At 40.6% G+C, this 72,089-nt stretch overlaps 2 long non-coding RNA genes and 1 pseudogene across 3 annotated transcripts in view; all 3 read right to left on the reverse strand.

The window, feature by feature from the left end:
- Nucleotides 1–18,570: 18,570 nt before the first annotated feature.
- On the reverse strand, nucleotides 18,571–40,436 carry LOC145415914 (uncharacterized). 2 transcript variants are annotated; one of them, XR_013900172.1, is made up of 4 exons: nucleotides 40,356–40,436; nucleotides 21,258–21,302; nucleotides 19,215–19,324; nucleotides 18,571–18,585 (listed from the first exon to the last, which is right to left on the reverse strand). It is a non-coding gene; the product is annotated as an uncharacterized LOC145415914 (long non-coding RNA). The 2 variants fall into 2 exon arrangements; XR_013900171.1 differs by lacking the exon at nucleotides 40,356–40,436 and having other exon boundaries at nucleotides 21,258–21,383.
- On the reverse strand, nucleotides 18,888–19,006 carry LOC145416201 (5S ribosomal RNA; annotated as a pseudogene).
- Nucleotides 40,437–56,707: 16,271 nt separating the features above from the next.
- Nucleotides 56,708–72,089, reverse strand: part of LOC145415915 (uncharacterized) — a 35,680-nt gene continuing 20,298 nt past the window's right edge. The window contains exons 2-3 of the long non-coding RNA XR_013900173.1: nucleotides 58,745–58,789; nucleotides 56,708–56,817 (exon numbers count right to left, since the gene is read on the reverse strand). This is a non-coding gene — a long non-coding RNA (uncharacterized LOC145415915). The remainder of the gene's footprint in view (nucleotides 56,818–58,744; nucleotides 58,790–72,089) is intronic.

Consider the following 72,089-nt stretch of genomic DNA (forward strand, 5'->3'; position numbering starts at 1 on the left):
GGGTGGGAACGTGGAATGTGAGAGGAGTGAATGATGAAGTGAAAGAGAGAGAGATTGTTCAGGTGCTTGAGGATGCAAAAGTGGACATATGTGGATTGACTGAAACTAAATCGAAAGGTGAAAGGGTGAGAGAATGGGAATATGGTTTAGGTATATGTGCGGGAGTCAATGAAAATGAGAGGGCAAGAGAGGGAATATGTCTGATGATAAGCAAGAAGTGGAAGGAGAATATAAGAGAGTATGGAACAGTGGGTGCAAGGATTGTATGGGTGAGGATGAAAGTAGGTATACAAGCGTGGGCAATTGTATGTGTGTATGCCCCGACAGAGGATCGAGTGGCGAGAGTGAAAGATGAGTTTTGGGCGAGTGTAGAAGCGTGTATGGACAAGTTTGAGAGGAGCGAGAGAGTGCTGTTGATTGGAGACATGATTGGCAAAGTTGGGAATGTACGAGTGGATGGAGTGGTTGGTCAGTGGGGTGTGCCAGATGACATAGATGGGAATGGAAATGCTTTGGTGGACATCTGTGCTTGTAAGGGGTTGGCAATAGCCAACACCTACTTTCGGCATAAGATGATCCACCGGTATACATGGAGAGTAATGAGGAGGATGGATGGTGAACTTGTTGAACGAAGGGCAATGATAGACTACGTGTGTGTGGATGAGCGAATGAGAAGACAAGTGTTGGATGCAAGAGTGTGGAGAGGGTGGGGGAATGGAGTCTCGGACCATCACTTAGTGATGGCCAAGGTAGAGCTGCAAAGGAAGTGGTTGAGGAGACGAAGGGGAAGACAGGAGGAAGCAACTCCTGTGAGAAGAGTGGAGAAATTGCAAGATAGTGAGAAAATGACAGAGTATAAGAGCATAGTGGAAGAAAGACTGGGAAGGTATGAGCTAGAGCAGATGGAAGGGGCGGAAGACGTATGTAAGATATTCACGTAAGAGATAGTCGCAGCGTGTGAGGCAGTTTGTGGAGTGAGGAGGAGATGCAAGGGTGTGCAAGGGACAGCATGGTGGAATGATGAGGTGAAACGAGCTGTGGAACAAAAGAAGAAGGCATATAGTGAATGGTTAGCGAGTAGAGGTAGGGGAGAAGATGAGAGAGAGAAGAGAGAGGTATATGTGAGCAGGAGAAGGGAGGTTAAGAGACTGGTGAAGGAGAGTAAAAAGGAAGTGGATGAGGAGTTTGGGAGGAATCTGAGTGTGAAATGGAGGGAGAGTAAGAAATTGTTTTGGAAGGAGGTAAAGAAAGTAAGGCAGTGTGAAAGGGGAAATAGTAGGGGAATGAAAGATAGGAATAATAGATTGTTGGTGGAGAAGAGAGAGAAACTGAGGAGATGGAAGGAGCTCTTTGAGGATTTGTTGAATGTGGAGAGTGAGAGCAGTGCAAATATAAGTGGTTGGGGAATGGCTGGGAGAAGAAGAGATGAGAGGAGGGAGGAAGAGATCAGTAGGGCGGAAGTAGTGGAAGCGATGAAGAATATTAACTTGGGAAAGGCCCCAGGAATTGATGGAGTGTGTGGTGAAATGCTTAGGTATGGGGGTGAGATTGTTGTGGAGTGGATATGGAAGTTGTGTAGATTGGCTTGGGAAGAGGGAAGGGTTCCAGAGGACTGGAAATCAGGTATAATTGTTCCTTTATACAAAGGAAAAGGAGAGAGAGAATTATGTGGTAACCATAGGGGTATTTGCCTACTTAGTGCGACTGGTAAAATATATGGTAGAATACTCATTGATAGGGTTAGGCATATGACAGAGGAGCTAGTTGGAGAAGAACAAGGGGGATTTAGGAAGGGAAAAGGGTGTGTAGATCAGATATTTGTTCTAAGATGTTTAGTGGAGAAGTATCTAGAGAAGGGAAGGAAAGTGTATGCTGCCTTCATGGACTTGGAGAAAGCTTATGACAGAATAGATAGGCAAGGTATGTGGAAGGTATTAAGAATATATGGAGTGGAGGGGAAATTGTTGAGTGCTGTGAAGAGTATGTACGAGGGAGCTAGGGTTACGGTGCGAGTGGATGGTGAGCTGAGTGAGTTCTTTGATCTCAATGTGGGACTGAAACAGGGTTGTGTGATGTCTCCATGGCTGTTTAATATATACATGGATGGGGTTGTAAAGGAGGTGCAGGGTAGGGCAGTGGATGTGGGGGTGGCTCTAATGAATGAGGGTGAGATTTGGACGCTTCCGGTGTTGCTGTTCACTTTTGAGTGAAGATGAATGGGAGTTGCAAGGTTTGATGAATGAATTTGGGACAGTGTGTAGGAGGAGGAATCTGAAAGTTAATGTAAACAAAAGTAAAGTTATGGTGTTTGAGAGGAATGAAGTCACAGAGTGTGCAGTGAGGTTGGATGGTGAGGATATGGAGAATTGAGTGCCTTCAAGTACTTGGGTAGTGTGATGAGTAAGGATGGAACTTTGGGGGATGAAGTGCGTGAAAGGGTACAGCAGGGAAGGAAGGTCGTTGGTACACTGAAAGCAGTGATGAGAAATAGGGAGGTGAGTATGGAAGTTAAGAAGTCACTGCATGATAGTATTGTGATCCCTACCCTGACGTATGGAAGCGAGGCATGGACCTTGCAAGAGGAGAACAAGCCAAGAATGAGAGCAGTGGAAATGAGTTACTTGAGAGGAGCATGTGGAGTGACGTGGAGGGACAGGTTGACGAATGAAGAAGTGAAGGAACGATGTGGGGTGGATGTGGATGTGGTTGAGAAGATTAGAAGAAATACACTGAGGTGGTTTGGACATGTGAAGAGAATGGAGAATGAAAGACTGACTAAGAGGGTGTATGTAGGTGAGGTGGAGGGAGGGAGAGGGAGAGGTAGACCGAGGATGAGGTGGAGGGATGGAGTTGAGAGGCATATGAGGGAGGGGGGGGTGAGTTGGGGGGAGGGTAGTCAAATGGTGGGTGACAGAGCGACTTGGAGGCGTTTTGTCTGCGGCCACCCTTTGCGGGATTAGGGCGTCGGGCTATAGATAGATAGATAGATAGACTATTATTATTATTATTATTATTATTATTATTATTATTACAATTATTATTATTGTTATAATTGTTAATATCATTATTATTATTATTATTATTATTATTATTATTATTATTTTGCGTTGTTGTTTTACTGTTTTTGTCATCATCATCATCATCAAGAATACTCCCCCAGTAACCCCGCTTGTCGTACGAGGCGACTAAAAGGGTTGGTGGTGGGTTAGTGCCCCACCCCGTAAAAAGAACTAACTAAAAAAGCAAATAAAGCGCCTCGGACCCGGACGGACCATACGTTGACGACTAAGGAACGGACAAAGGACATTCTGAGGGTAGGAACGTGGAATGTGAGAGAAGTGAATGATGAAGTGAAAGAGAGAGAGATTGTCCAGGTGCTTGAGGATGCAAAAGTGGATATATGTGGATTGACTGAAACTAAATGGAAAGGTGAAAGGATGAGAGAATGGGAATACGGTGTAGGTATATGTGCGGGAGTCAGTGAGAATGAGAGGGCAAGAGAGGGAGTATGTCTGATGATAAGCAAGAAGTGGAAGGAGAATATAAGAGAGTATGGAACAGTGGGTGCAAGGATTGTATGGGTGAGGATGAAAGTAGGTATACAAGCATGGGCGATTGTATGTGTGTATGCTCCAACAGAGGATCAAGTGGCAAGAGTGAAAGATGAGTTTTGGGCGAGAGTAGAAGCATGTATGGACAAGTTTGAGAGGAGCGAGAGAGTGCTGTTGATTGGAGACATGAATGGCAAAGTCGGGAATGTACGAGTGGATGGAGTGGTTGGTCAGTGGGGTGTGCCAGCGGAAGTAGATGGGAATGGTAGTGCTTTGGTGGACATCTGTGCTGGTAAGGGGTTGGCAATAGCCAACACCTACTTTCGTCATAAGATGATCCACCGGTATACATGGAGAGTAATGAGGAGGATGGATGGTGAACTTGTTGAACGAAAGGCAATGATAGACTACGTGTGTGTGGATGAGCGAATGAGAAGACAAGTGTTGGATGCAAGGGTGTGGAGAGGGTGGGGGAATGGAGTCTCGGACCATCACTTAGTGATGGCCAAGGTAGAGCTGCAAAGAAAGTGGTTGAGGAGGCGAAGGGGAAGACAGGAGGAAGCAGCTCCTGTGAGAAGAGTGGAGAAATTGCATGATAGTGAGAAGAGGACAGAGTATAAGAGCATAGTGGAAGAAAGATTGGGAAGGTATGAGCTAGAGCAGATGGAAGGGGTGGAAGACGTATGTAAGATATTCACGGAAGAGATAAGCGCAGCGTGTGAGGCGGTTTGTGGAGTGAGGAGGAGATGCAAGGGTGTGCAAGGGACAGCATGGTGGAATGATGAGGTGAAACGAGCTGTGGAACAAAAGAAGAAGGCATATGGTGAATGGTTGGCGAGTAGAGGAAGGGGAGAAGATGAGAGAGAGAAGAGAGAGGTATATGTGAGCAGGAGAAGGGAGGTTAAGAGACTGGTGAAGGAGAGTAAGAAGAAAGTGGATGAAGAGTTTGGGAGGAATCTGAGTGTGAAATGGAGGGAGAGTAAGAAATTGTTTTGGAAGGAGGTAAAGAAAGTAAGGCAGTGTGAAAGGGGAAATAGTAGGGGAGTGAAAGATAGGAATAATAGATTGTTGGTGGAGAAGAGAGAGAAATTGAGGAGATGGAAGGAGCACTTTGAGGATTTGTTGAATGTAGAGAGTGAGAGCAGTGTGAGTATAAGTGGTTGGGGAATGGCTGGGAGAAGAAGAGATGAGAGGAGGGAGGAAGAGATCAGTAGGGCGGAAGTAGTGGAAGCGATGAAGAAGATTAAGCTGGGAAAGGCCCCAGGAATTGATGGAGTGTGTGGTGAAATGCTTAGGTATGGGGGTGAGATTGTTGTGGAGTGGATATGGAAGTTGTGTAGATTGGCTTGGGAAGAGGGAAGGGTTCCAGAGGACTGGAAATCAGGTATAATTGTTCCTCTGTACAAAGGAAAAGGGGAGAGAGAAGTATGTGGTAACCATAGGGGTATTTGCCTTCTTAGTGTGACTGGTAAAATATATGGTAGAATACTCATTGATAAGGTTAGGCATATGACAGAGGAGCTAGTTGGAGAAGAACAAGGGGGATTTAGGAAGGGAAAAGGGTGTGTAGATCAGATATTTGTTCTAAGATGTTTAGTGGAGAAGTATCTAGAGAAGGGAAGGAAAGTGTACGCTGCCTTCATGGACTTGGAGAAAGCTTATGACAGAATAGATAGGAAAGGTATGTGGAAGGTATTAAGAATATATGGAGTGGAGGGGAAATTGCTGAGTGCTGTGAAGAGTATGTACGAGGGAGCTAGGGCTACGGTGCGAGTGGATGGTGAGCTGAGTGAGTTCTTTGATCTCAATGTGGGACTGAAACAGGGGTGTGTAATGTCTCCATGGCTGTTTAATATATATATGGATGGGGTCGTAAAGGAGGTACAAGGTAGGGCAGTGGATGTGGGGGTGGCCCTAATGAATGAGGGTGAGATTTGGAAGCTTCCGGTGTTGCTGTTTGCTGATGATACAGTATTGTTGAGTGAAGATGAATGGGAGTTGCAAGGTTTGGTGAATGAATTTGGGACAGTGTGTAGGAGGAGGAAGCTGAAAGTTAATGTAAACAAAAGTAAAGTTATGGTGTTTGAGAGGAATGAAGTCACAGAGTGTGCAGTGAGGTTGGATGGTGAGGATATGGAGAATGTGAGTGCATTCAAGTACTTGGGTAGTGTGATGAGTAAGGATGGAATTTTGGGGGATGAAGTACGTGAAAGGGTACAGCAGGGAAGGAAGGTTGTTGGCACACTGAAAGCAGTGATGAGAAATAGGGAGGTGAGTATGGAAGTTAAGAAGTCACTGCATGATGGTATTGTGATCCCTACCCTGACGTATGGAAGCGAGGCGTGGACCTTGCAAGAGGGGAACAAGTCAAGAGTGAGAGCAGTGGAAATGAGTTACTTGAGAGGAGCATGTGGAGTGACATGGAGGGACAGGTTGACGAATGAAGAAGTGAAGGAACGTTGTGGGGTAGATGTGGATGTGGTTGAGAAGATTAGGAGAAATACACTGAGGTGGTTTGGACATGTGGAGAGAATGGAGAATGAAAGACTGACTAAGAGGGTGTATGTAGGTGAGGTGGAGGGAGGGAGAGGGAGGGGTAGACCGAGGATGAGGTGGAGGGATGGAGTTGAGAGGTATATGAGGGAGGGGGGGTGAGTTGGGGGGAGGGGAGTCAAATGGTGGGTGACAGAGTGACTTGGAGGCGTTTTGTCTGCGGCCACCCTTTGCGGGATTAGGGCGTCGGGCTATAGATAGATAGATTATTACAGTATTATTATTACTACTGCTATTTTATTATTATTGTTTCTTGTCATTATTATTATGATGATGTTGATGATGATGATGAAAGTGATGATGATAGTGATGATGATAGTGACGATGATGTTAACTTGTTTTATTATTGTTGTTATTATTATCTATCCATACATCCATCATCCAATCCCATGTTGCCCCATAAGGAGCGTAGGAGCCCGGGGCTAGAGAAGTTGGTCCTGATATATTATTAGTATTAGTATAATGATGGTGATGATGATTACTTGCTGGCTTATTATTATTATTATTATTATTATTATTATTGTTGTTGTTATTATTATTATTATTATTATTATTATTATTGTTTTATTATTATTATTATTATTATTATTATTATTGTTGTTGTTGTTGTTGTTGTTATTATTATTATTATTATTATTATTATTATTAATTACTTGTAGTCCGAGTCTTCCGATCAATACAACTCCACCAACTTGTGACCTTCATTCGCTCCTCCTCCTCCTCCCACACACCGGAATTCTCACTTATCAATTCGTTTTTCATCTAAATCCCACCCTGTCTCAGATTTAATCTTTTTACTAATAATTCCCCACACATTAGCACATCTAACACTGCCAATTACTCCTGTAATTGGCTGAATGGTAAGATACGGCTGGTGAATTAAGGAACATATTTCTTAAGGTAATGAAGGTAATAAGCATCTGCTGGCGTGGCGTTAATCATTTGCCTACGGTATGGGTGTGGAAGGAAGAACACATGTTTAAGTACACGGAGCAGAAGCCTGCAAGCTGGTGTTTGGTGCGGCCACACTTGTTGGAAACATGTGATTGACAAGACGAAGCGACGCACCGGGTTACAGCCGCTGCAGTATCTCAGTCTTAAGTTGGACGGAACCCTGTGCCTCGTTTCCTCTTGTCGATCACATATTTGGAGCAAGTGTTGCCGCCCACTTAAACACGCTTGGTTACACATTAAACATTAACAACGCATTAGTACCCCCCCCTCACACACACGCACGCACTCACACACGCACACACACACACACACACACACACACACACACACACACACACACACACACACACACACACACACACCAACAGCCTGAGTCAGTCCACTGCATGGCGACGACCTGTCATGATTTTCCATCCCGTCCTACAGTTTAGCTATTAGTCTGGTTCATGGATTACCAGCAAATTTTCCCATTTCATATCTCCATTTTGCTCCTTGTCTGGCTCTTCCTCTCACACTTCTCAGGCTTGCCTCTCCGTTGCCCTGGTTGTCCGTCTGTTGTCTGCTCTGCCAGGGACATGACCTGTTTATACTTTTTCCCCTTAACCAGGAAACTTTCTTTTCATGTCTGCAAGTTTTCTTAGTTCCTTGGTTAAATTTTTTTAATATGGTCAACTGTCGCGTAGCTACGAAACAGTCCAATTTGTTTATTGGCTGGTCTGCATCTGTAATAGATTTCATTAATATTTTCTCATCTCTCTCTCTCTCTCTCTCTCTCTCTCTCTCTCTCTCTCTCTCTCTCTCTCTCTCTCTCTCTCTCTATATATATATATATATATATATATATATATATATATATATATATATATATAACTTAAACCGTCTCGTAGAAAGTCTGCATATTCCTTTCAATGGAAAGGCACCTGTATGGCTAATAAGATTCATGGTTGGATCGTCTTCACCTTCCGCTTTATCCATACTTATTCCTAGTAGGACCCTGTTTACCTCAATTGTATTGCTGGGATTTACTGTGCACACTGGTTTCCTCTCCTAAACTGGCCCTTCAGTCACAATGTTACTGGTGTGAACTTTGAAAAGAAAAAAATATATATCACCTTTGATTCATATATATATATTTTTCTTCCAGTAGCATTTTTCAAAGGAGAATTTGCTTTCTTCCCATGCCAAGCCTTCCCTTGCATCTTTTTGAATGTCACAGTTCCTTGAAGTTTATTCATCCTTCCTCATGTTGTACTTTTGGAAATCTTCGTTCTTCTTTTGTTGGTATTTTTTCGGTACAGATGCTGTCGTGTGAGCTCTTGTTCGTTCTATGAAGTTCTCACTTTTTTACGAATTCCTTTGTACTATCAGAAATTTTGATGTTGCTCTTTAGAAGTTTCCTTCCTGCTACTTGTACAGGTGTTCGGTACCTGTTTTTATAAACTGTTCATTCATTTGCACTTTGTCGTGGTTTACTTCATCCATCTGTTGCGAATATTTACTTTGAGCTAACAAACTAATTCTCTCACCGCTACAGGATATCACTGTTCACATCGGATGAAGCCTCCTCTCTTGTGAGATCCGGTACCACGTAACCACTCGTTCTTCTTGTTTACGTCTACATGTGCCCTGTTCAGTGCAGTTATATTCTTCACTGTACCAGCGTGTGTTGTGCCAGGGAAGGTGAACTCTATGTCATTCTTCGTTTCACTATATGGTTCATTCCAAATCCACTTCCTACACTGCTTGTATTGAAGGAATGCGTTAATCACCTTAAATTTCATTAACAGAGCCTTTTAAATATTCTGATAACCTAAGTCCTTTTTCTTACCTGCCTTAAGTGTTATGTCTCCCATCACGAATAAGCCAGTTCTTATTCCTTTCAGGGTTTACTTCTCATATTAATAAAATTTTTCTCCCTTCGATCTTATAAGCAGATTTTGAAACATAGTTGGATAATTTTTTTCCATTTTTAAAAATTTATATTATTAGGTCTCCTGTTGTTTCATTTACTTTATACTAAAGTCTGTTTCATTATTTCCATTTAAGTTATTATTGATAAAAAATCATTAGCCATGTTGCATCTTTTCATGTTTGCCTTTGTATCGCAAGACATAAATATCAGACATTTCTACAAATGCCTCACCAGGTGTTGTGACCTCACTAAGACCTGTGATATCTTTGTTTACATCACTCGCATCCCTGATAAGGAGAACCAACTTGGCTTCACAAGGAAGAATGAGGACGTTTCAAGTCCCATGATTTAGTTTCCAAAAGCAGCTCTATTGAGAAACATAGACATTCTTCGCACCCTTTCCTCCAGAGTAGATCTGATCGCGTTATGGTCAGTTTCTCCACTGCTGTTAGGAAATGTGGCCCATGATTGGATAGAACCATTTGTATTTGTTTAAGTGTAAGCTGGTTGCTCATGGGTCAAGTCGGCCACTTACTGCGAGGTGAGATTTTTCTTGTGATGCCTAACAGGGAACCTGTCTAGTATGGCTGCACCAGACTAGTATAGCTCCGCTGATGACTAAGATACACAAGCTTCTTCGCCACGACAAGCTTGTTTTCCTTTGAAGAAGTATTTCTAATGATTACATAAAAAATCTGAATAGGTTGATTTTTTAGTATTTTTTAGACTGCTGTTGATTTTTTTTTTTTATTAGATGTGTGAAAAAAAAAAAGTTATTACCATAATTTAAAAGTATTTTTTTAATACAAGGTCTTTTTATTAGAGAGGTCACGAAAAGTGCACAAGATACATATAGGAATTTATTCATGATATTTCATACAGATATAAATTGAAACTACATACTAATCCAATGATGTGCGTGGTGTAGTGTAAGAAAGGAGAGAAAGGAGCGAGGAAGAGCATGGAGAAGAAGGAGAGGGATGGTGAAAAGGTGAAGGAGAGGTGACAAGAATAAATGGGAGAAGAAAGAGGGACTCTGGAATGAAGGTGGAGATGGGAGATGGGGGAGATGAGGGGAGGAGGAAAGAGAATGACGGGAAGGGAGGGGAGTAGATAGAGGAATAAATTAAAGACAGATGAAGAATAATGGAATGAATTTGTGGAGGCGAGAGGATGGAGATAAAGGGAGAGGAGATGTGAGAGTTACAACTGAGGCGAGATATAGAGGAGGAAGAGTAGAAGATGGAAAAAAGGAAAAGGCTGATTGGAGATCTACCGAGACGGGATACGAAGAGGAGAGTAAGAAGAGAGGGAATGCATGTGATGTTGCGCATTTTGGTAGTGTGAATTGTAAACCCATTCAGTACGATGACGTGGTTATTGTCCATTCTTGCACCACCAGACAACTAAATAGTTTTCAAAAGTAATGGTTGAACGTAAGATAAAATTGGATGTATGGAGTGCTATGCACTTCTATATTAGGTATGGTGTGATATGGTGATTGTGATATGTTATGGTGGTATGGTGATCCTGGCTACACACACACACACACACACACACACACACACACACACACACACACACACACACACACACACACACACACACACACACACACACACACACACACGAGGTACTGGTTCTGGTTCAGTCAGGTTTAGTCTGTTCAGTGGGTTCCATGTGTTCAAAAGGATCCAGTCTTCATGCAGTTGATGGTGTCCATCTGTGGACGAGAGAAAGTGAGATAAAAATGTTTTGTGTTGGATTGGGTGGGTGGTTAGATGTGTGTGACTGAGAGAGTGGGGAGAAAGTGAGAACCAAGAAAACAGGAGCAGGAGAGCAGGAGAGGCATGAGACTTCGGGAAGGTAGGAGAGAGAGACGGGGGAGGAAGAAGGAAGTAGGAAAGGAAAGGGGAGAGAAATGGGAGGAAGGGAGAAAGGAAAGGAAGGGTGAGAGAAATGGAGGGAAGAGAAAGGTAGGGAGGGAGTGGGAAAAAAAAGGGAGAAGAGGAAGGGAGGTAAGTAGGTATGAGAGGGGTTAAGGAGGTGGGGACAGGTAAGTCCCACACAGGTGTTATAACACCAATGAGCTTACGTTGTGAGCACCTGAAGACCCTCTTCCCCACCTCTCTCTCTATCTCTGTTTCTCTCTCACAGCCACCCACCCACACACACATACACACACCTATAATACCGGCTCGTTACTTCGTCTTGTGAACAGCATCTGTAGTAAGGATGAATTAATTCTGTAAATGCTGTTTAAATTATTTCTGAAGTAGATAATGATATAATAACTGGTAATCCGATATTAATATAGAAGTATGGAAGTCAGTTCTAACGTGTTTGTTGTGACGAAAACTTTAATAATAATGATGATGATGATGATGAGAACAATAATAATCATCATCGTCATCATCATCATCATCATCATCGTCGTCATCATCATCATCAAAATTTTTATTTGGTTTTTAGAAATACAGTTACAGAAAATTCCTACTATACAAGATATGACCTAGCACTTTGATGAAAAATTTTATCTTATAAGAGCCAGTGAATATTTTATGTATATAAATGCTTTATATCATTGAATGATTGTGAGACACTGAGAGGCAATCACAGTAGCAGTAGTGCTAGTAATAATAATGATAATAATGATACTACTAGTACTACTACTAGTACTACTGCTACTACTACTACTACTTCTACAACAACTACTGCTACTAATGATGATGATGATGATGATGATAATGATAATAATAATAATAATAATAATAATAATAATAATAAAATAATAATAATGTACTACTGCTACTACTACTACTTCTACTACTACCACTATTACTAAACTACTACTACTACTCCTACTAATATATTACTACTACTGCTGCTGCTGCTACTACTACTACTACTACTAATAATAATAATAATAATAATAATAATGATAGTGATACTACCACTACTACTACTACTACTAATAATAATAATAATAATAATGTACAGGTCACTACAAAAAGACCTTGAACATTTTAACTACATTTGCCCAGTGACAGAAAAATAAGAGTAATCAAAGAGGGAAGCGTAAATAAAGTTTGTTAAAAAGCAGAAAATAAAAGTGGTTGTTGCCATGAAAACCACGAATTGCGACCAGAAAATTAAAATAGATGTTGCAAAAGAGGACTGTCTGAGGGTGTATCAGTGCTGACGTTAACATACGGGTGTGATGCTGTGCTATAGAATATGTACGAGAAGCCATAAGTAGTGGAAATGTTACTAATGAATATGGCAGCAGGGTATTTGGATGGACGGTCTGGTTACATAGAGAATAGACATGAATTGGCTGATGACAGGGATATTTATGAGTGTAATTTGGAGTTAGATGGAGAATTGCAAATCCAAGAAGATGGCTGTATACAATATATCCATAAATGTAAAAGCTGCATAGAAACGTTGATGGAACAAAAGAAATAACCTCTTTAGACCTGTGACCATTTTTGTGTGTGTGTTATTGCAACGACCAGACGATTTCATTCAACTCAGTTGATATTTATTAGTGAAGGAATTAATGATGGATATATATTAAATGCTGTTCATGGGAGTCATAATATATAAATAGAGAGAGAGAGAGAGAGAGAGAGAGAGAGAGAGAGAGAGAGAGAGAGAGAGAGAGAAGATGTGTCTGTGTTGGCACCCTGGCTAGGTAAAGTCTTTTGCCTATGTCTGTCATGTTGTGCCGTATCTTCTTGCTGGAAGTTTGCTTTCATTCAGCCTCTTCCGAAAAGGGGTGGTCGTTCCTAACCCACTCAGTATCGCCCAATTGCCTCAGTCTCTTGTTTTTGTAAAGTGTTTGAGGGTATCTTTAACTAGAAGATTATGAAGCATTGTCCTCTCATAATCTTTTTCTTCTAGGGATGCTCCACTGGTGATGTACACCTTGCCTTATGATTTTTGGCCATCCTCCTTTTGGGACTGTGGCGAATCTTTTGTCATTGCACGTGTCATAGTCAAAGGTATCAATCGATTTTGGCAAAAATTGATGATTTCCAAAGCGCGCATTTATGGTTTCTTTCCTGTCTGTGTCTTCATCTCAAGCTTCCTTTGTGGTCGTTCTGTAGCTGCTTTTGTAGACTGCCTTTATTCGTCTTCTAAAACTATCGATAGTGGTGTTCCTCAGTGTTCTGTCCTGTCACCAGCTGTCTCCCTTCTATTAATCAGTGATTCTCTGAACTGCACTTTTATCCCCGTCCACTCTAACTCCGATGAGTCTATCCTTCACAGTCCTAAATGCTTGTTTCGGTGTCCGTTTCTTCAGTTTTTACAATAATGATATGATGAAGCTTTGGCTGAGTACTTTCTGACCTGACTATCATTTCTGATTATATATATATATATATATATATATATATATATATATATATATATATATATATATATATATATATATATATATATATATATTCAGTATATGTATATGTATATACTGTATGTTCAGTATCAACACCTGACCGGTTAAAATCTTCCACAGGAATATCCCATAATGTTTAACAAAACACAGGTCAATTCTTCATTGTCTCTTAATATCCTTGGGTTTTCTTTCTCTACGAATCATGGAAAGATTGTATTATCACCCGCGCAAAATCTCCTTCCAAGAGATTAAGTGCATTAAGCCGACTCCGTGTTTTCGTAACACTAGACGACTGTTGACTTTGTATAGGGGTCTTATTCGCCCGTGTGTGTAGTATATGTAGCATGTTTCTGATCTTTTTTTTTTTTTTTTTTTTTTAATGCGAGGAAGAAGGAACCAAAGGCCGCTAGCGCGAAATTATTGTTCCTTCCAGAAAACAAAATACAAGAGAGAGACAAATTAAAGATCCGATCATTTCGAGATGCCTGGACAAACTGCGTTTGAAAGACTAGAGATCATAGGAAGCAGGAAATACGGTTAGAGAGAGACAGTTCCAGAGTTGACCTGTTGCATAAATGAAGGACTGGGAGTAACGGTTAACTCTTGCATTAGAGAGTTGCACAGAAAAGGGATGACAGCTTGCTGCTAGACGGGTGCTACGCGTCCGTCGAAGAGGTGGAGAAATGCATGCAGACAGTTCAGCGGAGCAGTGACCATCGAAGCAGCGATAGAGAAGATATAAAGATGTAATAGTGCGACGAAGAGACAGTGGTTGAAGGGAGTCAGTAAGAGAAGAGTTAATGAGAGGAAAAGCCTTTGACTCCACCCTATTGAGAAGAGCTGTATGTGGGGAGCCTCCCCACACATGAGAGTTGTATTGCACAAAGGGGTGGATAAAACCTCTGTACAGAGTCAACAACTGAGCAGGGGTAAAGAGGGAACGGGGTCGGCTTAGCACACCTAATCTCTTTGAAGCAGAGATTACAAGAGATGTAATATGATCTTTCCAAGATAAGTCCCAAGGAAAATGAAACCCCAAGCATGTTCAAGGACGATGCAAGATTAAGTTGAATATTATTAAACACTAGTGGGTATACCTGTGGAAGTTTTTGTCGAGTTGATAGGTGTAAAAGCTGAGTCTTTGATGCATTGAAAACAACCAGATTATTCTTACCCCAGTCAGAGATACGAGCCAAGTCAGACATTAGGTGTCCCATAGCCTAATCCCTTGTTTGTTGAAGTAACTGCTGAGATGGACGTTGCGGGAACCGAATGGAAAGGTGAAGGGTGGAGTCATCAGCGCATGAGTGGATAGTGTTAGATGTGCGGCTTAGAAGGTCATTGATGAATAAAAGGAAGCGAGTTGGTAATAGGATAGAGCTCTGAGGAACACCACTGTTGATAAATCTAGGAGAAGAATGATGGCCGTCTACAACAGCGGCTATAGAACGACCAGAAAGGAAGCTAGAGAAGAAGGCACAGATAGAAGGATAGAAACTGTAAGAGGGCAGTTTGGAAATTAAAGATTTATGACAGACTCGATCAAAAGCCTTTGAGATGTCAAGTGCAGTGGCAAAGCTTTCGCCAAAGATGACCAGGAGTTTGAAACGTAGGTGAGAAGATTGCCAGTGGAGCGTCTCTGACGGAACCCATACTGACGATCAGAAAGTTGTGATAGGAAAAATGCTTTAAAATTTTTCCATTAAGAATATACTCGAAAACTTTTGAGATACAGGATATTAAAGCAATTGGACGATAGTTAGAGGGTTGGGAATGGTCACCCTTCTTTGGGACTGGCTGAATGAGAGCAAACTTCCAGCAAGAAGGAAAGGTACAACTTGATAGATAAAGGCGAAAGAATTTGCCTAGGCGGGATGTAAGCACAGAGGCATAGTTCTTGAGAACAACAGGAGGGACTCCATCAGGCCCATATGCCTTATTAGTATTGAGGCCTGTGATGGCAGAAAATACATCAGCTGAAGAAATTTTAATTTCAGACATGAGGAAGTCACAGGGGGGACGTGATGGAGGAACAGCACCGGAATCGTCTAAGGTAGAATTTGAGGAGAAAGTCTGAGCGAAGAGATCTGCTTTATCAGTAAAAGAAATAGCAACAGAGCCATCAGAGTAGAAAAGAGGAGGGAAGGATGATGAGGTAAAGTTGTTAAAAAGATTTTTGGCAAGGTGCCAGAAGTAGAGGGAAGAATTCGATTTGGAGAGTTGAGAGTATTTAGTACGGATGAAATTGTTTTTAGCAGAGCGAAGAACAGACTTAGCACGATTCTGGGCAGAAACGTATAAAAGATGTGATTCAGGGGTGCGTTGGCTCCGGTACCTTTCATAGGCCCTACCCTTGTTGCGGACAGCAGTAGAACAAGCGTGATTAAAGCAAGGCTTTCGTGAAGCAGTCAGAGGATATGAAAAAGGAATGTATGCTTCCATGCCTGAGGGAATAACCTCCGTAATGAGCAAGGGAGACTTAGATGGCTCCCGGCTATGAATGCAATAATCATTCCAAGGAAAATCAAAGAAGTACTGCCTGAGTGCCTCCTAATCTGCAGCTCCAAAATGTCACAGATTACGTTTCTTTGAAGGGTTCATAGGTCGTACCGGTGCAATAGGACAGGTTAAGATGATAAGGTTGTGATCGGAGGAGCCCAACGGAGGGAAAAGATTAACAGCGTAAGCTGAGAGATTAGTTGTAATGAAAAGGTCAAGTAGTATCCCAATATACAGTTCTTGTAAACAGGGTGGAGTCAAAGGCTTAGTGTCTCTTAACATCCTCTCTCACTGACTCCCTTCAACCTATCCCTCTTCTCTGCAGTATTGTATCTTTATCTCTGCACCATCGGTGTTTTAGTGTGTTTCTAAAAAATCTACTTGCACCCCTCGTCCATTCTGGCAGGCTATGGCACACCTAATGTTTGACCTGGCTCATATCTCTGACTGGGGTAATAATAATCTTGTTGTTTTTAATGCATCTAAGTCTCAGTTTTTACACCTATCAACCCGTCAAAGTCTTCCACAGGTATACCCACTAATGTTTAATAATATTCAGTTTAATCCTGCATCATCCTTGAACATGCTTGAGGTTTCATTCACTCGGGACTTGTCATGGAAAGATCATATTACATCTCTTGTAAAATTTGCTTCCAAGAGATTGGGTATGATAAGCCGACTCCGTTCTTTCTTTACCTCTGCACAATTGTTGACTCTATACAGGGGTTTTATCCGCCCCTGTGTGGAGTACAACTCTCATGTGTGGGGAGGCTCCCCACATACAGCTCTTCTCAATAGGGTGGAGTCAAAGGCTTTTCGTCTCATTAACTCGCCTTTTCTTACTGACTCGCTTCAACCTCTGTCTCTTCGCCGCACAGTTGCATCTTTATCTCTTTTCTATCGCTACTTTAATGGTCACTGATCCTCTGAACTGTCTGCATGCATTCCTCCACCTCTACGACGGGCGCGTAGCACCCGTCTAGCAGCAAACTCTCATCCCTTTTCTGTCCAACTCTCTAATGCAAGAGTTAACCGTTATTCCCAGTCCTTCATTTATGCAACAGGTCAGCTCTGGAACTGTCTCCCTCTGTTTGTATTTCCTGCTGCCTATGATCTCCAGTCTTTCAAACGTAGTGTGTCCAGGCATCTCGAAATGAAGGGATCTTGAATTTGGCTCTCTCTTGTATTTTGTTTTTTTCTTGGAGGGACTTGTTATTGCGGGCTCGTGGCCTTTGGTTCCTTCTTCCTCGCATTAAAAAAAAAAAAATCTGGCAGCACACTCTCACCCCTTCTCGGTCCAGGTGTCTAAGCAAGAGTTAACCGATACTCTTAGTCATTCATGTATGCAGCAGATCAGCTCCGGAACTGCCTTCTTCAGCCTGTATTTTCCTTTGTGACCCCCGTCATATCCCAGAATCAGTTGATCTTCAATTTGGAATGTTGTGTTTTGTTTTCCGTGTGAAGAAGAACTCTTATGTTTTTACTCTTTGGTTGTTTTTTCCATGTATGAATAATTACAGTTTTCGAATGCTTGTATCTCCTACTTTCGTCTGATCCATTGTAAAGTTTTTTTTTTTTTTTCTTGTTCAACGGCATTGTAAAGAAGGGTTCTTTTTTTCTTGTTCCACGAGACATCTATCAGTATTTTTCCATGTCCCTCCGAACACTCCTATCTTTGCTGTGCAGTGATTTCGTTCGCCTCAGTGTGGTAAACCCGCAGCAGCCGACACTGATGATATTATATGTGGCCGGGTAGTGTCGTCATTGTCAGTTGCTGCGGACTCACCACACTGACTTTCAAAGTCCATGGAGATAAAAACAGGAGAGACGACCGGACTCTTCATGCCGACTGCTCATCCCAAGGTTTCGTTTGCAAAGGCGCCTAGACGGTAAAAATTCGTATATTCTTGACACCTCTTGCTCCGGATCAGCGCTGACTACGCCAAAGTCATCTGCTGCATCACTGCTGAAGATTAAGGACCATGGTTAGACGAAACTTGTTTTTGTTGTTTAGGAAGAGGCTGGTTCTGGTGAGGGAACCCTTCACGTGGTGGTTTCGATATAGCCGTGCAACTTCGCTAACTGGTTATACGAACGTTTCTCAACTTCTTGCCTATCCAATGAAAAGAACCTGGTAGACTGAAAGATAGTGAACAACTAGAAAAAAAAAAAAAATGAGTTGGTGCCTCGTATGTCCAGTTCAGGCACTTAGTGTCAGGGGAACACTTTTCATGTGATCCGTAGTAAAGAAACTTCCCAGTGTGGTTGCACCTGATTAGTATAGTTCCTTTGATGACTGGAATGCACAGGGTTCAGCACCAAGACAAAGCAGTGTTCCCTTGAAGAACTACCATTAAGGGTTATGTTGAAAAGGTAATTATATATATATCTGTACATTACTGTTCCTTATAATTTTAGTGGAAATGAATTTATGTGATACTTTTTATCACTTAAATTACCATTCTTCAGAACTGGGTAAAAATATATATGATCTGTATGTTAGTCAGGTAATAAAAACAATGTAAGATACTGCTTTGGATTTATTCACTTACATACTCGTGCGCGCGCGCATACACACACACACAGGCACATGCACACAGAATGGAGATTGGTCCTGGTTCCGGTTCACGTTGTTTCAGGTCGGTTCAGCGGGTTCCATGCTATCCAATAATTCCAAAAACTGCTTTAAGCAAGCATAAGATGAAGTCGAGGAGCTGTGGGGGAGAGAGAGGGAGAGACAGAGTGAGTTATAGGAGTTATGGATCATTTTTTAAGGATAAAGAGAGAGAGAGAGAGAGAGAAGTTACAGGCGTTATGCATGTTTTTTTTGTTTTTTTTCTGTGAGATAAGTTAGAGGTTATTTTTTTTTTTTTTTCAGTTTAGAACAACTACGATGTAACCATCCATCCATCCATTGCCAGACGCCATGTATCTCAAATGGGGTGGCCAATGGCTTAGAGTTAATTGTTTTACAGGGAGGGGCACTAATCCTCCACCAACCCCACTTGACGTAGGGATGCCAACACCATCTGGTGTTCCCAGGCGGTCACCCATCCAAGTACTAACCAGACCCAACGCTGCTTAACTTCGCTGATCGGATGGGAAGCGGTGTACTCAACGTGGCATGGTGTAACACAAAGTAAAATTTCAACAAAAGAGTGATAATGATCGTGAAAGTAAACTTCGTATGATAAGATATATTTCTATTACTATAAAATAAAAAAAATCAGGTAATTCTCTCTGTCTGTCTGTCTGTCTGTCTCTGTCTCTCTCTCTCTCACTCTCTGTCTCTGTCTCTGTCTCTCTCTCTATCAATTTTTCTATATCTATCTGTCGTACTCACAAAGCCTAGTATCTGCAGCTTCGACAGCAGACACGCGATGACCTTCGGGAGGGTTTCAAGGCCGAAGATTTGTACCAAGACATCCAAGTTCACCTCAGGTGATGTGTCGACTGTGGTAGAGGAAGGGCAGAGGGTCGATTAGGTCATGTGATTAGAGAACCTGCCTGATGTATGAAAGGACATAGGCAATCCAGGCCAGGGCAGGGTAATGAAGAGGAATGCAAGGCAGGGCATGGAAGGGCAGGATAATTTAGAAGAAGGCAGCGCAGGGCAAGGCAGGTGAGCCGTTTGGAGGAATCTTGGATGGGGATGTGACTGACAGAGAATAAATCTTTCTCACTCTAGTTCTTTGGGAATCAGTGTAATATCTTCGTCATCGACAGCGTCATCGTCTTATACTTATTCGAACTCTACATCCCAGAAATAAAAACAAATCTACCAGAAGATGAAAAATATTTACCACACCACAAATAAAAACAAATTTGCCTGTAGATTCAACACTTTCGCCACACTGAACTACTTGATGAATGCAGTTTGTCAGAATAAACTCAAAATAAGTCTTCATATTAAAGGGAAGAAGTTTAGAGAATACAAGAAAAGCCGAGGTGATGACATCTAACAAGCAGATGGAGAAGAACACTATGAAGCTTGATCGCAAAAAAATTGGAGGAAATATAGTGTTTTAGGAATATAACAGTGATCAAAGTACCAGATAGAGCTAAGGGACCTGAAGTAAGTCGTAGGTTAGGAGAATAGGCATATTAGGGCAATGTGAAGCATGGGTAAGTAGGAAAACAAAGTGACCCTGACGGTCCTGTAATGATGCAAGCAGCGATCGATCTTTGAATACTAGTGACCGAGAAAGGGTGGAAGTGCTGGTGATGAAGTGTTCCAGGTCTGTATGTGGAACTAGATGACTTAGCAGAGTGAAAGAGGACATTGAAAGAGCTTGAAAAACCAGGGACGTGTTAAAGTAGACGTTGTGCAATGGAATGGGCAGATCAGGCTTTGTTATGATATAGCCAATAGAAAGAAGGTGTGGTGGGAGTTTGATGACAGAATACAGATTAGAAGTGGAGTTAATGAGGGAAATGATGAGATCTAGGCGAAGGAGGAGGGATAGTGATAAAAAAGATTTCTAACTAGAGGTGTGACCATCCAGGTGTATGAGAAGGTGTTTGGTATAAAGCAAATTGGAATGAAGTGGCTTAGGGGAAAACGACTCTGCCAGTCTTCTGTCAGAGCAAGAAGTGAAGCAGCTGGGGTAAATTGGGAATAAGACGAGGATGAGTGTGAAGTAATTTTAAGATAGCTTTACGTAGACCATTAAATAATGCAGCTGAGAAACAGAATGAGAGTGAATGAGGTTGCTTTCTCTTGCTTTCCGGCACCACCAACCTGGAATGAGTAACATGTAGTGAGAATAGAACAAAGTCATAGTACTGCCACCATAATATTATAAAACAGAGTAAAACAGAATCGCAAAAATAAAGTTATTGTATTGGCGCCAGAGTAAAACAAAAGTGCTTAAATCGACGATATGAGAGTCAGAGAAGAACAGAATCGCATAACGTAAAGCTAGGGTATGAGAGCCACAGTAAAATAGAATCACATAGCATTAAGTCAGGGTATGAGATCCAGTGTAAAACAGAATCACACAACATAAAACTAAGGTATGGGAGCCACAGTAATCACATAGCATAAAGAATGGGTATGGGAGCCAGATTAAAATAATCACATAACATAAAGCTGTGGTATGAGAGACAGGGTAAAATAGAGTAAGAAAATGAACGTAACACAGAGTGACACTACCAAATGAGCGTAAAACAGGAAGAATATGAAAATCAGCGTAAGACAGAGTGACAGTGTGAAAATCAGCGTAAGACAGAGTGACAGTGTGAAAATCAGCTTAAAACAGTGACAATATGAAAATTAGCTTATAATGAGTGACATTATGCAAATCAGGATGAAAGAGTGACATTGTGAAAATCAGTGTAAAACGTGTAACAGTATGAAAATCAGCGTAAGTGAGAGTGACATTACCGGTAATGTTAGCGAGAAGGTCCAAGTTCACCTCAAGTTTCAACTCTGCGACGCACTCTGTCAAAATCTCCTTTATTGTTGTCAGCAGGTCTTCGGTGAGGCCTCCGCACAGTATGTCAAGTTCCAGGACGCAGCCTAACACTTTGGCCTCGCACCCGGGTAACAGAAGCGGCCCCTGACATGCTAAGCTGACTGTAGAGGGTTCGGAGAATGGGGTTATTAGAGGCGGGGAGAAAAGAGGGAGGCAGGGAAGGCATCTGAAAAAGGGAAGAGAGAAGAGGGAGACAGGGGAGGAAACAGGAAGGACGGGGAAAAAGGGAAAGGAGTTGGTAGACAGTTGGAGGTAGTGAATGCTCTCCTTCACATATGGCTTTGGCTGTGAAGGGTTACGGAGAGAGTTAGTAAGAGTTGCAGGTGTAGGAGGAGGCAAAGGCAGAACGGAAAAGACTGAGATAAACTGAAAAGAAGAGGGAGGAAGAGAGAGAGGAAGAAAGGGTTATCCTAATATGCTGCTTTGGGTGTGTGAATTTTTTAGAGAATAGGAATATAAATCTAAGTGTATTATCTGATCGAAGTTTTGGTAGATTCGACCCATTCATTAGTAGTAAAAATAATGCAAATAAAGCAACTTCTTTATAGTAAGTCTGCGACAGTAGGAGAAAGAACCTGAGTAAGAACGTCCACGAAACTGTCTTTCACCAATCTCCATAAGTGGGTATTGAGTAAATGAGTGAGTGAGATGGAGCATCCTTTGAGTATGAGTGAACCTGCATGGGATAAAGCGAGTGCGAGTGTCTGTGGGAGTCAATTAAGACTGAGGGAGTGAGAGTATATAGTAGAAACGTTCTTTCAGTTGCGTTAGGTTTATTGTCTGTATGAATGATATGTGTAAGTGAATCAGTAAATACAATAAATACTGCTGAATGGATGTGTGTGTGTGTGTGTGTGTGTGTGTGTGTGTGTGTGTGTGTGTGTGTGTGTGTGTGTATTTTATATCTGATACCTTCTCATACCAAGGAGTATGCCAATGAATGTGACACTGAATATGCATGTTAGAAGGAGAACCAGCGAATGAGAGTGACATTGAGACGACAACCAAAACACAGCCACTAACCAAGCGGAGGAACGACAACGTCAATGAAGACGTCGGACCCGCTGCAGGGCAGAAGCTGTGCCAGACTTCCTCCGGCCAGAAGACCCATGACGAAGAGGCTGAGAAGGGCCATCCGCATGGTGGTGGTTGTGGTGGTGGTGGTGGTGGTGCCTGTAGGGGAAAGGGAGAGAGTGATTGTGGGAGTGGGGTAGGTAGGTGAAGGGAGGGAGCGTGGAGAGTAAGTGGGAAATTATTGAAAGCAATTAAGGGTAGGGAGAGTGACGGATATGTGAGGAGTGAGATGGGAAGTGGTATGTGGGGGGAGTTTGTGTGTGTGGGAGTGAGGAAGGAATGTAAAGGGAGGTAAAATGGGGGGTGAGTGAGGAATGTCTCTGAGAGTAGGGAAGGAATGTAAAGAGAGGGGGGAGGAAGAGCGGGGCATGAGTGAGGAATGAGTGTGGAATTGGCAAGGCAGGTAATTGGACGGAGAGTGAAGGATAAGTGGGCAGTGAATGAGGGAGTGGTAAGGCAGGTATGGGAAGGGAGCGTAAGGGATGAGTGGGGAGTGAGTGTTGGAATGGAGACGGAAACTGAGGGAAGCGTGAGCGAGGAGTGAAGAATTGGTAAAGTTCTATCTATCTATCAATTCCCAGACGCCTCAATCCCGTTTGGGGTGGCCACAAACAAATCGCCTCCAAGTCGCCCTGTCCCCCGCCAATTCACTCCCCTGCTCCCAACTCACACACCCCTCTCTCATATACCTCTCCACCCCATCTCTCCATCTCATTCTCGGCCTCCCCCTCCCTCTTTCCCCCTCCACCTCACTCACATACACTCTCTTCGTCAGTCTTTGACCCTCCAGCCTCTCCACATGGCCAAACCACCTCAGTGTGTTCCTCATAACGCTTCCTATCACATCCACATCAACACCACAACGCTCCTTTATATCCTCATTCGTCAGCCTGTCTCTCCATGTGACTCCACAGGCTCCTCTTAAATAACTCATTTCCACGGCTCTCACTCTTGACTTGTGTCCTTCCAACAACGTCCAAGCTTCACTTCCGTACGTTAGAGTTGGTATCACAATACTGTCATGTAACTTTTTCACTTCCATGCTCACTTCCCTGTTTCTTATCACTGCTTTCAAAGAACCAGCAACCTTTCTTCCCTGCTGTACCCTTTCAAGCACTTCACCCTCCAAACCTCCATCCTTACTCATCACACTACCCAAGTACTTCAACGTACTCACATTTTCCAATTCCTCACCATCCAACCTCGCTGTACATTCACTGACTTCACCTCTCTCAAAGACCATCACTTTACTCTTCCCTACATTCACCTTTAGATTCCGTTTCTTACACACTCTCTCAAACTCATCCACCAAGCCTTGCAGCTCCCCTTCGTCTTCACTCAACAACACGGTATCATCTGCAAACAACAGTACAGGGAGTTTCCAAACACTATCCTCTCTCACCAGGGCCACTCCAACATCCACTACCCTACCTTGTACCTCTTTTATTACCCCATCCATGTACAGATTGAACAACCATGGAGACATGACACATCCCTGTTTCAACCCAACTTTCAAAGAAAAAAATTCACTTAGTTCACCATCCACACGCACTGCAGCCTTCGCACCATCGTACATACTCTTCACAGCATTCAACAACTTCCCATCTATTCCATATATTCTTAACACTTTCCACAATCCTAGTCTATCCACCCTGTCATATGCTTTCTCCAAATCCATGAAAGCCGCATACAACTTCTTTCCCTTCTCTAGAAACTTTTCCACTAAAGATCTGAGAATGAATATCTGATCTACACAACCTCTTCCCTTCCTAAAGCCTCCCTGTTCTTCTCCAACTAATTTCTCTGTTCTTTCTCTAACTCTGTCAATAAGTATCTTACCATATACTTTTCCTATTATACTAAGAAGACAAATGCCCCTATGATTACCACACACTTCTTTTTCCCCTTTTCCTTTGTACAAGGGAATAATTATACCTGACTTCCAATCCTCCGGGACTCTACCTTCCTCCCAGGCCAATCTGCACATCTTCCACATCCATTCTACTACTATCTCTTCCCCATGCTTCAGCATTTCATCACACACTCCATCAATTCCTGGGGCTTTCCCTGATTTAACTCTCTTCATTGCTTCCACAACTTCTATCCTACTGATTTCTTCCTGTCTTCTCACCTCCCTCCTTCTTCCAGCCATTCCTTTTAACCTTAATTTGTCCAGATTTACATCTTTTTGCAGCTTATTTCATGCAGCTCTGTGGTAGGATAGGACAAAGCTTCGTCGTTACATCCTTTCTTTGACTATCTTCCTATTCTAGTGTTAACCCGTTATTGCAAATCAGAATTCACGATGGAGACATGACAATTTTAGGCCAAGTTAGAGAGAAATTAATGCCAAGAGAACCAAGGATCAAACAACTTCCGGTATATTTTTTAAAATTCCTTCGATAATGCTATTTCCCTGCTAAAAGATAGGCAGAGAGAAAAAAAAAGGCAGTTTATAGAAGAAATGAAATCCTTTTTGCTTTAGTTCATCAGGTGAATTTTTCCATATATTACTAAGAGCGAATATGGTAATAAAATTATGGCTATAGATGCTGAGTGAGTTACTGCCAAAGTCTTACCGAGATTTTATGCTGCATATGTACACAATAATAGTAACTTATTTTGCTCTAGGATGTGAAAGCTGTCGGTTTTTGAGTTAATCAAGGATTTTAGCCAATTCTGTAGCAGAGTTTATCCCATAAGTAAAGAATATCAGATGGTTTTAGCGCGTATTTGATAGAAAAGACTTAGTACTAGTGAAAGGGTAACCAGTCGTAAAAGAGATTTTTACATTGTTTCACCACAAGAAGTGCCCAGAGGTGAAGAAATGTTAAGTGGTAGCACGTATAAAATGGGTTGTATCTGAATTAACTTTATCAATAAGGTTACCTGATTCTTCGCTGTGGAAGAGAAGGTGAGTGGAGTGAAGAGGAGAGGTGTGGATTCCGTCTTTTATAGGGAGATCAGACCGAGGAGAATGTAAGGGGAGATGGAAGGGGGAATGTGCAGAAGTAAAGGTGAGGTAGTGGGGGGAGGATGGGGGGAAGATGGAAAGAGAGAAGAGGAAAGTAGGGACGGAGAAGGGAGAGAGAGAGTTAAGGGGGTGCGGTGAGAGAGAGGAGGAGGGAGGGAAAGGGGGAGTATAGCATGCAAGGACCTTGAGAGAGGAAGGGAGATAATTAGGGAGAGTGAGAAGAGGCGGGATGGAGGGAAGGAGGAAAGACGGTGATAGACTGGAGGGGAAGGTGGGTAGTGGAAGGAGAGAGAGAGAGAGAGAGAGAGAGAGAGAGAGAGAGATAAGGTTAAGTAAACTTCATGGTAGGACATAATGGTCTCAGCAAGATATTTTTCTTGTTTTGTTAGAGGTATCTCCAGACGATTTTATATACGTTAGGAGATATATGGATTAGATCTTGCATTCATTAACCTCTGTACTGGCAGATTTCCCATCTAAAGTAGAGGAATAAAGACCGTTATGAGGAAAACTATAATAAAATACCTCGTCTCACCTAATCCATCGATCAGTTCTTCCACCATAATATTTTCACCATTTATTGTACGCCTTTAAGTGTGATAGGAGTGTGAGTTCACAGTATGTAATAAGGTAATAAATATAGTTTATCAGAATCGTATAATTACAACGGCGACAGGTGGTTTCATTACACAGGTGACAGATGGTTTCGCTTTGAATGTTGCTTATCGTGTTTTTAATTTTTTTGGCGAATATTTCTAACTAAATTGTTTTCCTTGTATTTAGCATAAAGTTTTATCTTCATGTTGTACAGATTAAAATACTGGCCATGTATAACTATGTGGGATTACTGTAAATATGTTCATAGGTTTATTGTTTCAAAATGTAAAGAGGGAAGGATGTAAAGATGACTTTTTGATACTTGATGAATAGGAGAGAGACTCCGTGAAGGACCAGTACCCTGAGGAACACCACACCTGAGTGCTTTAGAAGATTTGTGACACTCGACTACAGTTGTCCTCGTTATTAGTAGTAGTAGTAGTAGTAGTAGTAGTAGTAGAAGTAGCAGTAGTAGTAGTAGGAGTATAATAATAATAATAATAATAATAATAATAATAATAATAATTATTATTATTATTATTATTATTACTACAACTACTACTACTACTATGATACGGTGATGATGATGATGACCTGCATTATTATTTGTTGTTGTTATTGTTGTTATTATTATTATTATTACTATTATTATTATTATTATTATTATTATTATTATTATTTTTCTTAATATTATTATTAGCATTTATTACTTATAGTCAGAGTCTTCCGATCAATATCAACTCCACCAACCTTTGACCTTCATTCGCTCCTCCTCCTCCTCCCACACACATGAACTCGCTCTTATCACTTAGTTTTTCATCTATACCTCACTTTTTCTAAAATATACTCTTCTTACTAATAATTCCCGACATATTAGTACATCCGACACTGCCAGTTACTCCTGTAATTGGCTGAATGGTAAGATACGGCTGGTGAATTTAGGAACGTATTTCTTAAGGTAATGAAGGTAATAAGCATCTGCTGGCGTGGCGTGAATCATTTGCCTACTGTACGCGTGTGGAAGGAAGAACACGTGTTTAAATACACGGAGCAGAAGCCTGCAAGCTGGTGTTAGGTGCGGCCACACTTGTTTGAAACACGTGATCGACAAAACGAAACGACGCACCGGGTCAGAGCCGCTGCAGTATCTGAGTCTTAACGTTGAACGGACCCCTGAGCCTCGTTTCCTCTTGTCGGTCACATGTTTGTAGCAAGTGTGGCCGCCCACATAGAGACGCCAAGATACACATTAGACACAATTAAAGCCTTCGGCCGCCCACACACAGACACACACACACACACACACACACACACACACACACACACACACACACACACACACACACACACACACACACACACACACACACAATAAACATTCATAACAGCAGCCTGAGTCAGTCCACTTCAGAGCGAAGACCTCTCATGATTTTCCATCCCGTCCTACAGTTTAGTTATTAGTCTGGTCCATCGATTACCAGCAAATTTCCACATTTCCTATCTCTGTTTTGCTCCTTGTCTGGCACTTCCTCTCGCTCATCTCGGGCCAGCCTCTCCGTTGCCCTGGTTGTCCGTCTGTTGTCTGCTCTGCCTGGGACATGACCTGTTTATATTTCCTCTTTTTATCACCCCTATCCAGGAAAATCTCTTTTCATGTTTAAAAGTTTTCTTTGTTACTTTGTTAAAAACTTTAATATGTCCAACTGTGTCATAACTAAGAAACAGCCCAGTTAGTTCACTTGTCTGGTCTGCATTTATAGCAGAACTAATTAATATTTTTTCTTGATTTTTACTTTAAGCATATTGTAAAAGTCTTCATCTCCAAAGTCACATGTATCTTTAATGAGATCATTGGTGCCATCGTCCTAACCTCCTGCTGTATCCATATTCATTCCTCATAAGTTTTTTTTTTTTTCTTTATGTCTATTGTTGGGATTTTCTCTGTCCACTATTTCCATATCCTGAACTGGCTCTTCAGTCACAATGTTACTCTTATACAGTTTGTAATAAAAATATTCTATTTAGTTCACATTTATTTATTTAGTTTTCTGAAGTAATATCTTTCAGAGGAGACATTTGGTTTCTTCCCATCCCAAGCTTCCCCCTGGTTTCTTTCGACTTACACAATTCCTTGATGTTTATTCAATCCTGCTCATATTATCCTTTCGGACATCTTCGTTTTCCTTTTGTTATTAATTTTTTGCTCAGTTGCTTTTCCATTCCTCGTTAATAGCCAATGTTTGAACAGATGAATTCCAGTCACTTTTATTTACATTTTCATTCAGTTTTTGATAATTAGCCTTCTTGTACTCGACCAATTTCTCCCAACTACTGTAACATGGTCTTTATTAAGTTTAAGTGTAATATTGCTATACAGTGGTCATTTACTAAATTCTTCTGACGACAGAGAGAGAGAGAGAGAGAGAGAGAGAGAGAGCATCTACAATTTACCGCCTCATAATTTGTCTCACTTTAAATCACCTGACACCATCAGTTTTTCCTTAATTGACCAAATTTGTAAGTTTTCGCTTCCGAATTAGCATAAGTATTTATTAAGCTCACTAGAGCAATAACTTCTGCTGGCGTTTATCGTGTGCCTCTTGAAGGAAGTACACTTGTATAAGTATACAGGACTAGATCCTTTCAAATTGGTGTTAAAGCATACTTCTATACTCATCACACACACACACACACACACACACACACACACACACACACAGTTTACATACTGTATATATATATATATATATATATATATATATATATATGCATCTATAGCGGCAGCCTTAGTCAGTCCACTGCAGCGCAAAGATCTCTCTCATCATTTTCCATCACGTCCTACAGTATTGTTTATTAGCCTGTTTCATAGAATAGCAGCAAATTTCCGATTACCAGTGAATTTCCGCATTTCGTATCTTCATTTCGCTCCTTGTCTGGCTCTTCCCTTCACTAATGTAGGGCCTGCCTCTCCGTTGCCTAAGTTGTCCGTCTGTTGTTTGATCTACCTGCGACATGACCTGTTTATAATACATACTCTTTTCTCTGCTATCCAGGAAACGCTATTTTCATGTTTACACAGTAGGTTTTCTTACTTACTTTAAAATTTTAATATGGTCAACTGTCGCTTAGCTTCGAAACAGTCCAATTTGTTCATTGGCTGATCTGTGGTGGCACCCTGTCTAGGTAAACTGTTTTGCCTATGTCAGACTTGTGCCGTATCTTCTTGCTGGAAGTTTGCTTTCATTCAGCCTCTTCCGAAAAGGGGTGGTCGTTCCTAACCCACTCAGTATCGCCCAATTGCCTCCGTATGTTGTTTTTGTAAAGTGTTTGAGGGTATGTTTAACTAGAAGATTATGAAGCATTGTCCTCTCATAAACTCTTTTCTTCTAGGGATGCTCCACCTTGCCTTATGATTTTTGGCCATCCTCCTTTTGGGACTTTGGCGAAACATTTGTCATTGCACGTGTCATAGTCAAAGCTATCGACCGACTTTGGCAAAAATTGATGGTTTCCAAAGTGCGCTTTTATGGTTTCTTTCCTTTCTGTGCCTTCATCTCTGGCTTCCCTTATGGTCGTTCTGTAGCTGCTATTGTAGACTATGTTCGTCTTCTAAAACTATCGATAGTGGTGTTCCTTAGTGCTCTAAACTCTCACCGGCTCTCTCCCTTCTATTCATAATTGATTTTCTGAACTGCATTTTTATCCCTGTCCACTCTCACTCAGATGGCTCCATCCTTGACTTTCGTAAATGCTTGTTTCGGTGTCCGTTTCCTCATTTCTTTAAGTCATGATGTGATGAAGCTGTGGTTCACTACTTTCTGACCTGGCTATCATTTTTGATTCCATATATAAATAGATAAATTAATTAATTAATCTATCCATCTATCTATCAATCTATCTATCTGTCTGTCTATCTATCTATCTATCTATATACAGGATCTACACCTTCTGTCCCGTTACAATCTTCAACAGGAATATCTCTTAATATTTAGCAATACACAGCTCAATGCTTCATTGTCTCTTTATATCCTTGGGTTTTCTTTCTCTACGAGTCTTGAAAAGATCATACTACCACCCGTGCAAAAATCTTCTTCTAAGGGTTTACGTGCACTAAACCGACTTAGTGTTTTCGTTACACTAGACAGTTGTTGACTTTGTATAGGGGTCTTATTCGCCCGTGTGTGGAGTACATCTGGCATGTTTGGCGTTGGAGTCGTTCCCCACATACCGTTCTTGTAAACATGGTTGAATCAAAGGCTTATCGTCTATTAACATCCCATCTCTCACTGACTCCCTTCAACTTATCCCTTTTCTCTGCAGTGTTGTATCTCTATCTTTGCACCATCGCTGTTTTGGTGTGCTTCTGAAACGTCTACTTGCACCCTTTGTCCATTATCACAGGTCTTAGAACAATTATGGCAGCACACTCTCATCCCTTCTCTGTCAAGCTGTCTAATGCAAAAGTAAACGTTACGCAGTCATTCATGTGCGCATCAGATCAGCTCCGGAACTGCCTTCTTAAGCCTTTATTTTCCTTTGTCTCTGACCCCAGTCACATGTCAGAAGAGGTGGATCTTCAATTTTGCATTGTTGTTATTTGTTTTCCGTGTAAAGAAAAACTTTTGGGATTTTTAGTCTTTGGTTGTTTCTTTCTTGCATGAAAAAGTACGTTTTTCGATTGCTTGTATCTCCTACGCTCGTTTGCTCCGTTTTAAGGAAGGGTTCTTTTTTCCTCGTTCCACGGGACATCTATCAGTATTTTTCCATGTCTCTCCAAACACTCCTACGTTTGCTGTACAGTGATTTCGTTCGCCTCAATGTGGTAACCCCGCAGCAGCCGACACTGATGATATTATATGTGGCCGGGTAGTGTCGTCATTGTCAGTTGCTGCGGACTCACCACACTGACTTTCAAAGTTCATGGAGATAAAAACAGGAGAGACGACCGGACTCTTCATGCCGACTGCTCATCCCAAGGTTTCGTTTGCAAAGGAGCTTAGACTGTAGAAATTCGTATATTCTTGACACCTCTTGCTCCGGATCAGCGCTGACTACGCCAAAGTCATCTGATGCATCGCTGCTGAAGATTAAGGACCATGGTTAAACGGAACTCGTTTTTGTGGTGTAGAAAGAGTCTGATGCAGGTGAGGGAAGCCTTCACGTGGTGGCATCGATATACCCGGGCAACTTCGCTAACTGGTTAAACGAACGTCTCTCAACTCCTTGCCTATCCAGTGAAAAGAACCTGGTAGACTGCAAGATAGTGAACTAGTAGAAAAATATTTGAGTTGGTGCCTCGTATGTCCAGTTCAGGCACTTAGTGTCAGGGGAACACTTTTCATGTGATCCATAGTAAAGAAACTTCCCAGTGTGGTTGCACCTGATTAGTATAGTTCCTTTGATGACTGGAATGCACAGGCTTCAGCATCAAGACAAAGCAGTGGTCCCTTGAAGAACTACGATTAAGGGTTACGTTGAGAAGGGAATTATATATATATTTAATGATTACCGTTCCTTATAGTTCTAGTGGATATGAAATCATATGATACTTTTTATCACTTAAAATGCCTCTATTGAGAACTGGATAAAAAATGATTATGATCTGTGTATTAGTCACGTAATAAAAACAGTGTAAGATGCTGCTTTAGATTAATTCAGATGCACACTTGTGCGCGCGCGCGCACACACACACACGCACGCGCACACACACACACACACACACACACACACACACACACACACACACACACACACACACACACACACACACACACACACACACACACACACACACACACACACACACACACACACACACACAGTAAGTAAGTAAGTAAGTATTTATTGACCACAATATCTAGTTACATATACAGGATTTCAAGCAATAATAAACCTTAGCATGATAAACAGTACATCAGATATTAGGAAACAATTATGGGCAACAAAACAAGCGAAGTATTAAAGGGTTGATCAGTGCATCTATATAGCCTTAATGAAAGATGGAAATCATTACACTTCTGATTAGTAACTTAACTACACTTTGACAAATCACCTTTTTTACGAAAGAAAAAATCTCAATGATATATCATGGTTAGAATAAGTGCATACAAAATGAATTAAATACACTTTAAATAACAGGTTATGATAAACATTATTGTACACACTAGCCAAAACAGGAAAGGACCTTATACACTATCTACTCAATAGGAAACTGAGCATCGTCACCAATGATTTGACTCCAGGAAGTAAAGTTATATCTTGTACGTATGTGCGAGTCAGTGGACACACCTCCAGTACATGCAACTCTGTTTGCACAGCACCACATGGACAGAGTCGCTCTGCTATCGGGAGACTTCCCCGTCCACGCCGATTCCAAAGGCCCGTCTCAATCGCCAGATTATGACTGATTACCCGCAGCCGCCTAAATGCCATTCGGTGTACCTCACTAGTTTTACCACGACATTTATAGATCTCGTGAACAGTTAAGGTAGGGTTCAACTCATTATAAATTAGCCTTCTAGAAGATGTAGAGTTAGAAATTGATTGCTTTAAAGATTCAATGCCGACTTTAACATCATCAATAGAATTATTAAATAAGCTCTTAATGTGTTTACTTGTTAGTGTGTTAGCCGCCATGGTCAGCCTGACGGCGTGCACCCACGGGTCATCGGGCATACCGCGCCTCTCCCCCCACAGTCGCTGGAAAAGCTTCTTCTGCCTTGCTAGTACTAAAGATTTCAGTGGCGGGCACCCGAGTTCCACGTAACAAACGTCCGTGCACGCCGTCATACGAGCTCCCAGCAGCTGTTTAATACCCCAATTATACAATTTTTCCATTGGCCTCAAGTTCCCATTGAACCAGTACTCACAGCCATATAGGATGGTTGACATTAAGGCTGCTTCAAACATTTTCTTTTTAACATAAAATGGTATGTCTATATTCTTTTCCAAAAATGACACAAATTTCAGTATGTAGCACATTTTTGCTTGTGCGTGGGCGGTAATGGCGGACGACAGGGTCCTGTCGCTTGTGAACAGGCTGCCCAGATACACATACCTGTCACACCACTGCACGACCATCTCACCAACGCAGAATGGCTCATGATCGCCCACTGACCTGACGCATGGATTGCAAAGAACTTGGTCTTAATATTATTCACAACCATGCCATTATTTGCACAGAACTGATTCAGAAATGTAAGTTTATGTTCCATCCCGCATCGCGTTGTCGCGAGAAGAACAGTATCGTCCATAAGGACAAGGAGATGAAGCCACACACACACACACACACACACACACACACACACACACACACACACACACACACACACACACACACACACACACACACACACACACACACACACACACACACACACACACACACACACACACACACACACACACACACACACACACACACACACACACACACTCAGGAAATGGCTTTCAAAAATGAAATTGATGAAATAAAGAAGCAGATGCACTTGCAAAAGGAAGAAATAGAAAAACTAGGAAGGGAGGCCAACAAGAAAGACACAACCATCAGTGAACTAACAGTGGAATTGAGTACACTTAGGAAGAAAATGAGTGAAATAGCAAGTACAGTAGTCAATCACGAGAGTGTTATGGAAGAGTTAAAAAATGATACAGAGACAATTAGGCAAGTAAGCAGTCTGATAGACCAAAGCAGTGGTATTGAGGAGAAGATAACACAGGTGAATGAAGCTGTGCAAAGCTACAAAAATGATGTGGAAACCATGTATGCTGAAATGGTGAAAGTAAAGAAAGACTTAGAAACAAGGGTGGAGGAAAAAAAACAGTAAACAGGAAGGGAAAATAATAATCCAAAACAATCCAAAGTTAGTCAGAGATTCATTAGATATAAACAAATCTATAGTAATCACTGGTATAGAAGAGGAAGAAGTAAAAAACAAGATCACAAGAAACAAAAACGAGATGGCAAATGTAATGAGTTTACTGAAAGAAGTATCAGAGGAAATCTGTAGTAAAGACATAGATGAACACAAAAGGTTAGAGATTTTTTTTTTTTATGCGAGGAAGAAGGAACCAAAGGCCATGAGCCCGCAGTAACAGTTCCCTCCAAGAGAAAAACAAAATACAATAGAGAGCCAAATTCAAGATCCGATCATTTTGAGATGCCTGGACACACTGCGTTTGAAAGACTGGAGATCATAGGCAGCAGGAAATACAGACAGAGGGAGACAGTTCCAGAGCTGACCTGTTGCATAAATGAAAGACTGGGAGTAACGGTTAACTCTTGCATTAGAGAGCTGGACAGAAAAGGGATGAGAGTTTGCTGCCAGACGGGTGCAACTCGCCCGTCGTAGAGGTGGAGGAATGCAAGCAGACAATTCAGAGGAGCAGTGACCATTAAAGCAGCGATAGAAAAGAGATAAAGATGCAACAGTGCGACGAAGAGAAAGAGGTTGAAGGGAGTCAGTAGGAGGAGGAGAGTTAATGAGACGAAAAGACATAGAAATACGAAAAAAGCAAGAGACCTCTAAAGGTGGCTTTCCAGAGTGTAAACACTGTGGAGGAGATACTAAAAAATGCAAAGAATCTTATGGAAAAAGAGGAGTTCAAAAATGTATGGATAAAAAGATGCCTAACACAAGAGGAACTGGAATTACTGAAAGAGAAGAGGGAGGAAGCAAAAAGAAAAAATAAGGGAAGATCAGAAGAGAAGAACAAATTTTTTTACAAAGTAACAGGATTGCAGGTACGAAAGTGGTACACAACCAGGATGGAATAAAAAGGAGGAAGGTAGTAAAACCATGTCATGACAAGTATATAAACAAGATGATAAAGTTGATGTACTCAAATGTGGATGGAATGGTATCTAAATTACTAGAGATGAATGATTATGTCAGAGAAAATGAACCACAAATAATATGCCTAACTGAAACAAAATTAACACCAAGGATATCCAATGACATACTAAACTTAGAGGAATACAATATATGGAGAAGAGACAGAAATTTAAAAAAAGGAGAAGGAATTATAATATTAACTAAGAAAAATCTACAAGTCAATGAAATAAAACTGGATATACCATCACAAGTAGAACTGATTGTAGTAGAGATCAACACATCTGAAGGTAAAGTAATTGTAACCAATTTGTACAAGCCACCCAGATAAAACACATGAGAAAGAGACGAATATGAGGACCTGGCAGAGAGTACAATTCAGAGTTTAAGATCATTACTACATAAAATGGAAGAGAAATCGGAAAGAATTATACTAACTGGAGATTTTAATACTAATATAAAATGGAATATTCTAGATATAATTAGCCAAGAAAGCTGTTGGGACCAAAAGCTCCTGGATCTCGTGCAAGAGTTTTTCCTAACGCAACATGTGAGGGAAACCACCAGAAAAAGAGGACTCAATGTACCTTCAGTGCTAGAACTGATATTTACTAGGTAAGAAAATGATATTGACAGTTTAATATATCACCCTCCACTCGGCAAAAGCGATTATGCAGTACTAAATTACAACTTCAGGATAGCATATGACATAGTTAACAGCAATGAAAGTTACAAAAGATCCTAAACTATAAAAAGGGAAATTATCAAGACCTAAAGAAGTATTTCTTAGAAGTTGATTGGGAAAATGAGCTTAGAGGACAAGATTTAAATGCTGTATATAAAAAATTCTGTGAATTATATGAAATAGGAGTCCAGAAGTACATCCCACAGCACAAAGAAGCAGATAAGAAAATACAGAAATGGTTCAATACAGAATGTAAAAAATCAAAAGAAAGAAGAGATTTGTTGTGGAATAGATACAGAAGACACAATAGTGAAAGGGCGTATAATAATTACAAAGAGGGAAGAAACGATTATACAAGAATAAGGAGGGAAGCCCAAAAACAGTTTGAGGAGGATATAATAAATAAAACTAGTTATCAACCAAAGCTGTTTTACAGCTACATCAGAAGCAAAACCAAAGTAAAAGATATAATACAATCCATTACGGACGAGGGAATCACTTATACGCAAGAGAAAGATATTTGTGAAGCACTAAATAAGAATTTCCAATTAGCTATTACAGAAGAAAAAATTTTTGAGAGGGACTATGTGGACCATGCATGTCCACACATACTACCAGATATACAAATAGCAGAAAAAGTAATACAGGAGGAGTTAAGTAAATTAGACAGAGGAAAAGCAAGTGGTCCTAATGAAATTTCATGTTGGATACTGTGAGAATGTGCAAAAGAGTTAAGTAAACCATTATTATTAATTTTCAAGAAATCCTTGAGTCAAGATAAACTACCTGATATTTGGAAGAAAGCAAATATTGTCCCCTTATTCAAGAAAGGAAATAGACAAAATCCACTCATCTACCGACCAGTATCACTGACCAGTGTTGTAAGCAAGGTATTAGAAAAGCTTATAAGAAAAGCTTGGGTAAATCATCTAGAAGAACACAATATGATAACAGAAAACCAGTTTGGTTTCAGAAAAGGAAAATCATGTGTTACTAATCTGTTGAGATACTATGACAGAGTAACAAACACAATACAGGAAAGAGAAGGATGGGTGGACAGTATCTATTTAGATTTCAAGAAAGATTTTTTGACACATTACCACACCAAAGACTTTTATGGAAACTGTACCATCAAGGAGGAATTCAAGGTAAACTGTATTGTTGGATGCAAGATTTTCTCATAAAAAGAGAAATGAGAACAGTACTAAGAGGAAACTACTCATCATGGAAAGAAGTGACTAGTGGAGTACCACAGGGTTCAGTGCTGGCGCCAATCATGTTTTTAGTGTATATAAATGATATAAACAGTAACACTGGAAATGAGAGCTACCTGACTATGTTTGCAGATGATACAAAAATACAAAGGAGAATTACTAACACAGAGTCTTGTAAAGAGCTACAAGAAGAATTAAACTTCATGAATGGAGTAATAAACGGCAAATGGAATTCAATGTGGACAAGTGTCATGTAATCAAGTTTGGTAAAAGTGGAAAAAGACCTGATTGGGATTATAAGTTTGGAAATAAAACCCTATACACATCAGAAAGAGAGAAGGACCTAGGTGTGATTATCAATAACAGACTATCTCCGGCTGACCACATCAGCGAGAAGGTACGGAGCATGTATACACTGCTTGCAAATATGAGAATAGCATTCACATACATAAATGAAGACATGCTAAGAAGGATAATAACATCATTCATTAAACCAACTCTGGAATATGCATCAGTAGTCTGGAGTCCTTATCTCAAAAATCACATAGACAAGATTGAAAAAGTTCAAAGGGCCGCTACAAGATGGATACCAAGCTTAAGGGACCTAAGCTACGAAGAAAGACTAAATAAACTGAATCTACCAACACTACAGGAGAGAAGGAAAAGAGGTGACATGATAATGCTATATAAGTGCATATCAGGGAAGGAGAAAATAGACATAAATGATTACTTAACATATGGAGAAGCATCAGCAAGAGGACACTGCAAAAAACTGCATAAGAAGAGAGGTGATAAAGACGTAAGGAAATTCAGTTTCCCAAACAGAGCAATTGATCAATGTAATGCACTACCGAATGAAATAGTGTGTGCCAAAACAATTCACAAATTTAAGGATATGTACGATACATATGGTTTAAGACACAGGACAGTATGAGCTTGACTCATTCCTGTAAAGATACAATTAGGTAAGAAAAATTAGGTAAGAACACACACGCACACACACACACACACACACACACACACACACACACACACACACACACACACACACACACACACACACACACACACACACACACACACACACACACACACACACACACACACACACACACACACACACACACACACACACACACACACACACACACACACACACACACACACACACACACATACATAACTCAGTCACAAACACAAAGAATAGAGATTGTTCCTGGTTCCGGTTCACGTTGGTTCAGGTCGGTTCAACGGGTTCCATGTTATCCAAGAATGCCAAGAACTCCACCAAGCAAGCATGAGATGAATTCGAGGAGCTGTGGGGAGAGAGAGAGAGGAGTTACAGGCGTTGTACATGTTTTTCTCACGTTAGAGATAAGTTATAAAGGTCATGGATTTTTTTTTTTTTTTTCAATTTGGAACAACCACGGCGTAACACTTAAAGAAGAAATTCCACAAGATAAGTTATAGAGGGTATGCATTTTTTTTTTTTTTTCAGTTTAGACCAACAACGGCGTAATACAAAAGTAATTTTTCCACATGAGTGATAATGATCGTGAAAGTAAGTTTCATATCTTAATACATATGTTTTTACTATAAAATAAAAAGTATCAGATAATAACTCTCTCTCTCTCTCTCTCTCTCTCTCTCTCTCTCTCTCCCCATAAATTTTTCTAAATCTATCTGTCGTACTCACAAAGCCAAGCTTCGACAGCAGACACAGGAGGACGCCACGAGGCTTTCAAGGCCGAAGATTTCTAGCAAGATATCCAAGATTACCTTAGCTGGTGTGCCGACTGTGGTAGAGGAAGGGGAGAGGGTCGATTAGGTCAAGTGATTACAGAACCTGCTTGATGTTTGAAGGGACACGGGGCAGAGCAGGACAGGGCAGGGTAATGAAAAGCAGGGCAGGGTAATGTAAAGGAAGGCAGGGAAGGGCAGCATAATTTAGGGGAAGGCAGGGCAAGCCAAGGCAGGTGAGCAGTGTGGGGGAATGTTGGAGGGGGATTTGACTGAGAGAGAATAAATCTTTCTCACTCTAGTTCTTTAGGAATCATTGTAATATCTTTGTCATCGACCTCGTTGTTGTCTTGTCATTATCTGTACTTTACGTCCACAGATATAAACAAATTAGCCAGAAGATTTAAAAGATTTTCCACACCACATACAAAAACAAATTAGCAGGAAGATTAAAAAGATTTCCCACACCACAAATAAAAACAAATTTTCCTGAAGATTAAATAGATTCGCCACACTGAACTACTTGGTGAATCCAGTTTGCCAGAATAAGCTGAAAAAATGTCTTCATATTAAATGGAAAAAGTTTATCGAATGCAAGAAAAGTCGAGATGATGACATCTAACAAACACATGGAGTAGAACGCTATGGAAGCTTGATCGTTCAACTGTAGGAGGAAATATAGTACTGTAAGAATTTAAAAGTGGCCAAAGCATCAGACAGAACTATGGGATTTCAAGCAAGTCGTAGGATAGGAGAAGAGGCATATTAGGGCAATGTGAAGCATGGGGAAGTATAAAAGCAAAGTGACCCTGACGGGCCTGCATTGATGCATGCAGCGATCTTTGAATACTAGGGACCGAAAAAGGGTGCAAGTGCTTTGATGAAGTGCTGCAGGTCTGTATGTGGAGTTAGATGACTTAGCAGAGTGAAAGAGGACATTGAAAGAGTTTGAAAGACTAGTAGACGTAGTGCAATGGAATGGGCAGATCAGGCTATGTTATGATATAGCCAATAGAGAGAAGGTGTGGTGGGAGTTTGATGACAGTATAGATTAGTTAATGAGGGAAATGATGAGGTCTAGACGTAGCAGGAAGGATACTGTTGAAATATATTTTTTAACTAGAGGTGTGACCGAGTATGAGAAGTGTGTATGGTATAAAGCAAATTGGAATGAAGTGGCTTAGGGGAGAAAAACTCCACCAGTAACCTGTGAGGGGAAAAAATGAAGCAGCTAGGGTAAACCGTGAATTAGAAGAGGATGAGAGTCAAGTAATTTTAAGATAGCTTTACGTACCCCATTAAATTAGATAGCTGAGAAACAGAATTAGAGTGACTAAAGTTACTTTCTCCTGCTTTCCGGCACCACCAACCTGAAATGAGTAAAATGTGGTGAGAGCAGAATAAAGTCATAGTAGTCCCACCAATATAATATAAAACAGAGTAAAATAGAATCACAAAAAATGAAGGTATGGTATTGGCGCCAGAGTAAAACAAAATCGCATAAGTCAAGGATATGAGAAACAGAGAAAAACAGAATCACACAACAGAAAGCTAAGATATGGGAGCTAGAGTAATCACATAACATAAAGAATGGGTGTTAGAGCCAGATTAAAAGAATCACATAACATAAAGCTGTGGTATGAGAGACAGGGTAAAACAGAGTATGAAAAGCAGCATAACACAGAGTGACTATATCAAAATGAGAGTAAAACAGGAACAATACGAAAATCAGCGAAAGACAGAGTGACAGTGTGAAAATCAGAACAGTGACAAAGAAAATCAGCTTAAAATTTAGCGACATTATGAGAATCAGGGTATGAGAGAATGCATTGTGAAAATCAGTGTAAAACGAGTGACGATATGAAAATCAGCGTAAAACAGAGTGACACTACGGGTAATGTTAGCGAGAAGGTCCAAGTTCACTTCCAGTTTCAACTCTGCGACGCAGTCTGTCAAAGTTCCGATTATATTCTCCAGCAGGTCTTGGATGAGATCTCCGCAGAGTATGTCAAGGTCCAGGATGCAGCCTAACATTCTGAGCTGGCACACGGGTAACAGAAGCGGCCCCTGACATACTACTCCGACTGTAGAGGTTTGGTAGAATATCGTTATTAGAGGCTGGGAGAAAAGAGGGAGGCAGGGAAAACATCTGAAAGAGGGAGGAGGAAAGAGGGAGACAGCGGAGGAAACAGGAAGGTCGGAGAAAAAGCGAGAGGAATGGGTAGACAGTTGGAGGTAGTGAATGCTCTCCTTCACATATTGCTTTGGCTGTGGAGGGTTTAGGAGATTGTTAGTAGAGGGGCAGGTGACGGACGAGGCAGAGGAAGAACGGAAAAGACTGAGATAAACTGAAAAGAACGGGGAGGCAGAGAGAGAGGAAGAAAGGCTCTTCCTCATATGCTACTTTGGCTGTGTGAATGGTTTAGACTTTAGAGCATAGCAATATAAATCTAAGTGTATTATGTAATGCAGGTTTTGGTAGATTCGACCCACCCATTCCTAATAAAATAATGCAAATAAATTAACTTCTTTAAACTAAGCTTGTGACAGTAGGAGAAGGAACCTGAGATAGAAAGTCTCCGATACTTTCTCCAATCTCCACAAGTCGGTATTGAGTAAATGAGTGAGTGAGTTGGAGCATCCTTTGGAGTATAAGTGTACCTGCATGGGGTGCAGTGAGTGCGAGTGTCTGTGGGAGTCAGTTAAGACTGAGGGAGTGAGAGTATATAGTAGAAACGATCGTTCAGCTGCGTTAGGTTTAGTGCTTGTGTGAATGATTTGTGTAAGTGAATCAATAAGTACAATAAATACTTCTGAAGAGATGTAGAATTGTGTGTGTGTGTGTGTGTGTGTGTGTGTGTGTGTTTTATCTGATACCATCTGTTACCAGCGAGTGTATGAATGCATGTGTGAGTGAGTATCCATGTTAAAAGGTGAACCAGCTAATGAGTGACATTCAGATGGCAACCAAAACACAGCCACTAACGAATCCCGGAAATAACAGCTTTAATGAATACGTTGGACCCGCTGCAGGGCGGTGAACTCCGTGCCAGACTTCCTCCGGCCAGAAGGCCATCCACATGGTGTTAGTGGTGGTTGTGGTGGTGGTGCCTGTAGAGGAGAGCGAGAGAGTGTGTTAGTGGGGAAGGTAGGTGAAGGGAGGGAGCGTGGAGAGTGAGTGGGAAATTAATGAAAGCAAATAAGGGGAGGAAAAGTTAAGGATGTGTGAGGAGTGAGATGGGAAGTGGTAAGTGGAGGGAGAGTGGGCGATGAATGAGGAGTGTGTGTGTGGGAGTGGAGAAGGAAAGTAGGAGGGAAAATGGGGGATGAGAGGAATGTCTTTGAGAGTCGGGAAGGGATGTAAAGGGGGGAAGAATGGGCGTGAGTGGGGAATGAGTGTGGAAGTGGTAAGGCAGGTAAGGGGACGGAGAGTGAGGGATGAGTTGGCAGTGAGTGGGGGAGTGGTAAGGCAGGTATGGGAAGGGAGGTGGATGATGAGTGGGGAGTAAATGTGGGAATGGAGACGGAAACTGAGGGAAGCGTGAGCGAGAAGTGGAGAATTGGTAAAGTTACGTGCTTATATTCCTTTTAACCTTAATTTGTCCCAGATTTACGTGTTTTTGCAGCTTATTTCACGCACCTCAGTCGTAGGATAAGACAAAGTCTAGGCATTACATCCTTACTTTAAACTATCGTCATATTCTAGTTTTTACCCCGAATTGCAAATCAGCATTCACGATGGAGAGATGACAATTTTAGGCCAAGTTAAAGAAAAATAATGCCAAGACAACCAAGTATCAAACAACTTTCCGTATATGTTTTAATTTCTTCGATCAAGCTGTTTTCCTGTTAAAAGATACTGAGCGAAAAAAAAAAAAAAAATGCGGTTTATACGAGAAATGAAATCTGCTTAGCTTTAGCCCTTCAGGTGAATTTTTTTGAATATTTCCAATAGGGAATAAGGTAATATAATTATGGCTATAGATCTTGAGTGAGTGATTATCAGTGTCATCGAGATTTTATGCCGGCAATGTACACAATAGTAGTAACTTATTTTGCTCTAGGATGTGAAAGCTGTCGCTTTTCTGTAAGTTAATCAAGGATTTTAGTCAATTCTGTAGCAGAGTTTTTCCCATTAGTAAAGAAAATCAGACGGTTTTACGGCGTACTTAATAACAAAGACTTAGTAATTGTGAAAGGGTAACCCGTTTTAAAAGAGATTTTTATATTGTTTCACCACAAGAAGTGCCCAGAGGTGAAGAAATGTTAAGTGGGAACATGTATAAAATGGGTTGTATCTGAATTAACTTTATGAATGAGATTACCTAATTCTTTGCCATGCAAGCGAAGGTGAGTGAAGTGAAGTGCAGGTGTGGATTCCACCTATTATAGGAAGATAAGACCGAGGAGAATGTAAGGGGAGATCGAAGGGGAAATGTACAGAAGTATAGGTGAGGAGAATGGGGGCGGTGGAGGGAAGAAGGAAAGAGAGAAGAGGAAAGAGGGGACGGAGAAGGGAGGGAGCGAGTTAAGGGGGTGCTGTGAGAAAGAGAGAGAGAAGGAGGGAGGGAAAGGGGGAACAGAGCATGCAAGGACCTTGAGAGAGGAAGGAAGATAATTAGGGAGAGTGAGAAGAGACTGGGATGGAGGAAAGGAGGAAAGACGGTGATAGAGAGGAGGGGAAGATGGGTAGTGGAGAGAGAGAGAGAGAGAGAGAGAGAGAGAGAGAGAGAGAGAGAGAGAGGGAGAGAGAGAGAGAGAGGGAGATAGAGAGACATATAGACAGAATGAGATACCTCTTTGCCAGGTGATCTGCTGTTACCAGATAAGCTTTACGTTGTTCCCAGGCTCTTTCATCTCAGTAAGAAAAAACTTGGAAAACAGAATATAAATACACACACACACACACACACACACACACACACACACACACACACACACACACACACACACACACACACACACACACACACACACACACACACACACACACACACACACACACACACACACACACACACACACACACACACACACACACACACACACACAGAAGCTTTATGAAACTAAATGATAGGACCTAATAGTCTTATAAAGATTTTTTGTTTATTTTGTTAGAGGCATCTGCAGACGATTTTATATACCTTAGGAGAGACATGGATTAGATCTTGCATTCATTTACCTCATTACTGCCAGATTTTCCAGCTAAAGCATAAAAATAAAGACTATTCTGATGAAAAACGTAATAAAGTACCTCGTCTCACCTAATCCATCAATCAGTACTTCTACCATAATATTTTCGTTATTTATTCTACTCCTGTAAGTGTGACAGGAGTGTGAGTTCCCTGTATGTGATAAGGTAATAGATGCAGTTAATTACAATAGTATAAATACACAGGTGACAGGTGGTTTCACTTTGACTGTTGCTTATTGTGTGTTTGTACTCAAATATTTCTGAAGAAATTGTTTACTTCTTATGTGGCATAAAGTTTATTCTTTATGTCGTAAGTTTTAAATTACTGGCCATATATAACTATGAAGAGTTACTGTTAAATATGTTCATTGGTTTATTGTTTCAAAATGTAAAGAGGGAAGGATGTAAAGATGACTTTTAGATACTTGATGAATAGGAGAGAGACTCAGTGAATGAACAGAACCCTGAGGAACACCACACCTGAGTGCTTTAAAAGATTTGTGACACTCAACTACAGTTGTCCTCGTTATTATTATTATTATTATTATTATTATTATTATTATTATTATTATTATTATTATTATTATTATTACTTTTATTATTATTATTACTTCTATAACAATTATTATTATTATTACTTCTATAACTATTATTATTATTTTTATTATTACTATTATGATTATTGTTATTATTATTATTATGATTATAATTATTATTATTATTAATATTATTATTATTTTGTGTTGTGATTTTATTGCTTGTTTAATTATTATTATTATTATTATTATTATTATTATTATTATTATTATTAATATTATTATTTTTATTATTATTATTATTATTATTATTATTATTATTATTATTATTATCATTATTAATATTATTATTATTATTATTATTAATATTATTATTATTATTATTATTATTATTATTATTATTATTATTTTACTATTGTTTTATATGATGATGATGATGATAGTGATGATGATAATGACGATTATGTTAACTTGTTTTATTATTGTTGTTATTATTATCTATCCATACATCCATCATCGAATCCCATGTTGCCCCATCAGGAGCGTAGGAGCCCGGGGCTAGAGAAGTTGGTCCTGATATATTATTAGTATTAGTATGATGATGGTGATGATGAATTCTTGCTGGCTTGTTTTTACTATTATTATTATTATTATTATTATTATTATTATTATTATTATTATTATTATTAATTACTTGTAGTCCGAGTCTTCCGATCAATAGCAACTCCACCAACTTCTGACTTTCATTCGCTCCTCCTCCTCCTCCCACACACCGGAATTCTCACTTATCATTTAGTTTTTCATCTAAATCCCACTCTGTCTCAGATATACTCTTCTTACTAATAATTCCCGACATATTAGCACATCTGAAACTGCAAGTTACTCCTGAAATTGTTGAATGGTAAGATACGGCTGGTGAATTTAGGAACATATTTCTTAAGGTAATGAAGGTAATAAGCATCTGCTGGCGTGGCGTGAATCATTTGCCTACGGTATGGGTGTGGAAGGAAGAACACATGTTTAAGTACACGGAGCAGAAGCCTGCAAGCTGGTGTTTGGTGCGGCCACACTTGTTTGAAACATGTGATCGACAACAAGAAACGACGCACCGGGTTAGAGCCGCAGCAGTATCTGAGTCTTAACGTTGGACGGACCCCTGAGCCTCGTTTCCTCTTGTCGGTCACATGTTTGGAGCAAGTGTGGCCGCCCACATAGAGACGCCAAGATACACATTAGACACCATTAAAGCATTCAGCCGCCCGCGCACACACACACACACACACACACACACACACACACACACACACACACACACACACACACACACACACACACACACCAACAGCCTGAGTCAGTCCACTGCATGACGACGACCTCTCATGCTTTTCCATCCCGTGCTACAGTTTAGCTATTAGTTTAGTCCATGGATTACCAGCAAATTTTCCCATTTCATATCTCCATTTTGCTCCTTGTCTGGCTCTTCCTCTCACACATCTCAGGCTTGCCTCTCCGTTGCCCTGGTTGTCCGTCTGTTGTCTGCTCTGCCTGGGACATGACCTGTTTATATTACCTACTTTTTCCCCTTAACCAGGAAACTTTCTTTTCATGTCTAAAAGTTTTCTTAGTTCCTTGGTTAAAATTTTTAATATGGTCAATTGTCGCGTAGCTACGAAACAGTCCATTTTGTTCATTTGGCTGGTCTGCATCTATAACAGAATTAATTCATATTTTCTCATATATATATATATTTTTTTACTTAAACAGTCTCGCAGAAAGTCTTCAAATACCGTTCAATGGAAAGGCACCTGTATGGACAATGAGTTCCATGGTTCGATCGTCTTCACCTTCCGCTTTATCCACATTCATTCCTCGTAGGACCCTGTTTACTTCAATTGTAATCCTGGGATTTACTGTGCACACTATTTTCCTCTCCTGAACTGGCCCTTCAGTCACAGCGTCCCTCTAGTTAAGTTTGAAAAAAAAAGAAAATATTCATATCACCTTTGATTTTTTTTTTTTTTTTTTTCGTCCAGTAGCATCTTTCAAAGGAGACATCTGCTTTCTTCCCATGCCAAGCCTTCACTTGCTTTTTTTTAATTTCACAATTACTTGAAGTTTATTCAGCCCTGCTCATGTTGTACTTTTGGACATCATCGTTTTTTTTTTTTTTTTTTTGTATTTTTTCGGTATAGATGCTGTCGTGTGAGCTCTTGTTCGTTCTATGACGTTGTCACTTTTATACAAATCCCTCTGTTCTATCAGAAATTTTGCTGTTGCTCTTTAGAAGTTTCCTTCCTGCTACTTGTACAGGTGTTCGGTACCTGTTTTTATAAACTGTTCATTCATTTGCACTTTGTCGTGGTCTACTTCATCCATCTGTTGCGATTATTTACTTTGAGCTAACAAACTAATTCTCTCACCGCTACAGGATATCACTGTTCACATCGGATGAAGCCTCCTCTCTTGTGAGATCCGGTACCACGTAACCCGTCTTTCTTCTTGTTTACGTCTACATGTGCCCTGTTCAGTGCAGTTATATTCTTCACTGTACCAGCGTGTGTTGTGCCAGGGAAGGCGAACTCTATGTCATTCTTCGTTTCACTATATGGTTCATTCCAAATCCATTCCTACACTGCTTGTATTGAAGGAATGCGTTAATCACCTTAAATTTCATTAACAGAGCCTTTTAAATATTCTGATAACCTAAGTCCTTTTTCTTACCTGCCTTAAGTGTTATGTCTCCCATCACGAACGTAAGCCAGTTCTTATTCTTTTCAGGGTGTCCTTTTCATATTAATATAATTTTTCTCTCCCTTTGATCTTATAAGCAGATTCTGAAACATAGTTGGATAATATTTTTCCATTTTTTTTAAATTTATGTTATTAGGTCTCCTGTTGTTTCATTTACTTTATACTAAAGTCTGTTTCATTATTTCCATTTAAGTTATTATTGATAAAAAAATCATTAACCATGTTGCATCTTTCATGTTTGCCTTTGTATCGCAAGACATAAATATCACACAGTTCTACAAATGCCTCACCACATGTTGTGACCTCACTAAGACCTGTGATATTTTTGTTTACTGTACATCACTCGCATCCCTGATAAGTAGAACCAACTTGGCTTCACAGGCAAGAATGAGGATGTTTCAAGTCCTATGATTTAGTTTCCAAAGGCGCCTATATTGGTTTGATCCTGTTATGGCCAGTTTCTCCATTGCTGTTAGGAACTGTGGCCCATGATTTGATAGAACTGGTTGTATTTGTTTAGGTGTGAGCTGGTTGCTCACGAGGCCAAGTCACCCACTTACTGCGAAGTAAGATTTTTCTTGTGATGCCAAAAAAGGAATCTGTCTAGTATGTCTACACGAGACATCCGCTGAAGATTGAGATGCACAAGCTTTCTCGCCACGGCAAGCTTGTTTTCCTTTGAAGAAATACCTAGATTGATTACATAAAAATCTAAATAGGTTGATTTTTTAGTATTTTTTGGATTGCTGTAGATTTTTTTTTTTGTCTTAGGTGTGTGAAAAAAAAAAAGGTTATTACCATAATTTAAAAATATTTTTAAAACTACAAGATCTTTATATTAGAGAGGTCACGAAAAGTGCACAAGATGCATATAGGAATTTATTCATGATTTTTCATACAGATATAAATTGAAACTAGAAACTAATCCAATGATGTGCGTGGTGTAGTTTGAGAAAGGAGAGAAAGGAGCGAGTAAGAGCATGGAGAAAAAGGAGAGGAATAGTGAAAAGGAGAGGGAGAGGTGGCAAGAATAAATGGGAGAAGAAAGAGGGACTCTGGAATGAAGGTTGAGATGGGAGATGGAGGTGATGAGGGGAGGAGGAAAGAGTATGGCGGGAAGGAAGGGGAGTAGATAGAGGAATAAATTAAAGACAGATGAAGAATAATGGAATGAATTGTGGAGGGGAGAGGATGGAGATAAAGGGAGAGGAGATGTGAGAGTTACAACTGAGGCGAGATATAGAGGAGGAAGAGTAGAAGATGGAAAAAAGGAAAAGACTGATTGGAAGGTAGAGAGGAGATACGAAGAGGAGAGTAAGAAGAGAAGGGATGCATGTGATGTTGCGCATTTTGGTAGTGTGATTTGTAAACCCATTCAGTACGATGACGTGGTTATTGTCCATTCTTGCACCACCAGACAACTAAATAGTTTTCAAAAGTAATGGTTGAACGTAAGATAAAAATGGATGTATGGAGTGCTATACATTTCTATATTAGCTATGGTGTGATATGGTGATTGTGATATGTTATGGTGGTATGGTGATCCTGGCTACACACACACACACACACACACACACACACACACACACACACACACACACACACACACACACACACACACACACACACACACACACACACACACACACACACACACACACACGAGGTACTGGTTCTGGTTCAGTCAGGTTTAGTCTGTTCAGGGGGTTCCATGTGTTCAAAAGGATCCAGTCTTCATGCAGTTGATGGTGTCCATCTGTGGACGAGAGAAAGTGAGATAAAAATGTTTTGTGTTGGATTGGGTGGGTGGTTAGATGTGTGTGACTGAGAGAGTGGGGAGAAAGTGAGAACCAAGAAAACAGGAGCAGGAGAGCAGGAGAGGCATGAGACTTCGGGAAGGTAGGAGAGAGAGACGGGGGAGGAAGAAGGAAGTAGGAAAGCCAAGGGGAGAGAAATGGGAGGAAGGGAGAATGGAAAGGAAGGGTGAGAAAAGAAGGGAAGAGAAAGCTAGGGAGGAAGTGGAAAAAAAAAAGGGGGGGGGAGAAGAGGGAGGGAGGTATGTAGGTATGAGAGGGGTTAAGGAGGTGGGGACAGGTAAGTCTCACACAGGTGTTATAACACCAATGAGATTACGTTGTGAGCACATGACCACACCCTTCCCTCCCCCCCCCCTCTCTCTCTCTCTCTCTCTCTCTCTCTCTCTCTCTCTCTCTCTTTCACACACACACACACACACACACACACACACACACACACACACACACACACACACACACACACACACACACACACCCACAACACACACCCACACACCCACCCAAATACACCCACACACACACACCCACACCCACCACCCAAACACACACACACACACACACACACACACACACACACACACACACACACACACACACACACACCTATAATATCAGCTTATTACTTCGTCTTGTGAACAGCATCTGTAGTAAGGATGAATTAATTCTGTTAATGCTGTTTAAATTATTTCTGAAGTAGATAATGATATAATAACTGGTAATCCGATATTAATATAGAAGTATGGAAGTCAGTTCTAACGTGTTTGTTGTGGCGAAAACTTTAATAATAATAATAATGATGATGATGATGATAATGATAATTATAATAATAATAATATTAATCATCATCATCATCATCAAAATTTTTATTTGGTTTTTAGAAATAGAGTTACAGAAAATTCCTACTATACAAGATATGACCTAGCTCTTTGATGAAAAATTTTATCTTATAAGAGCCAGTGAATATTTTATGTATATAAATGCTTTATATCATTGAATGATTGTGAGACACTGAGAGGCAATCACAGTAGCAGTAGTACTAGTAATAATAATGATAATAATGATACTACTAGTACTACTACTAGTACTACTACTACTACTACTACTACTACTACTACTACTACTTCTACAACAACTACTACTACTAATTATGATGATGATAATAATAATAATAATAATAATAATAATGATAATAATAATAATAATAATAATGATAATAATAATAATAATAATAATAATAATAATATTAATAATATTAATAATAATAATAATAAAAATAATAATGTACTACTGCTACTACTACTACTTCTTCTACTACTACTAATACTAAACTACTACTACTACTACTAATATATTACTGCCACTGCTGCTGCTGCTGCTACTACTACTACTAATAATAATAATAATAATAATAATAATAATAGTGATACTTCTACTACTACTACTACTAATGATGATGATGATAATAATAATAATAATAATAATAATAATAATAATAATAATAATAATTTACAGGTCACTACAAAAAGACCTTGAACATTTTAACTACATTTGCCCAGTGACAGAAAAATAAGAGTAATCAAAGAGGGAAGCGTAAATAAAGTTTGTTAAAAAGCAGAAAATAAAAGTGGTTGTTGCCATGAAAACCACGAATTGCGACCAGAAAATTAAAATAGATGTTGCAAAAGAGGACTGTCTGAGGGTGTATCAGTGCTGACGTTAACATACGGGTGTGATGCTGTGCTATAGAATATGTACGAGAAGCCATAAGTAGTGGAAATGTTACTAATGAATATGGCAGCAGGGTATTTGGATGGACGGTCTGGTTACATAGAGAATAGACATGAATTGGCTGATGACAGGGATATTTATGAGTGTAATTTTTTAGTTAGATGGAGAACTGCAAATCCAAGAAGATGGCTGTATACACTATATCCATAAATGTAAAAGCTGCATAGAAACGTTGATGGAACAAAATAAATAACCTCTTTAGACCAGTGACCATTTTTGTGTGTGTGTTATTGCAACGACCAGACGATTTCATTCATCTCAGTTGATATTTATTAGTGAAGGAATTAATGATGGATATATATTAAATGCTGTTCATGGGAGTAATAATATATATATATATATATATATATATATATATATATATATATATATATATATATATATATATATATATATATATATATATGTATATGTATATTCAGTATATGTATATGTATATACTGTATGTTCAGTATACACTTGTCCAGTTAAAATCTTCCACAGGAATATCCCATAATGTTTAACAAAACACAGGTCAGTTCTTCATTGTCTCTTAATATCCTTGGGTTTTCTTTCTCTACGTATCATGAAAAGATTATACTATCACCCGTGCAAAATCTCCTTCCAAGAGATTAAGTGCATTAAGCCGACTCCGTGTTCTCGTTACACTAGACGGCTGTTGACTTTGTATAGGGGTTTTATTCGCCCGTGTGTGTAGTATATGTAGCATGTTTCTGATTTTTTTTTTTTTTTAATGCGAAGAAGAAGGAACCAAAGGCCACTAGCCCGCAATTATTGTTCCAGAAAACAAAACAAAAAAGAGAGAGCCAAATTAAAGATCCGATCATTTCGAGATGCCTGGACAAACTGCGTTTGAAAGACTGGAGATCATAGGAAGCAGGAAATACAGACAGAGGGAGACAGTTACAGAGTTGACCTGTTGCATAAATGAAGGACTGAGAGAAACGGTTAACTCTTGCATTAGAGAGTTGCACAGAAAAGGGATGACAATTTGCTTCCAGACGGGTGCTACGCGTCCGTCGAAGAGGTGGAGAAATGCATGCAGACAGTTCAGCGGAGCAGTGACCATTGAAGCAGCGATAGAGAAGATATAAAGATGCAACAGTGCAACGAAGAGACAGTGGATGAAGGGAGTCAGTTAGAGGAGAGTTAATGAGAGGAAAAGCCTTTGACTCCACCCTATTGAGAAGGGCTGTATGTGGGGAGCCTCCCCACACATGAGAGTTGTATTGCACAAAGGGGTGGATTAAACCCCTGTACAGAGTCAACAATTGAGCAGGGGTAAAGAAGGAACGGGGTCGGCTTAGCACACCTAATCTCTTGGAGGCAGAAATTACAAGAGATGTAATATGATCTTTCCAAGATAAGTCCCGAGTAAATGAAACCCCAAGCATGTTCAAGGATGATTCAGGATTAAGTTGAATATTATTAAACACTAGTGGGTATACCTGTGGAAGTTTTTGTCGGGTTGATAGGTGTGAAAGCTGAGTCTTTGATGCATTGAAAACAACCAGATTATTCTTACCCCAGTCAGAGATACGAGCGAAGTCAGACATTAAGTGTCCCATAGCCTAATCCCTTGTTTGTTGAAGTAACGGCTGAGATGGACGTTGCGGGAACCGAATGGAAAGGTGAAGGGTGGAGTCATCAGCACATGAGTGGATAGGGTTAGATATGCAGCTTAGAAGGTCATTGATGAATAAAAGGAAGCGAGTTGGTAATAGGACAGAGCCCTGAGGAACACCACTGTTAATAGATCTAGGAGAAGAACGATGGCCGTCTACAACAGCGACTATAGAATGACCAGAAAGGAAGATAGAGATGAAGGCACAGATAGAAGGATGGAAACCGTAAGAGGGCAGTTTGGAAATTAAAGATTTATGCCAGACTCGATCAAAAGCCTTTGAGATGTCAAGTGCAGTGGCAAAGCTTTCGCCAAAGGAGGATGACCAGGAATTTGAAAGGTAGGTGAGAAGATTGGCAGTGGAGCGTCTCTGACGGAACTCATACTGACCATCAGAGAGAAGGTTGTGATAGGAAAAATGCTTTAAAATTTTTCCATTAAGAATATACTCGAAAACTTTTGAGATACAGGATATTAAAGCAATTGGACGATAGTTAGAGTGTTGGGAATGGTCACCCTTCTTTGGGACTGGCTGAATGAGAGCAAACTTCCAGCAAGAATGAAAGGTACAAGTTGATAGACAAAGGCGAAAGAGTTTGCCTAGGCAGGATGTAAGCACAGAAGCACAGTTCTTGAGAACAACAGGAGGGACTCCATCAGGCCCATATGCCTTATTAGTATTGAGGCCTGTGATGGCAGAAAATACATCAGCTGAAGAAATTTTAATTTTAGACATGAGGAAGTCACAGGAGGGAAGTGATGGAGGAACAGCACCGGAATCGTCTAAGGTAGAATTGGAGGAGAAAGTCTGAGCGAAGAGATCTGCTTTATCAGTAAAAGAAATAGCTACAGAGCCATCAGAGTAGAAAAGAGGAGGGAAGGATGATGAGGTAAAGTTGTTAAAAAGATTTTTGGCAAGGTGCCAGAAGTAGAGGAAGAATTCGATTTGGAGAGTTGAGAGCATTTAGTATGGATGAAATTGTTTTTAGCAGAGCGAAGAACAGACTTAGCACGATTCTGGGCAGAAACGTATAAAAGATGTGATTCAGGGGTGGGTTGGGTCCGGTACCTTTCATTGGCCCTCCTCTTGTTGCGGACAGCCGTAGAACAAGCGTGATTAAACCAAGGCTTTCGTGCAGCAGTCAGAGGATATGAGAAAGGAATATATGCTTCCATGCCTGAGGGAATAACCTCCGTAATGAGCAAGGCAGACTCAGATGGCTCCCGGCTATGGATGCAATAATCATTCCAAGGAAAATCAAAGAAGTACTGCCTGAGTGCCTCCCAATCTACAGCTCCAAAGTGCCACAGATTACGTTTCTTTGGAGGGTTCATAGGTCGTACCGGTGCGATAGGACAGGTTAAGATGATAAGGTTGTGATCGGAGGAGCCCAACGGAGGGAAAAGATTAACAGTGTAAGCTGAGAGATTAGTTGTAATGAAAAGGTCAAGTAGAATCCCAATATACAGTTCTTGTAAACAGGGTGGAGTCTAAAGCTTATTGTCTCTTAACATCCACTCTCACTGACTCCCTTCAACCTATCCCTCTTCTCTGCAGTATTGTATCTTTATCTCTACACCATCGCTGTTTTAGTGTGTTTCTAAAAAGTCTACTTGCACCCCTCGTCCATTTTGGCAGGCTATGGCACACCTAATGTTTGACTTGGCTCATATCTCTGACTGGGGTAAAAATAATCGTGTTGTTTTTAATGCATCTAAGACTCAGTTTTTACACCTATCAACCCGTCAAAGTCTTCCACAGGTATACCCACTAATGTTTAATAATATTCAGCTTAATCCTGCATCATCCTTGCATATGCTTGGGGTTTCATTTGGAAAGATCATATTACATCTCTTGTAAAATCTGCTTCCAAGAGATTGGGTGTGCTAAGCCGACTCCGTTTTTTCTTTACCCCTGCACAATTGTTGACTCTATACAGAGGTTTTATCCGCCCCTGTGTGGAGTACAACTCTCATGTGTGGGGAGGCTCCCCACATACAACTCTTCTCAATAGGGTGGAGTCAAAGGCTTTTCATCTCATTAACACTCCTCTTCTTACTGACTCCCTTCAACCTCTGTCTCTTCGCCGCACTGTTGCATCTTTATCTTTTCTCCATCGCTACTTTAATGGTCACTGCTCCTCTGAACTGTCTGCATGCATTCCTCCACCTCTACGACGGGCGCGTAGCAACCGTCTAGCAGCAAACTCTCATCCCTTTTCTGTCCAACTCTCTAATGCAAGAGTTAACCGTTACTCCCAATCCTTCATTTATGCAACAGGTCAGCTCTGGAACTGTCTCCCTCTGTTTGTATTTCCTGCTGCCTATGATCTCCAGTCTTTCAAACGCAGTTTGTCCAGGCATCTCGAAATGAAGGGATCTTGTATTTGGCTCTCTCTTGTATTTTGTTTTTTTCTTGGAGGGAACTGTTATTGCGGGCTCGTGGCCTTTGGTTCCTTCTTCCTCGCATAAAAAAAAAAAAATCTGGCAGCACACTCTCACCCCTTCCCGGTCCAGCTGTCTAAGCAAGAGTTAACTGATACTCTTAGTCATTCATGTATGCAGTAGATCAGCTCCGGAACTGCCTTCTTCAGCCTGTATTTTCCTTTGTGACCTCCGTCATATCCCAGAATAAGTGGGTCTTCAATTCTGCAATGTTGTGTTTTGTTTTCCGTGTAAAGAAGAACTCTTATGTTTTTACTCTTTGGTTGTTTTTTCCATGTATGAATAATTACAGTTTTCGAATGCTTGTATCTCCTACTTTCATCTGATGCATTGTAAAGAAGTTTTTTTTTTTTTTTCCCTCTTCCACGGCATTGTAAAGAAGGGTTCTTTTTTTCTTGTTCCACGGGACATCTATCAGTATTTTACCATGTCCCTCCGAACACTCCTATCTTTGCTGTACAGTGATTTCGTTCGCCTCAGTGTGGTAAACCCGCAGCAGCCGACACTGATGATATTATATGTGGCCGGGTAGTGTCATCATTGTCAGTTGCTGCGGACTCACCACACTGACTTTCAAAGTCCATGGAGATAAAAACAGGAGATTCGACCGGACTCTTCATACCGACTGCTCATCCCAAGGTTTCGTTTGCAAAGGCGCCTAGACTGTAGAAATTCGTATATTCTTGACACCTCTTGCTCCGGATCAGCGCTGACTACGCCAAAGTCATCTGCTGCATCGCTGCTGAAGATTAAGGACCATGGTTAGACGGAACTTGTCTTTGTGGTTTAGAAAGAGGCTGGTTCTGGTGAGGGAATCCTTCACGTGATGGTATCGATATAGCCGGACAACTTCGCTAAATGGTTATTAACGTTTCTCACCTCCTTGCCTATCCAATGAAAAGAACCTGGTAGACTGCAAGATAATGAACTACTAGGAAAATATTTGAGTTGGTACCTCGTATGTCCAGTTCAGGCACTTAGTGTCAGGGGAACACTTTTCATGTGATCCCTAGTAAAGAAACTTCCTAGTGTGGCTGCACCTGATTGGTATAGTTCCTTTGATGACTGGAATGCACAGGCTTCAGCACCAAGACAAAGCAGTGTTCCCTTGAAGAACTACCATTAAGGGTTATGTTGAAAAGGTAATTATATATATATCTGTACATTACTGTTCCTTATAATTTTAGTGGAAATGAATTTATGTGATACTTTTTATCACTTAAATTACCATTATTCAGAACTGGGTAAAAATATATATATGATCTGTATGTTAGTCAGGTAATAAAAACAATGTAAGATGCTGCTTTGGATTTATTCACTTAAACACTCGTGCGCGCGCACACACACACACACACACACACACACACACACACACACACACACAGGCACATGCACACAGAATGGAGATTGGTCCTGGTTCCGGTTCACGTTGTTTCAGGTCGGTTCAGCGGGTTCCATGTTATCCAAGAATTCCAAAAACTGCTTTAAGCAAGCATAAGATGAAGTCAATGAGCTGTGGGGGAGAGAGAGGGAGAGACAGAGTGAGTTATAGGAGTTATGGATCATTTTTTCAGGATAAAGAGAGAGAGAGAGAGAGAGAGAGAGAGAGAGAGAGAGAGAGAGAGAGAGAGAGAGAGAGGTGAGATGTTCCAGGGGTTATTGATCTTTTTTTTTATGTTAGAGAGAGCAGTTATAGTTCTTTTTGGATCTTTTTTCCAGGTTAGAAAGATATAGGTTACTGGGGTTATGGATATTTTTTTCAGGTTAGAGAGAGAGAGAGAGAGAGAGAGAGAGAGAGAAGTTACAGGCGTTATGCATTTTTTTTTTTTCTTGTGAGAGAGAAGTTATAGAGGTTATGGATTTTTTTTTCAGTTTAGAACAACTACGATGTAACACAAAGTAAAATTTCAACAAAAGAGTGATAATGATCGTGAAAGTAAGCTTCGTATGTTAAGACATATTACTATTACTATAAAATAAAAAAATTCAGATAATTCTCTCAATCTGCCTGGCTTTCTGACTGTCTGTCTGTCTGTTTGTCTCTCTCTCTCTCTCCATCAATTTTTCTATATCTATCTGTCGTACTCACAAAGCCTAGTATCTTCAGCTTCGACAGCAGACACGCGATGACCTTCGGGAGGGTTTCAAGGCCGAAGATTTGTACCAAGACATCCAAGTTCACCTCAGGTGATGTGTCGACTGTGGTAGAGGAAGGGCAGAGGGTCGATTAGGTCAAGTGATTAGAGAACCTGCCTGATGTTTGAAAGGACATAGGTAATCCAGGCCAGGTCAGGGTAATGAAGAGGAATGCAAGGCAGGGCATGGAAGGGCAGCATAATTTAGAAGAAGGCAGCGCAGGGCAAGGCAGGTGAGCCGTTTGGAGGAATCTTGGATGGGGGTGTGACTGACAGAGAATAAATCTTTCTTACCCTAGTTCTTTGGGAATCAGTGTAATATCTTCGTCATCGACAGCGTCATCGTCTTATACTTATTCGAACTCTACATCCCAGAAATAAAAACAAATCTACCAGAAGATGAAAAATATTTACCACACCACAAATAAAAACAAATTTGCCTGTAGATTAAACACTTTCGCCACACTGAACTACTTGATGAATACAGTTTGTCAGAATAAACTCAAAATAAGTCTTCATATTAAAGGGAAGAAGTTTAGAGAATACAAGAAAAGCCGAGGTGATGACATCTAACAAGCAGATGGAGAAGAATGCTATGAAGCTTGATCGCAAAAAAATTGGAGGAAATATAGTGTTTTAGGAATATAACAGTGATCAAAGTACCAGATAGAGCTAAGGGACCTGAAGTAAGTCGTAGGTTAGGAGAATAGGCATATTAGGGCAATGTGAAGCATGGGGAAGCAGGAAAACAAAGTGACCCTGACGGTCCTGTAATGATGCAAGCATCGATCAATCTTTGAATACTAGTGACCGAGAAAGGGTGGAAGTGCTGGTGATGAAGTGTTCCAGGTCTGTATGTGGAACTAGATGACTTAGCAGTGAAAGAGGACATTGAAAGAGCTTGAAAAACCAGGGACGTGTTAAAGTAGACGTAGTGCAATGGAATGGGCAGATCAGGCTATGTTATGATATAGCCAATAGAAAGAAGGTGTGGTGGGAGATTGATGACAGAATACAGATTAGAAGTGGAGTTAATGAGGGAAATGATGAGATCTAGACGATGGAGGAAGGATAGTGATAAAAAAGATTTTTAACTAGAGGTGTGACCATCCAGGTGTGTGAAGGTGTTTGGTATAAAGCAAATTAGAATGAAGTGGCTTAGGGGAAAACGACTCTGCCAGTCTTCTGTCAGAGCAAGAAGTGCAGCAGCTGGGGTAAATTGGGAATAAGACGAGGATGAGTGTGAAGTAATTTTAAGATAGCTTCACGTAGACCATTAAATAATGCAGCTGAGAAACAGAATGAGAGTGAATGAGGTTGCTTTCTCTTGCGTTCCGGCACCATCAACCTGGAATGAGTAACATGTAGTGAGAATAGAACAAAGTCATAGTACTACCACCAAAATAATATAAAACAGAGTAAAACAGAATCGCAAAAATAAAGGTATTGTATTGGCGCCAGAGTAAAACAAAAGTGCTTAAATCGACGATATGAGAGTCAGAGAAAAACAGAATCGCATAACGTAAAGCTAGGGTATGAGAGCCAGAGTAAAATAGAATGACAGCATTAAGTTAGGGCATGAGATCCAGTGTAAAACAGAATCACACAACATAAAACTAAGGTATGGGAGCCACAGCAATAACATAGCATAAAGAATGGGTATGGGAGCCAGATAAAAATAATCACATAACATAAAGCTGTGGTATGAGAGACAGGGTAAAACAGAGTAAGAAAATCAACGTAACACAGAGTGACAATACCAAATGAGCGTAAAACAGGAACAATATGAAAATCAGCGTAAGACAAAGTGACAGTGTGAAAATCAGCGTAAGACAGAGTGACAGTGTGAAAATCAGCTTAAAACAGTGACAATATGAAAATCAGCTTAAAATGAGTGACATTATGCAAATCAGGATGAAAGAGTGACATTGTGAAAATCAGTGTAAAACGTGTAACAGTATGAAAATCAACGTATGTGAGAGTGACATTACCGGTAATGTTAGCGAGAAGGTCCAAGTTCACCTCAAGTTTCAACTCTGCGACGCACTCTGTCAAAATCTCCTTTATTGTTTTCAGCAGGTCTTCGGTGAGGCCTCCGCACAGTATGTCAAGTTCCAGGACGCAGCCTAACACGTTGACCTCGCACGCGGGTAACAGAAGCGGCCCCTGACATGCTACGTCGGCTGTAGAGGGTTCGGAGAATGGGGTTATTAGAGGCGGGGAGAAAAGAGGGAGGCAGGGAAGGCATCTGAAAAAGGGGAGAGAGAAGAGGGAGACAGGGTAGGAAACAGGAAGGACGGGGAAAAAGGGAGAAGAGTTGGTAGACAGTTGGAGGTAGTGAATGCTCTCCTTCACATATGGCTTTGGCTGTGGAGGGTTACGGAGAGTGTTAGTAGAGTTGCAGGTGTAGGAGGAGGCAAAGGCAGAACGGAAAAGACTGAGATAAACTGAAAAGAACAGGGAGGAAGAGAGAGAGGAAGAAAGGCTTATCCTAATATGCTGCTTTGGCTGTGTGAATTTTTTAGACTTTACAGAATAGGAATATAAATCTAAGTGTATTATCTGATCGAAGTTTTGGTAGATTCGACCCATTCATTAGTAGTAAAAATAATGGAAATAAAGCAACTTCTTTATAGTAAGTCTGTGACAGTAGGAGAAAGAACCTGAGTAAGAACGTCCACGAAACTGTCTTTCACCAATCTCCATAAGTGGGTATTGAGTAAATGAGTGAGTGAGATGGAGCATCCTTTGAGTATGAGTGAATCTGCATAGGATGAAGCGAGTGCGAGTGTCTGTGGGAGTCAATTAAGACTGAGGGAGTGAGAGTATATTGTAGAAACGTTCTTTCAGTTGCGTTAGGTTTATTGTCTGTTTGAATGATATGTGTAAGTGAATCAGTAAATACAATAAATACTGCTGAATGGATGTGTGTGTGTGTGTGTGTGTGTGTGTGTGTGTGTGTGTGTGTGTGTGTGTGTGTGTGTGTGTGTGTGTGTGTGTGTGTGTGTGTGTGTGTGTGTGTGTGTGTGTGTGTGTGTGTGTGTGTGTGTGTGTGTGTTTTTATATCTGATACCTTCTCATACCAAGGAGTATGCCAATGAATGTGACACTGAATATGCATGTTAGAAGGAGAACCAGCGAATGAGAGTGACATTGAGACGACAACCAAAACACAGCCACTAACCAAGCGGAGGAACGACAACGTCAATGAAGACGTTGGACCCGCTGCAGGGCAGAAGCTGTGCCAGACTTCCTCCGGCCAGAAGACCCATGACGAAGAGGCTGAGAAGGACCATCCGCATGGTGGTGGTTGTGGTGGTTGTGGTGGTGATGCCTGTAGGGGAGAGGGAGAGAGTGACTGTGGGAGTGGGGTAGGTAGGTGAAGGGAGGGAGCGTGGAGAGTAAGTGGGAAATTATTGAAAGCAATTAAGGGTAGGGAGAGTGACGGATATGTGAAGAGTGAGATGAGAAGTGGTAAGTGGGGGGAGAGTGGGCGATGAGTGGGGAGTGTGTGTGTGTGGGAGTGAGGAAGGAATGTAAAGGGAGGTAAAATGGGGGATGAGTGAGGAATGTCTCTGAGAGTAGGGAAGGAATGTAAAGGGAGAGGGGAGGAAGAGCGGGGCATGAGTGAGGAATGAGTGTGGAATTGGCAAGGCAGGTAATTGGACGGAGAGTGAAGGATAAGTGGGCAGCGAATGGGGAAGTGGTAAGGCAGGTATGGGAAGGGAGGTGAGGGATGAGTGGCTAGTGAGTGTTGGAATGGAGACGGAAACTGAGGGAAGCGTGAGCGAGGAGTGAAGAATTGGTAAAGTTACCTGCTTATATTCCTTTTAGCCTTAATTTGTCCAGATTTACATCTTTTTGCAGCTTATTTCATGCAGCTCAGTGGTAGGATAGGACAAAGCTTCGTCGTTACATCCTTTCTTTGACTATCTTCCTATTCTAGTGTTAACCCGTTATTGCAAATCAGAATTCACCATGGAAACATGACAATTTTAGGCCAAGTTAGAGAGAAATTAATGCCAAGAGAACCAAGGATCAAACAACTTCCGGTATATATTTTTTTATTCCTTCGATAATGCATTTCCCTGCTAAAAGATAGGCAGAGAGAGAGAAAAAAAAGGCAGTTTATAGAAGAAATGAAATCTTCTTAGCTTTAGTTCATCAGGTGAATTTTTCCATATATTACTAGGAGCGAATATGGTAATAAAATTATGGCTATAGATGCTGAGTGAGTTACTGGCAAAGTCTCACCGAGATTTTATGCTGCATATGTACACAATAATAGTAACTTATTTTGCTCTAGGATGTGAAAGCTGTCGGTTTTCTCTGAGTTAATCAAGGATTTTAGCCAATTCTGTAGCAGAATTTATCCCATAAGTAAAGAATAGCAGATGGTTTTACCGCGTATTTGATAGAAAAGACTTACTAGTGGTGAAAGGGTAACCAAGCGTAAAAGAGATTTTTACGTTGTTTCACCACAAGAAGTGCCCAGAGGTGAAGAAATGTTAAGTGGTAGCACGTATAAAATGGGTTGTATCTGAATTAACTTTATGAATGAGGTTACCTGATTCTTCGCTGTGGAAGAGAAGGTGAGTGGAGTGAAGAGGAGAGGTGTGGATTCCGTCTTTTATAGGGAGATCAGACCGAGGAGAATGTAAGGGGAGATGGAAGGGGGAATGTGCAGAAGTAAAGGTGAGGTAGTGGGGGAACGATGGGGGGAAGAAGGAAAGAGAGAAGAGGAAAGTGGGGACGGAGAAAGGAGGGAGAGAGTTAAGGGGGTGCGGTGAGAGAGAGGAGGAGGGAGGGATAGGGGGAGTATAGCATGCAAGGACCTTGAGAGAGGAAGGGAAATAATTAGGGAGAGTGAGAAGAGGCGGGATGGTGGGAAGGAGGAAAGACGGTGATAGACTGGAGGGGAAGGTGGGTAGTGGAAGGAGAGAGAGAGAGAGAGAGAGAGAGAGAGAGAGAGAGATAAGGTTAAGTAAACTTCATGGTAGGACATAATAGTCTCAGAAAGATATTTTTCTTGTTTTGTTAGATGTATCTCCAGACGATTTTATATACGTTAGGAGATACATGGGTCAGATCATCCATTCATTAACCTCTGTACTGGCAGATTTCCCATCTAAAGTGGAGAAATAAAGACCGTTATGAGGAAAAATATAATAAAATACCTCGTCTCACCTAATCCATCGATCAGTTCTTCCACCATAATATTCTCACCATTTATTGTACGCCTGTAAGTGTGATAGGAGTGTGAGTTCACAGTATGTAGTAAGATAATAAACATAGTTAATCAGAATCGTATAATTACAACGGCGACAGGTGGTTTCATTACATAGGTGACAGATGGTTTCGCTTTGAATGTTGCTTATCGTGTTTTTAATTTTTTTGGCGATTTTTTCTAAATTATTTTCCTTGTATTTAGCATAAAATTTTATCTCCATGTTGTACACATTAAAATACTGGCCATGTATAACTATGTGGGATTACTGTAAATATATTCATAGGTTTATTGTTTCAAAATGTAAAGAGGGAAGGATGTAAAGATGACTTTTTGATACTTGATGAATAGGAGAGAGACTCCGTGAAGGACCAGTACCCTGAGGAACACCACACCTGAGTGCTTTAGAAGATTTGTGACACTCGACTACAGTTGTCCTCGTTATTATTATCATTATTATTATTAGTAGTAGTAGTAGTAGTAGTAGTAGCAGTAGTAATAGTAATAGTAGTAGTAGTAATAGTAGTAGTTGTATAATTATTATTATTATTATTATTATTATTATTATTATTACTACTACTACTACAACTATTACTACTACTGTGATACGGTGATGGTGATGATGACGTGCATTATTATTTGTTGTTGTTATTGTTATTATTATTATTATTATTATTATTGTTATTATTATTATTATTACCATTACTTATTACTTACAGTCAGTCTTTCGATCAATATCAACTCCACCAACCTTTGACCTTCATTCACTCCTCCTCCTCCTCCCACACACATGTTCTGGCTCTTATCACTTAGTTTTTCATCTATACCTCACTTTTTCTAAGATATACTCTTCTTACTAATAATTCCCGACATATTAGTACATCCGACACTGTCAATTACTCCTGTAATTGGCTGAATGGTAAGATATGGCTGGTGAATTTAGGAACGTATTTCTTAAGGTAATGAAGTTAATAAGCATCTGCTGGCGTGGCGTGAATCATTTGCCTACGGCACGCGTGTGGAAGGAAGAACACATGTTTAAATACACGGAGCAGAAGCCTGCAAGCTGGTGTTAGGTGCGGCCACACTCATTTGAAACATGTGATCGACAAGACGAAGCGACGCACCGGGTTAGAGCCGCTGCAGTATCTGAGTCTTAACGTTGGACGGACCCCTGAGCCTCGTTTCCTCTGGTCGGTCACATGTTTGGAGCAAGTGAGGCCGCCCACTTAGACACGCTTAGATACACATTAGACACCATTAAAGCATTTGGCCGACCGCGCACGCGCACGCACGCACGCACACACACACACACACACACACACACACACACACACACACACACACACACACACACACACACACACACACACACACACACACACACACACACACACACACACACAATATACATTCATAACAGCAGCCTGAGTCAGTCCACTTCAGGACGAAGACCTCTCATGATTATCCATCCCGTCCTACAGTTTAGTTATTAGTCTGGTCCATCGATTACCAACAGATTTCCGCATTTCATATCCCTATTTTGCTCCTTGTCTGGCTCTTCCTCTCACTCATCTCGGGCCTGCCTCTCCGTTGCCCTGGTTGTCCGTCTGTTGTCTGCTCTGCCTGGGACGTGACCTGTTTATATTTCCTCCTTTTATTAACGCCATCCAGGAAACTCTTTTCATGTTTAAAATTTTTCTTAGTTACTTTGTTAAAAACTTTAATATGTCCAACTGTGTCATTGCTAAGAAACAGCCCAGTTAGTTCACTTGGCTTCTCTGCATCTATAGCAAAACTAATTCATATTTTTTCTTGATTTTTACTTTAAGCATATTGTAAAAAGTCTTCATCTCCAAAGTAACATGTATCAATAATGAGATCATTGGTGCGATCGTCCTAACCTCCTGCTTTATCCATGTTCATTCCTCATAAGTTTTTTTTTTTTTTTTTTTTTTTCAGTTCTATTGCTGCGGTTGGGTCATTCCAATATATCCATATCCTGAACTGGCTCTTCAGTCACAATGATACTTTTATAAAGTTTGTAATAAAATTATTCTATTTAGTTCATATTTGTTTATTTATTTTTCTCCAGTAACATCTTTCAGAGGAGACATTTGGTTTCTTCCCATCCCAAGCTTCCCCCTGGTTTCTTTCGACTTACACAATTCCTTGAAGTTTATTCAACCCTGCTCATATTATCCTTTCGGACATGTTCGTTTCTCTTTTGTTATTAATTTTTTTTTGTTCATTTGCTTTTCCATGCCTCGTTAATAGCCAATTTTTGAAGAAAAGAATTCCAGTCACTTTTATTTACAATTGCATTCAGTTTTTCAAAATTAGCCTTCTTGTACTCGATCACTTTCTCGCAACTACTGTAACATGGTCTTTATTAAATTTAAGTGTAATATTGGTATGCAGTGTCATTTACTAAAATTTTCTGACGAGAGAGAGAGAGAGAGAGAGAGAGAGAGAGAGAGAGAGAGAGAGAGAGAGAGAGAGAGAGAGAGAGAGAGAGCATCTACAGTTTACCGCTTCATAATTCGCCTCACTTTAAATCATCTGACACCATCAGTTTTTCCTTAATTGACCAAATTTTTATGTTTTTGCTTCCGAATTAGCATAAGTATTTATTAAGCTCACTAGAGCAATAACTTCTGCTGGCGTTTATCGTGTGCATGCGGCATGCCTCTTGAAGGAAGAAAACTTGTATAAGTATACAGGAGCAGATCCTTCCAGACTGGTGTTAAAGCACACTACTATACTCGTCACACACACACACACACACACACACACACACACACACACACACACACACACACACACACACACACACACACACACACACACACACACACACAGTATACATACTGTACATACATATATATATGTATACATAGCAGCAGCCTTAGTCAGTCCACTGCAGCGCAAAGACTTCTCTCATCATTTTCCATCACGTCCTATAGTATTGCATATTAGCCTGTTTCATAGAATAGCAACAAATTTCCGATTACCAGCAAATTTCCGTATTTCATATCTTCATTTTGCTCCTTGTCTGGCTCTTCCCTTCACTCATCTCAGGCCTGCCTCTCCGTTGCCTTGGTTGTCCGTCTGTTGTCTGCTCTACCTGGGATATGACCTGTTTATATTACCTACGTTTTTCCTTGCTATCCAGGAAACCCTATTTTCATGATAAAAAGTTTTTTTACTTACTTTAATATATATATATATATATATATATATATATATATATATATATATATATATATATATATATATATATATATATATATATATATATATATATAAAATATCTACACCTTCTGTCCCGTTACAATCTTCAACAGGAATATCTCTTAATATTTTGCAATACACAGCTCAATGTTTCATTGTCTCTTTATATCCTTGGGTTTTCTTTCTCTACGAGTCTTGAAAAGATCATACTACCAATCGTGGAAAATCTTCTTCTAAGGGTTTACGTGCACGACACCGACTCCGTGTTTTCGTTACACTAGACAGTTGTTGACTTTGTATAGGGGTCTTATTCGTCCGTGTGCGGAGTACATCTAGCATGTTTGGAGTTGGAGTCGTTCCCCACATACCGTTCTTGTAAACATGGTTGAATCAAAGGGTTATCCTCTATTGCCATCCCCTCTCTCACTGACTCCCTTCAACTTATCCCTTTTCTCTGCAGTGTTGTATCTCTGTCTTTGCACCATTGCTGTTTTGGTGTGCTTCTGAAACGTCTACTTGCACCCTTCGTCCATTATCGCAGCGCGTAGAATATTTCTGGCAGCACACTCTCACCCCTTCTCTGTCCAGTTCTTTAATGCTAGATTAAACGATGCTCAGTCATTCACGTATGCAGCAGGTCAGCTCCGGAACTGCCTTCTTCAGCCTGTATTATCATTTGTCTCTGACTTCAGTCGCATCTCAGAATATGTGCATCATCAAATATGCATTGTTGTGATTTGTTTTCCGTGTAAAGAAGAACTTTTGGGGTTTGTAGTCTTTGGGTGTTTCTTCCTTGCATGGGAAAGTGCGTTTTTCGATTGCTTGTATCTCCTACTTTCGTCTAATCCATTTTAAGGAAAGTTTCTTTTTTTCTTGTTCCACGGGACATCTATCAGTATTTTTCCAAGTCCCTCCGAACACTCCTACGTTTGCTGTACAACGACTTCGTTCGCCTCAGTGTGGTAACCCCGCAGCAGCCGACACTGATGATATTATATGTGGCCGGGTAATGTCGTCATTGTCAGTTGCTGCGGACTCACCATACTGACTTTCAAAGTCCATGGAGAGAAAAACAGGAGAGACGACCGGACTCTTCATGCCGACTGCTCATCCCAAGGTTTCGTTTGCAAAGGCCCCTAGATTGTAAAAATTCGTATATTCTTGACACCTCTTGCTCCGGATCAGCGCTGACTACGCCAAAGTCATCTGCTGCATCGCTGCTGAAGATTAAGGACCATGCTTTGACGGAACTCGTCTTTGTTGTATAGAAAGAGGCTGGTGTTGGTGGGGGACCCCCTCATATGGTGGCATCGATATAGCCGGGCAACCTCGCTAACTGGTTATACGAACGTCTCTCAACTCCTTGCCTATCCAATGAAAAGAACCTGGTAGACTGAAAGATAGTGAACAACTAGAAAAAAAAAATGAGTTGGGGCCTTGTATGTCCAGTTCAGGCACTTAGTGTCAGGGGAACACTTTTCATGTGATCTGTAGTCAAGAAACTTGCCAGTGTGGTTGCACCTGATTAGTATAGTTCCTTTGATGACTGGAATGCACAGGCTTCAGCACCAAGACAAAGCAGTGTTCCCTTGAAGAACTACCATTAAGGGTTATGTTGAGAAGGGAATTATATATATATTTAAACATTACCGTTCCTTACAGTTCTAGTGGAAATGAATTAATATGATACTTTTTATCAGTTAAAATGCCTTTATTCAGAAATGGGTAAAAAATAATTATGATCTGTATGTTAGTCAGGTAATAAAAACAGTGTAAGATGCTGCTTTAGATTTATTCACATACACACTCGCGCGCCCAGTACACACACACACACACACACACACACACACACACACACACACACACACACACACACACACACACACACACACACATACACACACACACACACACACACACACACACAGAATGGAGATTGGTCCTTGTTCAGGTTCACGTTGGTTCAGGTCGGTTCAACGGGTTCCATGTTATCCAAGAATTCCAAGAACTCCACCAAGCAAGCATGAGATGAATTCGAAGAGCTGTGGGGGGAGAGAGAGAGAGAGAGAGAGAGAGAGAGAGAGAGAGAGAGAGAGTTATAAGAGTTATGGATTTTTTTTTCAGGATGGACAGGTAAGCTATGGGGCTTAGAGATGTTTTTCATGTGTGTGTGTGTGTGTGTGTGTGTGTGTGTGTTTGTGTGTGTGTGAGAGAGAGAGAGAGAGAGAGAGAGAGAGAGAGAGAGAGAGAGAGAGAGAGAGTTATAGGAGTTATGGATCTTTTTTTCAGGATTGACAAGTAAGCTATAGGGCTTAGAGATTTTTCTCATGTGTGTGTGTATGTGTGTGTGTGTGTGTGTGTGTGTGTGTGTGTGTGTGTGTGTGTGTGTGTGTGTGTGTGTGTGTGTGTGTGTGTGTGTGTGTGTGTGTGTGTGTGTGTTGTGTGTGTGTGTGTGTGTGTGTGTGTGTGTGTGTGTGTGTGTGTGAGAGAGAGAGAGAGAGAGAGAGAGAGAGAGAGAGAGAGAGAGAGTTATAGGGGTTATGGATCTTTTTTTCAGGATGGACAGGTAAGTTATAGGGCTTAGAGATCTGTGTCATGTGTGTATGTGTGTGTGTGTGTGTGTGTGTGTGTGTGTGTGTGTGTGTGTGTGAGAGAGAGAGAGAGAGAGAGAGAGAGACAGACAGACAGACAGACAGACAGACAGACGGAGACAGAGAGAGTTATAAGAGTTATACAAGTTTTTCTTCACGTTAGAGATAAGTTATATAGGTCATGGATTTTTTTTTTTCAGTTTAGAACAACCACGGCGTAACACTTAAAAGAAAAAATTCCACAATGTTTTTACTATAACGTAAAAAGTGTCAGATAATAACTCTCTCTCTCTCTCTCCCCCAATCAATTTTTCTATATCTGTCTGTTGTACTCACAAAGCCAAGCTTCGACAGCAGACACAGGAGATCGCCACGAGGCTTTCAAGGCCGAAGATTTCTAGCAAGATATCCAAGATCACCTCAGGTGGTGTGCCGACTGTGGTAGAGGAAGGGGAGAGGGTCGATTAGGTCAAGTGATTAGAGAACCAGCCTGATGTTTAAAGGAACACAGGGCAGAGCAGGACATGGCAGGGTAATGAAGAGGAATGCAGGTCAGGGTAATGTTGAGGAATGCAGGGCAGGGTAATGTTGAGGAAGGCAGGGAGGGGCAGCATAATTTAGGGGAAAGCAGGGCAGGGCAAGGCAGGTTAGCAGTTTGGGGGAATGTTGGAGGGGGATTTGACTGAGAGAGAATAAATCTTTCTCATTCTAGTACTTAAGGAATTACTGTAATATCTTTGTCATCGACATCGTTGTTGTCTTGTCATTATCTGAACTCTACATCCCACAAATATAAACTAATTATCCAGAAGATTTAATAGATTTTCCACACCATATAGAAAAACAAATTAGCAGAAAGATTAAAAGGTTTCCCACACCACAAATAACAACAAATTTGCCTGAAGATTAAACAGATTCGCCACACTGAACTACTTGGTGAATCCAGTTTGCCAGAATAAGCTGAAAAAAAGTCTTCACATTAAATTGAAGAAGTTTATCGAATACAAGAAATGCCGATGTGATGACATCTAACACATGGAGTAGAACGCTATGTCAGCTTTATCGCTCAAGAGTAAGAGGAAATATAATACTGTAGGAATTTAAAACTGGCCAAAGCACAAGACAGAAGTATGGGACCTCAAGCAAGTCGTAGGATAGGAGAGGAGGCATATTAGGGCAATGTGAAGCATTGGGAAGTAGGAAAGCAAGGTGACCCTGACGCTCCTGTATTGATGCATGCATCGATCTTTGAATACTAGGGACCGAAAAAGGGTGCAAGTGCTTTGATGAAGTGCTGCAGGTCTGTATGTGGAGTTAGATGACTTAGCAGAGTAAAAGAGGACATTGAAAGAATTTGAAAGACTAGGGACGTGTTAATGTAGACGTAGTGCAATAGAATGAGCAGATCAGGCTATGTTATGAAATAGCCAATAGAGAGAAGGTGTGGTGGGAGATTGATGAGAGTATACAGATTAGAAGTGGAGTTAATGAGGGAAATGATGAGGTCTAGACGCAGCAGGAGGGATAGTGCTGAAATATATTTTTAACTAGAGGTGTGACCGAGTGTGAGAAGTGTGTATGGTATAAAGCAAAATGGAATGAAGTGGCTTAGGGGAGAACAACTCTACCAGTAACCTGCGACGGCAAGAAATGAAACAGCTGGGGTAAATCGTGTATTAGACTTGGATGAGAGTGAAGTAATTTTAAGATAGCTTTATGTAGACCATTAAATTAGACAGCTGAGAAACAGAATGAGAGTGACTGAGGTTGCTTTCTCCTGCATTCCGGCACCACCAACGTGGAATGAGTAACATGTGGTGAGAATAGAATCAAGTCATAGTACTGCCACAAAAATAATATAAACCAGAGTAAAATACAATCATTTAAAATGAAGGTATGGTATTCGCGCCAGAGTAAAACAAAATCTCATAAGTCAAGGATATGAGAGTCAGAGAAAAACAGAATCGCATAACATAAAGCTGCTTAATGACAGCCAGAGTAAAATAGAATCACAAGGCAGTAAGTTAGGGTACCGTATTAGTCCCAGTGTAAAACAGAATCACACAGCAGAAAGCTAAGATATGGGAGCCAGAGTAATCACATAACAAAGAATGGGTATGAGAGGCAGATGAAAATAATCACATAACATAAAGCTGTGGTATGAGAGACAGGATAAAACAGAGTATGAAAATCGGCGTAATACAGAGTGACTATATCAAAATGAGAGTAAAACAGGAACAATATGAAAATCACCGAAAGACAGAGTGACAGTGTGAAAATCAGCTTAAAACAATGACAATGTGAAAATCAGCGAAAGACACAGTGACAGTGTGAATATCAGCTTCAAACAGTGACAATGAAAATCAACTTAAAATGAGTGACATGAGAATCAGAGTAAGAGAGAATGCATTGTGAAAATCAGTGTAAAACGAGTGACAGTATGAATATCAGCGTAAAATAGAGTGACATTACGGGTAATGTTAGCGAAAAGGTCCAAGATCACTTCCAGTTTCAACTCTGCGACGCAGTCTGTCAAAGTTCCGATTTGTATGTCCAGCAGGTCCTGGGTGAAGTCTCCGCAGAATATGTCAAGTTCCAAAATGGAGCCTAACACGCTGAGCTGGCACACGGGGAAAAGAAGCTGCCCCTGACATACTACTCCGACTGTAAAAGGTTGGGAGAATATGGTTATTAGAGGCAGGGAGAAAAGAGGGAGACAGGGAAAGCATCTGAAAGAGGGAGGAGGAAAGAGGGAGACAGCTGAGGAAACAGGAAGGACGGAGAAAAGGGGAGAGGAATGGGTAGGCAGTTGGAGGTAGTGAATGCTCTCCATCGCATATTGCTTTGGCTGTGGAGGGTTTAGGAGATTGCTAGTAGAGGAGCAGGTGAAGGAGGAGGCAGAGGAAGGACGGAAAAGACTGAGATAAACTGAAAAGAACGGGGAGGCAGAGAGAGAGGAAGAAAGGTTCTTCCTCGTATGCTGCTATGACTGTGTGAATGGTTTAGACTTTAGAGCATAGGAATATAAATCTAAGTGTATTATGTAATGCAGGTTTTGGTAGATTCGACCCATCCATTACCAGTAAATAATGCAAATAAAGTAACTTCTTTAAACTAAGCCTGTGACAGTAGGAGAAAGAACCTGCGTTAGAACGTCTCCGAAACTTTCTTTCTCCAATCACCGTAAGTGGGTATTGAGTATATGAGTGAGTGAGATGGAGCATCCTTTGGAGTATGAGTGAACCTGCATTAGGTGCAACTGTCATAAAAAAAACTTTGTAGTTACTTGTAGAGAAGTTATATATATTAGACTTGTGGACGAGCGGTTGTTATACTTGAGTTTTTGTAAGTAGATAATCTTGGTTCCCTTTTGTCATGCAACGACAGGAGAGGTAAAGAATAGTATGGAACTATTTTTATTTGTCTTGGAAATCTTAACAGAGCCTGTCACACACGAGTGAGTATAAGTAGAGTCCAGCTAGCTACCTCCCTGTCTCGCTCTCTCTCTCTCTCTCTCTCTCTCTCTCTCTCTCTCTCTCTCTCTCTCTCTCTCTCTCTCTCTCTCTCTCTCTCTCTCTCTCTCTCTCTCTCTCTCTCCCAAGTTGCTAAGCCTTCCTCCCTACACCCTGCCAATTCCATGGCCTCTCTCCTTCTTCTGAGCTCTCTTTCCTAAATTCTGGTGAAACAGGAGTCGTGTCACGTGTGTTCACTGTGGTTGGAAAGTTCTAGAAGCCTGTGTGTGAGTATGTGTGTATGTGTGTGTATGGTCACGAGGCTTTGTTGTATCGCTGACAAACTAACTGCGTCATCTCCTGACTGGCTACTTCGTAATCTGTCGTCAGCTTTTCCTCAGTGTAACTTGCAAGATCATTTCCCATTCCCAGGTTCGCATAGAGCTGTCTATCTGTCTATTTATCTATCTATCTATTATGATTTGTAATTATAATATGGAGTCCTAACATATGCTCGGTACGCGCCACCTGAGGTCCTCCGACAGGAATCATCATTGACATATGCTAATCTATTAGTATATAATATTGATTATAATATTGTATACATATAACATTCATAGTAAATAGGAATTATCCAGTAATATTACATTTTAAACAAGTTGTATACATATTTGAATAAATGCAGTGGTTGTTGTATAACACTTTGTAAGACGTGCATGTACAACAGACGTACGCATATAATTGTGCAATGGCAATACTGCTAAGTTACACATTACATATTGAGTTATCCCTTTAGTAATGTCTACTATTTCACTTAACTTGTATGATGATA

This window comes from Coenobita brevimanus, chromosome 104, assembly GCF_032717465.1.
Source record: "Coenobita brevimanus isolate Jiangsu-jjx chromosome 104, ASM3271746v2, whole genome shotgun sequence".
In the NCBI taxonomy this organism is placed as follows: domain Eukaryota; kingdom Metazoa; phylum Arthropoda; class Malacostraca; order Decapoda; family Coenobitidae; genus Coenobita; species Coenobita brevimanus.